The 66692-nt window shown below is 42.1% G+C and overlaps 2 protein-coding genes across 2 annotated transcripts; both read left to right on the top strand.

The window, feature by feature from the left end:
* Positions 1-19453: 19453 nt before the first annotated feature.
* OTUB1 (OTU domain, ubiquitin aldehyde binding) lies at positions 19454-33142 on the top strand. The gene is made up of 7 exons (XM_051212770.1): positions 19454-19492; positions 19540-19742; positions 24483-24607; positions 26488-26572; positions 28823-28929; positions 29812-29902; positions 32576-33142. The coding sequence occupies exons 2-7, from the start codon at positions 19650-19652 to the stop codon at positions 32885-32887; spliced, it is 813 nt and encodes a 270-aa protein (XP_051073391.1). The 5' UTR covers positions 19454-19492; positions 19540-19649; the 3' UTR covers positions 32888-33142.
* A 13863-nt stretch (positions 33143-47005) lies between these two features.
* MS3_00004790 (uncharacterized protein) lies at positions 47006-59516 on the top strand. The gene is made up of 2 exons (XM_051212759.1): positions 47006-48818; positions 55156-59516. Exons 1-2 carry the CDS (start codon positions 48317-48319, stop codon positions 55746-55748), a joined length of 1095 nt encoding a protein of 364 aa, XP_051073390.1. The 5' UTR covers positions 47006-48316; the 3' UTR covers positions 55749-59516.
* The last annotated feature ends 7176 nt before the right edge of the window (positions 59517-66692 follow it).

Raw genomic sequence — 66692 nt, 5'->3', positions numbered from 1 at the left:
GACGTAGTGCGAATATGTGGTCTATACAACCACGTCCAGGTCGAAAACCGGCCTGGTTTTCTCTAGTCTGCTCTTCACGAGCTTTAGTTAGGCGTCGAATTATAATTTAAGCTAATATTTTAGACACTATATTAGTCAAACTGATTCCTCTGTGATTGTCACAAGAGGACTTTTTTCCTTTCTTATAGACTGGCACAATCAGTGATTGAGACCAGTCAGATGGGATTACGTCCAGTTCCCAAATTCTACCCAAGACCTTACTTAATCTCATTGCTAATACTGAACCACGATCCTTAAAAATCTCAGGAGTAAACCTGTCAGGGCCTGCTGCTCTCCCTCGCTTCAGATTTCCTATGGCTTTTTCAACTTCGTAAGGAGACGGAGGACCTACATTAACTTGCCATTCAGGTTGACTGGAGATCGTGACAAACCGAAGTGTGGCTGAAGGTCAGTTGAACTGACCCCTAAAGTGTTCTGCCCATCGATCCAAGCTCCTGGATTGAGAATGTATGATATGTCCATCTTTCTCTGAGAGTGTTTCGCTAACAGCCGGTTTCGTAATACCGGTTTCCTTAACAAGTCTGAACAATTGTCTGCTATTACCTATTGCCGCTGCCCTTTCCATCTCTCTTGCTTTCGCTACCCACCACTGTTCACGATCATTGAGTAGACTTCTTGTCAGCTTGTGCTTAAGCCGACTCCACTCTTCATTATGTTCAGAACCAGGTGTAATGAGTTTCCGAGCATCTATCAGTGCGATAGATGCTGCTGAGATCCAGTGTTCTCCCTAACCTTGTGGTTTACCTCACTAGCAGATATCACTGCCTTTTCCACAGCTTTTCGGATATCATTCCATGCTGCCTCGGGGTGGGCATCACATACATGGCTGCCTAACTGTTTTCCTAGTTGTTCCTGAAATATACTCTTAGCTAGACTATCATTAAGTAGGCCCCTAAGAGGTTTCCTTGCAGCGTCTTTCTTACGTCCAGTAAGACGCAGACAGATACGCGCTCGTACTAGAGCATGATCTGAGTCTAAGCATGTGCTCCAGAATGAGCGACAGTCTTCTATCGAGCCCCTCCATCGGTGGCTGATAGTGATGTGATCTATTTGGGTCCAACTCTGGGATGAATAAGGGGATCGCCATGCCAAAAGATGTTTTTCCTTATGCTTGAAGTTAGTATTTGCAAGAAGCAGGTGGTCGCCGATATCTGTTCTTTGAGCCACGACACCATAAGATCCACTCAGGTGTCTTTCCATTTCGCCTAGTTTACCCACTTGAGCATTAGTCACCGGCCACTATTACTACATCCGAACGCCTAGCTTTGAGGAGGAGGTCGTAAAGCTTTCTGTAAAACTCATCTTTTACATCATCTGAGCTGCAGTCAGTGGGAGAATAGGCAGAGACGACGAAGAGGCAACGATGAGTGTCCCTATCTTTTCGGATTCTTACTGTTCCGTTCAGTCGGACAGCGCACAAACGACTGTCTACTGGGATCCACTCTAAGAGAGCTAGTTCTGCCCTAGGACTCAATACTATACCTACGCCGACGAGGCCACGGGAAGCAGAATCTGGGCTTCCAGATACACGAAGTGTGAATCGAGTCGGTTCTTTATTTTGGCATGGTGAGGTCAGATGAATGACGCTACTTGGATCCTGTATGCGCGTTTCGGAGACGCAGCACACATTGATGGCGCGGGATTCTAAAGTCCTAGCTAAGGAAGCCTGCTGTCCTATTTGGCACAGTGTTCGGACGTTAAAAGCTCCTACATGTAGTTTATAGCATGGTTTCAGGGGACCAGGAATAACGTTCCGCGTACTCGAATAGTTTGCACTAGCGGTCCGAAGTGATAAAGGGATGTGGAAAGGGTTAATCATGGAGATAAGAGAGGTATTAGGAGGTGTAAGAAGTATTTGAATGTGACCAACTTGGTTCGTGTGCTGTTACGGGTATGAGGGCTGCTATCACTTCCCGGCTGCCCACACCGTGGAAGGGTATTTCTTGAGGAACCTGAAAAGGAAATTAGATTAGTGTTGGTCTTAAAGACCTGAGAGCGTGACCGCAGAGCCCAAGGGACAACTGCTTGAGGCCAGTGGCGCACGGCCTTTTCGTGGAAGGTTTTTAATGTGTTAGCTCCGTTCTTCAAAGGGCCTTACCGCCGGAGACGGAAATCCGTGAGGTAAGGTGAGGTGTGACATTTTTAGGGTCGACCTTTTCTAACCCCACCCCTCCTTGTGGGAAGGCAGCATCGCTGTCATGCTGGTTGTCTGAGGGAAACACCTTACTGCTGTCACACCCCTCTACAGTCAGCAGTACGACTTCGCCCTCAGACCTTGAGTTGCTGCTTTTAGTCTTACCGTTCTCCAATCGACCTGCCTGGCATGGTAGAACCTACAGGAACATATATTCCACCCAATATAGCTCGGTTGGGTCATCACGATAGGCAAGCCCGACCACCGCGTCAAGGTAGCAGCTTCGACCAGGTGTTTTAGGTAAGACCAAAAATCGAAGTCTGTGAATCACTTCAGACAGTCAGTGCTACCAGATAATCTGGTTTTTCTGCCTTTGAAAACTTCAAGCATTTGTATATTATTTAAGCGGCCAAGACCGTTTCAGCGAATGTTTGATATGATAGGCTATATTTTCCATATCTTATGTATTAATCGCAAGCAGAAACTGAGGCCAAGCTAAGCAGTCGGCACTGGTTTTTAGGATGCTTCTGCCACTAAAATAACAGAAAACATATTCTAGCATTAGATAGTCTTCTCTGGAAAGAGGAGCATTTCGGGTATTGTACACTGTTGGGGATGCTAGATTTCCAGAAATCACCTGGTAAACTCAGTTTTCTAATTTCATTATGGAAATTTGAATTGCTCATTTTCTCAGCAAAAACACCCATTTCACTTTCAGTTTGTGTTTCCCATCCAGCAGGACCTTAGATGTAATTGGTTCGTTTTCTGTTTCAGTACGCTATTCCATGGCACTTTTCAAGGACTTTTTGTACTGTGTACATACGCGTGAGTCTTCTGTTTGTTCGCTGGTCCTACTACGTTGCTTGTGGAGTGAAGATGATTTCCGGCTGAATCTGGTCTTTTCTCTCCGGTTGGCAGTGAAATAGCTTAGCTTGGCCCGTTGTTACATTTCTGACTTTAGTCCCACTCACTGGTCCTAGGTGATATCCTAATCCCTCAAACATGGCATAACTGATAACTCGAGCATCTCCACCATCTTTATTGCAGTGTGGAGTATGCTGGATAGAACTTTCCAGGAACTTGGTTAATATTTATGTCATGTTATTCATGGCATTCAAGAAGCAACGTTATCGCTTATTATCAAACAAAAAGTTGGATAAAAGCGAATGTAATCTATATGCTTTTGTTCTGACCCTTTTTCTCAGACCGGAGGTTCTAGTGTGTCCAAGAATAAGATTTTTGTTTATAAAACTCTGATTTGTACGTGATTATAGGGCCAGTAGGATGTCACTTAACCTTGTTTAAATCACCTACCTGGCCGGACCGTTTCTAAATAAGAAGATCAGTCACTTAAGATTAAACAGCTTGCCAAAAGTCGTTAAGGTCTTGGATGTGTAATTCAGATTAAACGAGTGGACTCCCTAGATTGGCCTGTGACAGATTCTTCATTTCCCGTGCTCCTCTACTCTGTTCTCCCCACTAAACTTTGTTGAGTTTTCATAGTTCTAGTTGTTCAGTGAGTTCACTGAAGAAGCCTCATTACCTGGACGCCTTGACAATATGATCCAAGTATTAGCTTAGAGGTGTAACTCGGAGGTGATATAGGGGGTCAAACCATTCCCATCCGACCCGAGTAGACCCACTGTCCATAATAGTGATCTATACGACGCTATTTGAGTCCAGGTTACTTCTGCATGATAAAATGATCATATGTTTACTAAAACAGGTTTTACTGTTCCGAAGCCTAGGTAGCTTTTATGAGCTGCACAACCACTCACTGTTCATATGTTTGAGAGAAATATAGACGCTTATACGAATGTGAAGCTTATTTTCAAACGTCGCAAGTTCATATATAATATCAATCGGTTAGTGACCACCAGCATCAATAAATAATGACAATAATAGTGTGGTACGTGCTACTTATACAGATAGATATAAGTAGTATGTATCAGCAACTGGAAGTAGGGCTTTTACTGACAGAAGAGAAACAAAGGACAAAGAGAAAAAACGGAAGCAGTGTTAGCAGCGACAAAAGTGGAAGAACGATAAGTTTGTCAGGGACAATTCAAGAAAGATGTGTAAATGATATATTCAGTGTATTGCTTTCATATTGTACAGATGAAGTGTACGTTAGTACGTTAGTACATAGTACGTCAGACTAGTTCGCAATGGTAATATCAGCAAATTGAAAGTCCGCTTTTAAAGTTGGAGGACAGAAGAACAAAGGTGAATAGATGCCAATCAAATCCTTCTTTCAGGTATTTTAAACTCTTTTTAAACATATTTACATATGAGGCTATTCATTTTTTTCCATTATTCGACAAAAGTGCCCTATCTAATGTTTCTGAGTATTTTGCCGCTTGTTTAAACAATGAATACTGAATATAAGATAATTATTTTCACTCACAACTTCATTCCAGTCGACTGAAGCAATCTATATCGGTTTTCCTCGTACATGCAATTGTAGTATATCCCAATTTGCCGGCTGAAAAGCAGACAAAATGAAAAATTGGAGCTTGTTATGGAAACCTCAGCAAAATTTACGTCTTTGTGAACTACTCACCCGCTAAGTGAACGGAAAAATGGCTAAAGATTATCATTATTTCACGCATAAGAAGAGTTGAAAAACAGATACATAGTCTCTCTCCGTGCTAGAAGAGCGATAAACACTACAACATGGATCATAAGAGAAATCTATGTTTAGACTATGCTCAGCTCTATCTTCACCTCCGCTTCATCCATTTAGCCGCGCCAAAGCCAGGCCGTTAATCCAACTGAATTGGGATGCCATTTTCTTCCTTAGTCCTAGGTATGATCATCATAGAGTCGATTTCCCAGTCAACTCACGACGCGGAGTGCATTGCTTCAAGTCCCGAAAAATTGGCACATACGATGAATTAACGCGAAATTGTGAACGTTTACCTTTCGCCAACCCGAGGGATTTTTGTATCACTCGTGTGAAAACTTTCTACACCGTTCCCTAGATAATCCTATATAATTACAGCCTTGGTTAGATTAGATGTACAAAAATGTTGGTATTTAATTAAATATTTTCCAGTGAATCACTATGGTCCTTTTTTTGTAAGACCAGAACATGGTCTTTATGTCTTTTCAGAAATCACTAAAACTACGTTGTGATACGAGCTTAAAAACTGTATTGAGGGCAATGGGAAACTGTTCTTCAATCATTTTACGGGCCTAACTGGTATATTGACACATCCGTAACTGCTGACTTCCATTGATTTGCGGTAATGAAGTATTCATGTTTCCCGACACCTGTCGACATATCGTTCATCACATTAATGGGGTTACGTTTTCCTTTAGATTGATGGCATAGCACCATATCTAACAGAGCGGTTGTAATATTTATAAGCAATGTTTGTTTTATTATCGTAGACATCGTTACCACCAATTTGAGTGCAGATATGAAAAACCTTTTAGGATGACTTTTCAGTGCAAATGGGTAGCAAATCCCTATGAAGTATCCTATCTGACGGAGGATCTAATCCCCGGGTTTCTCTCCCTCATTTGTTTGTTACTTATTTTCCATGATGTGTATAACCATATTTTGACATATTCATGGCCAATGAATGAGTCTACATTCACTGAATTTCTTTAAGATTTATCTTAAATATCCCATTTTGTAACTGCATGATGCCGAAACGTTGACAACTAGGTATCGTTTTTCTACACACGTGGTTAGGGTGTGAGACGTTAGCTTGTTGCATTCTAAGTGTATGCTACAAACTTTTGGCCTACAGGTTTTGATGTCATTCTGTTGGAGCTAAACTCCACCTGAAACCCTTCTAAAGTTATTGTCGGTCCTAAGCCTGGATGAAATGGTGTGTTTGGCGTCAGGTTGGTGAACGCATTCCGCAGAATAGAACCTTACTAAAAAGCGCTGGCCGGATAGAATCATGTTAACCAATCATACTACCCTATATGAGTTAATTATTTTCATTTGGAAGAGTTATAACGCCTCATGAGGAAAGCCAAGGTTCTACGGAAATCACAGGGCTAGTGTCGCTCTTGACAACCAGAGCGAAAATTGGCATACATATATCGAATATCCACATAGTTTAGAAGCTTGAAACGGCCATTTGAGTAAATTTGGAAATTAGGAGATACAATTTCAGCGAGTCAGGTATCATCAATCCATTATTCAAAACAAATAAAGGAGGAATCGCATTGAGTATAATCCAGTGCTACGCCCCCACCAATTAACTTCAAGGCCCAGTTAGACAACACAGTGCGTGAAGATGTCATGGAGTGACATGAACTAGGAGAAAAAAGTGAGAATAGTAAGTGTCTCGCGAATTTATTTGGTTTGCACAACATAGTTAGAGATGGCACCGTTTCTCCGAAAAACTTATACAGAAAATCAGACCACACTACCAATAACCAGGTCGATCACATCTGTAGCGATAACAATTCAGGTTCACAGAAGACATATAAACGAAGAAAGGAGTTAATCTAGACTCAGATAGCCACCTGATGGTGACCATGCTAAAAGTGGATCTAGAGAAGCATTGGGAAACTGTACACAGCTCTACAATAGTTGAATTTATCCTTCTTTTGAGATCCTACAGTGGTACTGATTCCTAGCCACACGATCTTGAGAGCTGAACATATAACAAGTGAGGAGATTTACATTTGACGTTTAGCAGCTGGAGATCATAAATGGTGAACGTGGAAGGCTTCATCGGTTTGGAATGACTCGGGTATGCAGGTGTGGTCATTATATAACTTCTCCCTTTTTATATAATATAATATATTTCTGCAAGGGCAGGTACATGGCATTTTTACAGGCATGATCTACAAATTACAACATTTACTGGTTCACAGTATGCATCCCATACAGGGTTGGTAAATAAATACAATCTTGAGAAGTGGATATCAGTTCATTCCATAAGTTATACTGAGTAGTCTTCAAAATATTCTCCAAAGTGGCATTGCCTCCACTTTTCACACCAGATCCAATCTCGGCATAATTGTGTTGGGATTTTGGTCGTGCTAAATATTTATGCAACCCAGCTTTTTAAGTTTATAGTTGTTACAAAGTATAATTGTAAAACGCTTGGTGTGAACTATGACCTTGGAAAAACACGTACGTCTAGTTTGTTCCAGAAGTCAGAAGTTCCATAGCTGTGCAGTCAGAGCATGATTCTGAATAAAAAGAGAAACCGGGGACTAGCAAGGCACTCGGACGTGAACGATAAACAATATTTAGCATCTTGTAGTGGAACAGACAGAGGTATAATAAATTATTAGATTAAATTCATACTAGCTCTTGTTGGTAGAGGTAAATGTGATCAGAGGCTCCAAATGAGAGAATGCAGTAATAAGGAACAATGAGTTGCGATATTCACCAAGGTGGAGTAAATTCAAATGAAGGAAGGGAAGTCAGGTTTGGAATAAAGAAGGCTGTTTATTAGAACAGAAAGTGCATACAGAGAGTAAAGTGTCAAGAAAACTAATAACTATGTCCTTGTTTGTCTGATTTTTTTATCTGACGCCTGCCATACAGTCTTAATGTAAAAGTCCGAGTCAGCATGTTATAGATTGTCTTAGTAGGATAGCTAATCCAGCATAAAGTTGGAAACATGAGTCTGAATGTTAAGCGTAGGAGAACAACCTCAATATGACAGACTATTGACTCGTTCTCGAACATGAAGAGCCTGATACAAACTGAATGTTTTGCTCTACAGCCATGGGCGAATTGAAGTCATCGCCCTCACCATCGACGCTTGCTGGTCAGCAACTCTAGCCTCCCTTCTTTTGTGATGTTAAGCTCATTTAAGCTTATTTTTTGGATATAAATCATAATTCACACACTGCTCTGTGTTTCACATCCTGTTGGAAAAAAACTATTTCTATAAGTATTATTTTACGAGCTTATCAAGCAGTTACAAATTACGGACATGTATCAAAACATTATGGCCCAAGTATTCGTTTACTTCCTTATTTTGTGCAGGCATCATATTTCCTATTAGTTTATATCGACTGTTGGAAACGTTGTGTGTTTGAAAAAGATAACGTTGTGCTCCAACTGTTCTGCTCCACGATCTGAACAGAGATCTATACGAACACTGGTATGGCTTCTTCTATAAATAAAACGAGGAGCATCTTCCAGAACGTAAGAGGCAAGCCAATTGTTGAGATTCGATTGCAGTGGAACGGGTGGGTAGAACACTTTGAAGATCTCTTGAACAGATCAGCTGCACTGAATCCTCTAGACATCAAAGCGTCATCTGTAGACCTTCCCATAGTTGATGGTAAACCAACTGTACATGAAATTAACAAGGCCGCCAGGCAAATCAAGAACAGCAAAACAAAAGGACCACAAAGTACACTGGCAAAAAGACTGAAGTCATGTGTAGAGGTAATTGCAAAATGCCCCACGTTCACTCCAGAACGAGCTGAGGAGAAAAACAGGCATCAACGGGCTGAAGGAACGAACACTTCCTCAAAACTCTGAGAAAAGGTGACCGTAGTAAGTATAGAAACTGCACATACGTTACACTGCTATCCGTACTAGATAGAGTTTTCAATAGAGTGTTGCTCAACAGGATGAAAGACTCAGTAGGTGCCAAACTTTGAGGCTGGAAAGTTCACTTCCTTAAATATTGATTATGTGCCGAACAAATCAAGACACTGAATCACTGCTGAATAATCAATTTTCTTGACTGTGGGAAAGCTTCCTACAGCATGGGTAGGAATAACTTATGGAATCTTTTACAACGCTTTGGTGTGCCTGAGAAGATTCTCACCACATAAAACTCTTATGATGGACCTATATCGGTAAACAAATCATCAAAATAAATAGTTTTGTAAGTCTTCGACATTGATGCTGGCCTCATTAGTCAAGCTACACACGCCTAGCCGAAGGCGCCCGGCCACGCATCTTCACCAGATCACTAGTGGGTAGGGCGTGCTATGCATTCCCTGAAAATGCTAGCCAGCTTAAACTAAAGGCTTCTCGAAACATCGAAAGCCTTATAGATGTATCTTCGAACCTCTTCATTTCTGACTTTTGATTTGACTGGGTTGGCATACTTCGATTATAAATGTGTCACGTGTAAAGATTTTGTCAAACTCCGAATACCTGTGGCATCTTTAGACTGAACTGCAAGATCGTTTGTAGAGAGCAGCTCACAAATGTATTCAAAATGAGGACTGTTGCCGGACAGTGCTAATTAACCTCACCTATTCTCTTCCTCATAGTGGTTGGCAGGATCATAAGTACATCTAGACTTTAAGGAAGCATGGAAAACAACGAACAACTTGGGTTCAGCTCGAACTTTAGAGATGACTTGACTCTTCTATCCTGTACACAGTAACAAATGCAGGAAAAGACATCCAGTGTATCAGGGTCCTTCTCATAAATAGGCCTTAACATTCACAAGAGATGATGCAAAATCCTAAAGTACAACAGGGTGAGCACAGACGAGTCACAATTGATGGCAGAACTGTGAATCAGATGTAAGTCTTAACAATTCTGGACATCACTGGCAAACAAAGAACTGACGAAGACACGAAGACTTGAATTGACAGAGAACGAAGGGTTAGTGAACAACCAAAATGTTTATTACCAACGTTAAAGTAGTTCCATTTTATGAAGCTTAAACTTGGAAAACTATGAAAACAGTCACAATATACCGTGAATTGATTTAGTTATGAATCATTCCACTACAGTAAAACCAATTTGTTTGCTGTAGAAAGGCAGATGTAACAATATAATACGTACCACAAGTACATGAACCAAACGTACCTTGAGATGCAATGAACAACTTTATATTTGGCACTGTTTTCGCTTTTGTCTTTGGGACTATGTGACAGAGATCGACCTGGATATTGCTGCTATTGTGGTGCGTGCTACTTATATCGATGTGAGTAGTATATCACGCGAGTTAAAAACGCAATGTCTGGCAGCAGAAGATGGAGGAAGATCAAGAAAGGAAGAGCGACAACACAATGCAATTTGTAAGGAAACGCATGAACAATGAAATGTGAGACAATGGATTGATGTTTGTATCAGGAACAGTCCAGGTTGATATGGTGCATTGATATTTTGCAAATTAACGGTTTACTATATGGTTTTTCTATTTCACCGAGTAACTGTAATTTTGTGTTAAATACAATTCGGTTGTCCTCACCTGTGTTCTCCTTCACTGCACTATTGCTTCTATTTTGATAAATTTTCTGTTATTGATGGAGGATCTCAGAAAACAGCAGGCTCAATTCGCACTCGTCGCTTACATCACTTAAATGTTCGTCTATTCTGTTAACCTACCAATGCTTTGTTATAGGTAGTAAAGCTCCTGGTATTCTTAAATAACTCAAAGAGTAAATAACTTAGCAGAAAAACCACATGTATCTATGTCATGAAGCCTGCCTTCTATCTCTTTTGGACTGCAACCTTTCGTAGCCAATTTCAATACTGGCTTTACAAATGTGAGCGCATTCAACAACAACCATTCTTGAACCTAATCCGTTGTTCACAACAGTTAGTGCAAGTTTATATGCATTCCTACATGTAGTTTAGTACCGTAAAAAGCAAAGGTTTTTGTTTTCCTTTCTTCTCAGATATTGTATCGCCTTTAACATTACTTTAAAGGGATTGTTCCATAGTTTCCTGCACAATTCTTCAATCAAGACTTAGTACGCAGACATGCTAAAACGGAAAATATACTGTCGTTGTTTCAATTACTGTTACTGATACTAACTGGAAGATATGTTGGAGCAAAACGAAGATCATATTACTTGCCAGGTTTTTTGGTCCTAAAGAAGAATAGAAACGACTGACAAATTACTTATTACAAGCAAGATGATAGCTAGGGCCAACGACAGTCTAATACGTTGGCTTATAACTATACGGAACAATGGTCTAACACATACTTCTGGTTTTTTTCAGCGTCACATTGTCCACATGAAATAAGCATATAAACGCGGTGACGTCAGTTATGGCGGATATTTTGAAGATATAGTGACAACATTTATGTAACTTATGGTTCCATAGTGGTGTTTCTTGGAGAGTCTCAGAGATAAGTTAAAAGGCCGGTATTTTAGCTGGCTAATCGTGGCAATTTGGGACAGGATTTATTGCTATAGGTTGTGGTAGATTGTTTTGAAACACATGCTATCACTCCTATTGTTTTTACTCTGGATGTTTGTGTTTTCGATATCAGGTGTGAATGAAACATTTTACAGCTTTGCTGTGGGTAATAATATTGGTTATTGACATATGGCATTTGTGATAGAATGAGAAGTTAATGTTAGTAATCCCGTAACATTTAGATGCAATGGGTGTAGATGTACTGGAAATTCATGGTAAACAACCATGGTACTGTTAGTTGTAATAGTTCAACCATCAGTTATATATTTCCATCAGGTTTTTAAGGTTTAAATTATCCATGTCCCAACTCCGCCTGCAGCTCTTCTAGGGCTACTACCCATCACAAGCCCGAGTGAAGGGAGAGGGCAGAGCTTATTGTCAGCATCCCTGCCCCGTAGAAAACCTGCCAAAAGACGCCAGCAGAAATAAACAAAATAAACCATTTAAACCCTGTCCTCCAATTTTCATTCAGGAAAATTGTGATATCTGATTGTGAAAGCCGAAGTTCTTCGCGAGTCACGAGGCCGATGTCTTTTCTCACAAATACAGCAACAATTAATATAGGTACATGAAACGTCTGGACACTGTGGGAGACCAGGAGGACCAGTCAAGTAGCAACGGAAATGAGGAGATACAACTTTACGGTTCTGGGAATTGTCGGAACCCATTGAATCCAAACTGGACAACAAGGGCTGGTTATAAGAGGGGTGCTGCATTACTCCCGTCACTAAGGAGAGAATGCTCTACGTGCTCGGGGAGCTGCTCTGATGCTGTCCTAAGAAGTACGTAAAGCACTTATAAGATGAGAATCTAACGGGTCTAGTATCATCAGAGCATCTTTCAAAATAAAGGAGGGGATTACAATGGATGCTATCCAATGTTATACACCTACCAATGATATCAATGAAGACGATAAAGGTCAGTCTTATGAGAGACGTACCCAGGAAGGAATCTGACAACCACGATGGGAGACCCAAAGGCCAAAGTCGGGGTAGGCAACATCGGTTATTAAGATATCATTGGACGATATGGACTGAGAGAAAGGAATGAGAGTGGTGACATATTTGCAAACTTATGTGCTTTCAATAGACTAGTCGTAAGTGGCACTATGTTTCCACAAGAATGTATTGACAAAGCTACATGGGTCTCACCGGATCACACTGCACAGAGTCAGATCGATTATATATGCACCACTAAAACATTTAGGGGGTTAATAGAGGTGGAAACCAAGAAAGTAGCTGATATAGCTTCAGGTCATTTCCTGGTGGTCGCCAAGTTGAAACTGAAGCTAAAGAAGCGCTGAACAACTGGAGAAACAGGGTTACAAAGGTTCAATACAGCCTTCTTTCGGGATACTGACAAACTTAAGGGATTCAAGACAGCTCTCAAGAACAGGTTCCTAGGCTTACAAGATCTGCCTATCCACGATCCCGCACGCCGGACTCAAACCCCTGACTTTCGGTTTCGAGCGCAAACACTTGGCCTCTAGACCACTGAACAAGCATCCAACAGTGTTAAGAAAATACTATGGGGGACAAGTGGAAAGGGACCAATCGAGTACTAATTTTAACGTGTCAGGGGATTTTGGGTCTCATTAAAAAACATCATAAGGAATGGACCTTTATGAAAACCCTGGATAAGATTCAAGAAAGGAAGAACAGGAAAACAGGGATTGACAACGGATGAACAAGAGCAGAGAAAGTCAAGACACAAGCTAAATATACTGAAGTAAACAAAAAAGTGGAGAAGAGCACTGGACAAATTGCAACTCTACGGATTATCGTTGAACAATCATTTGGATGGAACCCGTAAGACTGTAAGAAAACATTAGACACTGTGGATTGGAGGACCTTATGGGAACTTCCTTGATACTATGGTGTACCTTGGAAAATCGTCAGCATCATCCGGAATTCATAAAACAGACTACGCTCTGTGATCTTGCATGAAGGACAGCTGACAGATGTATTCCGAGTGAGGACCAGAGTCACACAAGGCTGATTGCTCTCTCCATCTCTCTTTTGTTGACTGGATTATGAAGACTTCGACATCTGATGGGGAGTATAGAATACAGTGGACAACGTGGATACAGCTAGATTATTTGGACTTCGTGGATGACCTCGTCCTTCTATCCCATACACACGAGCGGATGCAGGCCAAGACAACCACTGTAGCGAAAGCTCCCGCATCAGTTGGGCCTCAACATGCACATAGGGAAAGCCAGGATCTTCAAATACCTCACAGAGGACACTAACCCAATCACACTTGATAAAGAAACTCTGGGACAGGTAGAGACTTTCATGTATCTGGATAACATCATCGATGAACAGGGAGCATACGATTCCGACGTGAAGTCAAGCCAACATCATAGTCTGAGTCTTCAGTGCAAACATGAAGATGTGGTGGCATTGGGCCCTAATCACACAATCATCAAAGCTGAACACGAGACAATTGGGAGAATAGATGTTCAACATTCAACGCGGAGGAAAACCCAACGATGGGGAGGGCCGGAACAGTGAATTGAATAAATTCGAACTGATCGAACGGCATGGCTCGGCCTTGCAGGCGTGGTCCCTGTTGAATGTTACGTTATATCTTTCATTCATATTAAATATGTTGTCCCGTCTCCAGCCTCAACTTGTTCTCTATCATATATTAGTCATTGTTAAGATTCAATGAGTTGGTATAGGCGATGATGTGACTTCCTCGTAAGATCTTATAGATTAAGCAGTTATATCATGACAAATCTACAATTTTAGGATTAGGTGTATTATTAGAAAAGTACTAATATAATAGTAGACCATAATTCTACAAAGGTACGAGTATTTCTAAACAACTATCTTTGTAAGATGCTCACTGTTCATTGGCCGGAGGCTATCAGCAACAGCGTACTGTGGAAGTGAACAAACCAGCTCTCATCTGAAGAGGAAATTAAGAAAAGACGCCGGAAGTGGACAGGAAACACTTTGCGGAAATAATCAAACCGCATCACAAGGCAAGCCCTAACTTGGAATCTTGGGGGTTAAAGGAAAAGAGAAAGACCAAAGAACACACTGCTTCGGGAATCGGAAACAGACATCAAGAGAATGAATAACAAGTGAGAAGGATTGTAAGGTGAGCAAAGTGTCACCGGTAAAATAACATTAGAAATGCTCAATCAAACACATTATAGTACCAGTCAACTTTTATCAACAACCCACGGTACAGGACACAGAGACCACGGTCTCGCTAGTGGAATATGCCATAAGAGCAAAAAACCTACAGCGACCATTTCGCATGGAACTCGCCAACACACTGAGCAAGAATTTGTTTAAAAGCTAGAAGACAGATGCTGCTTTAAAGTGTCAGGTGATAAAACAAACCATCAAGTGCCTCTATACCAATGTAAGAGGACTAAGGGGTAAACTAAGAGAAATCAGAAACATTTGCTCTCGGTTGAACCTGAAGATCACAGTCCTCCCTGAAGCACATCTATTGTTTCAATATGAACGGCACGAAGTACTTGATTTGAGGGATGTACCGCTCCACGAAATGGGACAGGGACGGAAAATCTTTAAACTAATAATGTTTATTGAGAAATGACCGGTTTCTAATTGAGGATATCTGTGTCCGCCCATCAGTGTGAAGTAGCTACCATGATACATTCATACTCGTGGAATGCCCTTTCTGCCTAAGCGATCATAGCTCCACCCAGTGGATAGCTCCGAGAAGACACTTTCAATGGCCTTCTAATGTCTGACTCTAGGTGGGTCGTACGAATGACTGTTATCGAATTATACGTCGCAAGTCCTCGTATATAGTCATCGAATTAAATCGCTCAAGCGAATAACGAAATTAAACAAATCAGATGTGGGAATGGGTTTTTGAATACGTATATTTCGTACACTCATTGATCTGGGCAGACTATCAGAGGGGCGGAGCGAAGAGAAGAGAGCGAAGAGAAATGACGTGCAATGGAGTAGGCCTGTGAGCCAACTCAACTTAACTAGGCGTGAATCGTTATTTGTAGTCACAGACACGTGATGAATAGAATAAAAGTGCACACACGTACGCTCATATAAAAATAGTCAGCTGTGACTAATGCATATCTGACAAATTAACACTGTTATAACTAACCCATATCAGCGACTACTTTCTGTTCCTCTTGTTATTATCTCTGCTTCCCCTCTTATTCTTTCAGTCCCGTCTTCTTATGCATTACCAATTAAGTAAGTCATTTATTTATTCTCGAAAGACTTGTAACATGGAGTCGAGTCGCGATTGGCTACGAACACCACTACAAGAAGACTACGTGCCAGTTAACCGATAAAATCTCCCGTAAGCCAAATATCAGAAGGTAGTTGATGGCTGTAGTCGAAATGTATTTGTTGGCGATCTCGTGGCATCGAAAGGATACAGAGATCGTGTCAAAGGAGTACAGGCGTGGTTACCGAGCGTAACCAAACCCGTGCAAGGTCACAATCGATAGATAATGGAGCAGTAATATGGCTGTCCTTAGTACAGTTAAACAAACGAGCACAGTAAAACAATCACTGGTACAATTAGTTATAATAATGACTGTTTCCATTAAACCAATCGCGTTCTCTTGATAAAAGTAAGTCACTACACACTCTGCTTCCGGTACCTCCGTTACCGCTTCAGTGTTTTCAAACTGAAACCAACCATTTTGCTTCCCGGTGATGTGGTAGCTCCTGGTATCCAGAAATCCTAATGCCCTGAAACAAGCTCATTCGCTTCAAGTAAAAGCCGTGCAAATACACAAATAACTCCTAAACTGACTAGAATTAGTCCAGTGGGTGGGCAGACTACATTTCATTAGTCACTATTAAATACCTGGAACCGTATCGAAATAGCAAGAAGAAAGTGTGAAGATTTATACTGGCGCGTGACAAAGATATTGGGTATGGGATACCATTCCACTTGTGGACTGCCTAGACGATTAAAAAAACGTGTAAAGGACAGGACCTACCACCTCGGCAAACCTCATATAGGTGGGCTACCTGTCCATTCACGTAAGGCTCATACAGAAAAACAGGAAGAAGCTCACGCGTTTCAAATTGAAAGCATAATCTGCTTATATATGAACGCCACGAGTCTACCAAACAAATTGGATCAACTACGTGAACTTAGCAGTGCTAATAAGGCCCATCTGATAAGAATATTTGGAACCTGGATACCTTCTAAGTTCTCGGACCATGAGTTAGCATTACCTGGGATGACTTTGTTCCGCAATGACAGAAAATCAGGAATTGGGGGCGGAGTAGCTGTTTACATACGTTCTTGCTTGAAGGTGCATCAAGTTCATAACCTGGAGTTGAACAATCTTGAGGAATCCATATGGTGCTCTGTAAGATTGTCTAGTACATCGAGGTGTCTAGTCGGTGTCATTTATAGGAAGCCAACTGCCGACATCGAGTACGATAGTCGTATGCTGGAAGGACTATCCCGCTCTACCCGTCACGGTTTCACACACATCCTGATTCTAGGGGACTTTAATCTCCCTAGAGTCAACTTCGCGGAACACACGTATACTGGAGGCGACAACTCAATTGAAGCTCGGTTCTTCAACCTCATCGATGACTTGGGATTGTTCAAAAATGTGAGGTCGGCAACTCGTTGGAGAAACAGTCAGGCACCATCGCGCTTAGACTGTGTGTTCACAAACGAAGAATTCCTAGTTGACAACCTCTCAATCCTGGCTGCCCTGGGAAAAAACGATCATGCCGTCATAGCCTCCAGTTTTGTCATTAAAACTAAGCTAAGATACCCCACCAATAACTTGCGTTGGAATTTTAAACGGCTGAATGTGCCAGCTGTACACGACTATCCACAACAGGTGGTTTGGGATGTTCACCCCCAACTCAACGTAGACGGTCATTGGGACTTCTTACTGCACACGCTCTTATGTGCTACAGGCCATTCAGTTCCTCAAACGGTTCCCAAAAGCTGCAAGCCACCTACAGTAATCAAGAACCGTACCCTTCGCCTGCTAAGCCGCAAAAGGCACTGTTGGGAGGAATACAAACGAACTGACAGCAATGGAGCGTACAGGCAATATAAAAATATCAGGAACATATGCACGAAGGCTATAAGAGAAGATAGGCTTCAGTACCAGACAAAGCTTATGGACAGATTTGCCTCCAATCCTAAAAGCTTATTCCGTTATGCGGCCTCTCTTCGTCAAGCCAAAACTGGAGTTTCCCAACTGGTAGGTCTTAACAGCCCGACCAACAACGATGGCGACGCCGCTAACCTTCTGGCTGAACAATACTCCCAGACATTTCAACCGACCGACATAAACTTTACTGATGACAGTTTCATCTGCAATTCCACAGAACTTTCCGAAGCGAACCTAAGCGCTGACTTGGTGTTCCGGAAATTGCAGCACTTAAGACTAGACACTTCTCCTGGCCCGGACATGGTCCATTCCGCCATACTGAGGGAGGCAGCCTCAATCCTGGCAACACCGCTTAGCGTGATGTTTTCACACTCGCTAAGCCGAGGCAAATTACCGGAAAATTGGAAGTTGACTCACATCACACCAATTTTCAAAGGATGTCGACGCAATGAACCTTCAAGTTATCGGCCGGTGGCTCTTCTGTCATTACCTTCAAAACTCATGGAGTCCTTGATATGCGACGGTTTAAACGACTATCTACCGTCCTTAAATTTCTTCTCACCCCAACAGCATGGTTTCAGGAAGGGTTACTCTTGTATAACCAACCTGCTGACTGCGGTGGACAGATGGACAAACATCCTCGATCGCAAGGGAAAGGTTGATATCATCTACCTAGATTTCTCAAAAGCTTTTGATAAGGTTAACCATACATGTCTTATCAATAAGCTCAAACGATTGGGTATCAGACCACCTCTAATCGATTGGCTCACTTCATACCTGAAAAATCGACATTTTAAGGTCAGTGTTAACTTCACTTTATCTCAGGCTATGGAATGTCCTAGTGGGGTCCCCCAATGCTCAGTACTAGGACCTCTTCTCTTCTTGATCTACATAAATGATCTTTCTCAACAGGTAACGTCAGACTTATTACTTTTTGCTGACGACGTAAAACTTTGGAGAGAGATACGCAACCAAGACGATATACAGGCACTTCAGGAGGATCTGAATCGACTTCAAAGTTGGGCAGACGATAACGGACTTACCTTTAACACTTCAAAGTGTAAAGTAGTCCATCTGCGACATGTCTCAGACTACAGTTATAACTTAGGAAACTCCTCTCTTGTAGTATCCCAAGTCGAAAAAGATTTAGGAGTCCTGGTGCCCTATGATTTGAAGTCTTATGCTAACTGTGACAAAAATGCCTTCCGAGCAAACCTTGCACTGGTAATGTTGAAGCGCAATTTCGGACAGTTTGACGGACGAACTTTCCACACAATCTTCAATAGTTTCATCCGTCCCCATTTAGAGTACGAAAACATAGTACTCCCTCCCTCACTCCAAAAGGACAAGGTCACTTTGGAGCGTATCCAACGTCGAGCCACGAAATCAGTTCGAGGACTCAAATCTAAACCTTACGAAGAATGCCTCCATTCACTAGACCTTTACCCATTAGAGTATAGGCGTCTTAGATGTGATTTATTAATGGCTTATAGTATTCTTAACACTTCTGGACATCCTCTCAAACACCTACTTAAGCTTAGTTCCAACACTAACCTAAGTGGTAACACCCAGAAACTGGAAACACAACATAGAAAGACGGAATGTAGACACAACTTCTACTCCTTAAGAGTTGTCAAATGCTGGAATTCGCTGCCAGCCGAGCTAGTCCAAGCGACTTCTCAGGAGCCCTTCAAGAGGCAACTTGACCTATTCTTAAGGACCAAGGAGAGCATCACACTATGATTTACCAATTTGTTTTCCTCTTTTATTGTTAACATACTTAGGTCCCTGTCTTGAGGATTTGGTGATCTCCTGCTACTAGACACCGAAGCCTGTTAAGCGAAAGCTTCTTCTATTCCGTCCACAACCATTTGAACCATTTGAGCCAATTTCTTTTGCTTCTTTTATCGTTAATATAACTATGTTCCTGTCTGAAGGTATCAGAGATCCACTGCTTCTACACACGGAAGCCCGTTAGGCGAAAGCTTCTTCTATTCCGTCCACAACCATTTGAACTAGTTGGTTTGAAGGTCACTGGGGGGCGCGTGGTTGGTCCTGTCGTCAATGGGTATTGGTTCGTTTTGTTTTGAATATCTCGTAATGAACGGTAACTAGAAGCTTTAGTTAGTTCCGCAGATGAAAACACTGATGAGGCTACCCAAGCTCAACAGGAAGCGATCGAAAGAGATGTAATTTTGCCGAATAATATCAAGTTTGTGCTATAGATGAAGTCTACATGTCTAATTTCTGGAATTCTTCCACTTTCAACACTTGATGAGGACTTCACTGGTCATTTAGTTTACTTGGAAAAATTAAAGGTTAGATATCTTGTGAAGTTCATAGTGAATTCATAAAGTGACCTAGAAAACGAAAGCCCATCTGTTTTTTTTATTAAGGACTGTCTATTACGTTTCTTAAATATAGGAAGCGCAGCTCGATGGCTTCGATTACATTTAACCGTTTTATCTCGTTTCAGAAAGCTCTGCTTCAAGCAATATCGCGCCCATTTAGTGTCTAATAAGTATTATTTATTGGTTCGTATTTTTCGATTTGACTACAATCGTGGGTTAGAGAGAACGAAGGTTTACGCTAGTCATCTTCTAGTATAAAATATAGTAAAAAACTAGCCTTTCAAAGCCATCTGCTACGGTTTCAGTGCGGTATGGCATTAATGGTAATAGGTTCATTATTGAATAAACTTCATTGATGGGTATATTATGGGTGTTATTCGGCTCATCAAAGCAGCGCACTGCAGTTCCACATTAGTTGTGATTGTTAAGTACTTTAAAAACTACGTTATCTTTAAGGCAACTGAAGATGGAACTCACATAAATCAGGTTTTAATATAAATAATATTCCCACCTAACAGTCCTCAAGTCTGTTTCAACGAGATATATTATTTGTTTTTCGTTTAATTTAAGGTAATTGTTAATGACAATAAATAAATTAGTAGGCTAATCAACATAATCTTCATACTGCGTATTTCCGTAACCCAGTGGTCTACTCCTCTTACCCATTTTTTCACCTTTATCAACAAGCTTGTGCTATATTTTTGTGGACAATAAAACTAAAGCCATTTTAGCGTGTTTGCTCGGATCAGTATCTTCATTACACCATTCACAGGTCCAGTTGTGTTGCTAGTTTCACGTTGGCACTCTTTCATACTTAAGTACAACATTAAAAACATAATTTGTGTTCACCGTATGTCATAAAATATTTGTAAGTCATTTTTAACCTAAAATAGCCATGATTTAAAGGTGTCATACTATTCGGATAAAATAGCAGAGTATTCTAATAGTCAGATATTAATAGTATAGGAAAAATGTAAATGTATACTTTTCTAGTTAAAAATCAACTTAGTTTATTTTTTTGTTTTGGACGGTTCGTTGACAAAAATGCGATGATGTAATTTTAAGACTGCTAAAAACCAAATCAGTTCTGCCTCCGTAAATACTCACCTAAATCTACGGTATCGACAAGCTGAGTATCCTGATTTTGCCCTATAAATCTATGTTTTCTATGCAAATTTAATCTAGTTGCTTCACAAGCATAATGTAATAGGCAATGAGACACCTATTTTATTTATTTAATTCCCGACCGTTGTTGCTACCTTGACGAGGTGGTCGGGCTTGCCTATCGTGATGAAGCAACCGAGCTATACTGGCTGGAACAACCGTTCCTCAAGGTCCTACCATGTCAGACATGTCGGTTGAAGAGCGGTAAGACTAAAAGCAACAATCCCAAGGTCCGAAGGCGAAGTCGTACTGCTGACTGTACAGAGGTGTGACAGCAGTAAGGTGTTTCCTTCAGACAACCAGCATGACAGCGATGCTGCCTTCCCACAAGGAGGGGTGGGGTTAGAAAAGGTCGACCCTAAAAATATACACCTCGCCTTATCCCACGGATATCCGTCTCCGGCGGTAAGGTCTCAACAAGTACGGAGCTAACACAAAAATTGCCCATAAAAAGGTCGTGTGTGACCAACCTCAAGCAGTTGTCCCTTGGGCACTGCGGTCACGCTCCCAAGTCACTAAGACCACTTCTAGTCCGGTTTCCTTTTCAGGTACCTTCAGAACAACCCTTCCACGGTGTGGGCATTCGGGAAGTGATAACCGCCCTCATACCTCTAACAACACTCAAGACCACTGTATTCATAATCAACCTCCCTCTTCGATTTCTATTATTCCTCCTACATCGACTTTTACCTCTAAACTTCTTTTTTCGGCTTCCTCCTCAAATGTCACCATAGCCAACGATTCTAGTGCGCAAAACACTGTCCCAGGTCTACTGAAACCTCACTCGAAACTATACATTGGAGCCTTCAACGTACGCACCCCAAGTCAAATCGGTCAGCAGACTTCCTTGGCTAAAACCCTAGAATCTCGTAACATTGATGTATGCTGTGTCTCTGAAAGACGCATACAGGATCCCAGTGTGGTCACTCACTTGACCTCACCTCGGCAAAACGGAGAGCCAACGAGATCCACCCTCCGTGTATCTGGTGACCCGACGGCCAGTTCTCGTGGACTGGCAGGGGTAGGGATAGCACTAAGCATGAGGGCGGAACAAGCACTGTTAGAGTGGATCCCCGTTAACAGTCGTTTATGTGCTGTTCGGCTAAACGGCTCCGTAAGAACTCGGAAGGATAGGGACACATGTCGTTGCCTTTTTGTCGTTTCTGCCTACGCTCCCACTGACTGCAGCTCAGATGAAATGAAAGATGAATTTTACAGAGAGCTATCTGAACTCCTTCAGAAAGCTAAACGTTCGGACAAAGTACTCGTAGCAGGTGACTTTAATGCCCAGATAGGTAGTTTAAACCAAACAGAAAGGCATTTAGGTGGGTATTTTAGTATTCCGGCACAACGAACAGATAATGGTGATCGTCTGCTACAACTATGCTCAAACAATCGTTTATGTTTAGCAAACACAAATTTTAAGCATAAGGAAAGACATCGTCTAACATGGAGACCCTTTACACCAAACCAACGATGGACTCAAATAGACCATATTGCCATTAGTCATCGTTGTAGAGGGTCGGTAGAAGACTGTCGCTCATTCTGGAGTACCTGCTTGGACTCCGACCACGCCCTAATACGGGCACGCATCTGCTTGCGCCTCACTGGACGCAAAACAGCCACAGTAAAAAGACCCATTAGAATTGAATTGAGTAGCGAGAAAACCAAAGTAGGTTCCAGGAACAGCTGAGGTCACAATTAAGTAGTTCTGAAAACGAGGTTGACCCAGATGTTGCTTGGAAAGATATGCAAACAGCTGTGGAAACAGCAGTGACATCTATCAGTGATTTAAACCACAGGGTTACAAAGAACCAATGGATTTCCTCAAGGTCTATTGCACTGATGGATTCTCATAAACTCATTCCATCAGGCTCTGAACACGATGAAGAGCGATAACAAATCAGATCTAGATTAACCAAAAGTCTATGCAGCTACCCAGAGACACGAACTTCTCGACTACGTCTATCTGCTCACCATCCAGGGTGAATACAGAATTAGAATCCTGCCAGTCTTGTAGAAGTACTTTGCACTTCGAAGGTGTAAAGCACATACCATACCTACGGAAACTAACTGCCAACTGATTAAGTGGGGATTGCATGGCTTGGGCACTATCGCACAGTAAGACAATATCGTCCGCATATTCAAGGTCGAGAAGTCTTTCTCCAGGCAACAGATCCACACCGCAATTACTTACATCCATCAGAGCTGTTTCCAGAATGTCATCGATGGCAAAGTTGAAGAGGAATGTTGAGATTGGGCAACCCTGCCTAACCCCACTGCTCGAATGGAACAATGGAGAGGGGTGGTTGTACGCCTTCACTCTGCCTGAGGTGTTTGTATATAGGGCCTTTAGGATGTTAATAAACTTCTCAGGCACACCCTTCTTCAAAAGACAACCCCAGAGAACAGTCCTGTCCAACGAATCGAAGGCAGCCCTAATGTCAAGAAACACTACGATTGTTGGCCGGTGATGATTATGACAGTGTCCTAACATTTGGGGGAGGGTGAAGATATGATCAATACATCATCAACCAGAACGAAAACCAGCCTACTCCTCGCGAGTCAATCTTTCTCGGGTTTTGAACAACCTACGAAGAATGACGGAAGCCAATAGCTTGGACGCAATCGTAAGTAGACTTGTCCCCCGATAGTTGTTACAGGAACGACGTGAACCATTTTCAAAAATAGCGACAACTATCGACTCATTCCATGACGTTGGTACACTCTCTAACTCCCAGACCTTTGTAAACAACGTCGTCAGTTCCTTAGCCAGAAAGTCACTACCATCTTCATAAAGGGCCGGAGGTAAGTCATCTGGGCCCGGTGGTTTGTAGCGCTTCACGAGTTGGAGTCCCTTGCGGACCTCCGTCTCATTTGGTGGGTCAGTCGCCACCGGCCATGTAGGGCAGGACAGTCTGACCGATGTTGCTGAAGCAGCAGGCCAGTTGAACTGCCCTTCGAAGAATTCTGCCCATCGTTCAAGACGTCGATGGATGTTAGTGATGGGCGGAGATGACAAAAAGACATCGTTTCTCACGCCGATTTCTTCTCACTTTGATGGAACTTTCTAATCTAACAGCACATAACCGACTGTTAATGGGGATCCGATCGATTAGTGCTGCCTCAGCTCTAGCACTCAGTGCGACACCAACGCCAGAAAGACCAGACGAAGATGCCACAGGTTCCCTGGATAAGCGCACGTAAAACAAGCTTTTTGAAGCGACAGATGGAGAGCGAATTTGCAGTACTTCACCAGAGTCTTGAATACGGGTCTCGGATAGAGAAAAAACGTCAATATTAAGACTTTCCAAAGACACCTAAATAAAGACCAACTAAGCAAGCTGAAATTTATTAGGTGAGTTTGAATTTTTACCACCAAGATTGACAAGTAAATGATTGTTTACCCAGCTAGCAACAGTATCTCCGTTCTTTTGTTCGGTGAAGTTAGTGAAGAATGTGTATACAAATAGGGCGTAGTTGTGTGTTCAGTAGGCTTTGTTTATTGGTGTGTAACAGAGTTTTTTCCTTAATTTCCAACAGCTTATGAAACAAAATTACCGAGGGATTCGTCGACTTCGACGTGATGGAAACTGCTTTTATCGAGCATTTGGTTTTGCGTATATTGAGTACCTGCTAAATGGCAAGCTAATTAAAGAAGCTGGGAGGTTTGTTGATTTTTGTACTTTCGTATGCTTCGTGTTGTGTCACTTAATTTCCTAACCATACTTAAGTTACAACTCAGTATGATCAGATTTTTCGTCAATCTTCGCTACTGTACGTAATTTATTTGTTTCAATTTCAGAATGATAAATGACTTGCGAAGTGAATTTCACTCTTCATTCACAAACCACCATTTGTAAACACCGTTTAACACAATTCTTTCTTAAATAGACTAAGCGTCAATCAATAAACTCAAATGATCCTCAGTGATAGGTTCCGCACTGGTCCACTGCCGGTCTGGATTCTCACGCGATAGAAGTTTAATATTGGAATTTGTCTTTTGAAATGGTTCCCAAAATAAGTCGAATTACTTTAGTGGTAAGGCATCCAACCCACTTCAAAGAAACCCGAAATACTGGTCAACGGAATTGCCGTAGTTACTTTATAATAAAACCTATATATAAAGGTGGTTGTATGATATTTTTAAAGATAATCGTTATATCACTCTTTAATTAGTTGCACCTAAATATTACCATACTTTTAAATTGTTTACAATATGGAAACGACACAAGTGCATTTAATTTGACGATACATCGTGTTTTAACTTCTTACTATATATTTTGTGATAAATAATTATATTAGGATATTGTTAATTAGTTTTTGTGAAGGGTTCCTGCGAAACTAAGTTATATATGAGTTTTTCCGGGTACAATGATATCCATTGTCCCGTAATATCTTAAGAGTGCTATAGAAAATTACATCAAAGGTGTTCGGTATCTATTTATGTTAGTTTATCGTTTCTCATAACTCTTTTTACTTTTAACAAAATCTAGTGTAATTTATATTTATGTTCATCACTGAATCTACGGAGGGTTCTCGACCTTGATATGTCGGAAATATTTTGTGTATGTCACCATAGTTTATTCTATTTTGAACTTTGTTTACTGATACAGTCTAAAGGTTTGTGATATGATACCACTGAGTAAAGGTTAATTTTGTCGGGTTGCCCCTTTAAACTCATCATGAGTTCCTAACCGAGATTCTAGAAAAGTGTGAAATTTGATATCCAGATGTTAACGAATTTGGCTTCGTATCAAAGTTGCAAACAATTATGCTGAAACGTCATTTTCTTACCCACGTATAAATGATACATATTATGTGTATTAGTTTCCCTAAATCTCCATGGTTTTGCTACTTTATCGTTTTTTTTAAGTGTAGCGTCTCTGTTTTACCAAAACGCTATTAAACGAAATAGTTTTTCTGGTAAAATATTCCAACTCCTGTAACTTTTCCAAGTTTGAGTCACCTCTTGCCATTTCTGTTCTAGGCAGCCGGGTTTCATCTTCAATTGTCATATAACAAGTTTGACTCAAGTCAATGAACGAAAGTGTGTGGTCACCGTAACTAATCTAATTAAAATTATTTCCAATTCACTTTATTTATTATTAGATATTAAGAGGGAATCATTAGAAAACTTACGGGTTTTCAGAGTAATGTACATATATTTATATGAAAACATTTTCTTGTGAGAATTCGAAATTATGATCAAAAGCATTATTGCTGATCCGAATTGATCGTAATTGGTCCTATATGGAACCGAATATGTAGATGATTTTTCCTCCCAGTCCTAACAAAACCTATGGTACTATTTACACAAATCAATTTTGATGTATTCGATTAGGAACGTGTGAAATTGCGGTGGGGAACGGTACAGATTCTGTCTAGGAGAGTACATGCTTCATTGAGATTCCATATGTATCTGTCTGATGAGTCTCGACAGACATGAGAACTAGGTTTAGGACTTCTTGCCCACAACTTCTAATAATCTTACTCCAAATTGAATTTCATATCACACCTTGGATGAGTTGATTTTATCCTTTTTTAGATTCAAGAAGAAGTGTGATGAGTGTAAGGATACACTGATTGCTAATGGTTATACACAGTTTACTGTAGAGGATTTTCATGAACAGGTAGGTAATTATTAATTATCTTTTTTTTTTATTCCTCAAAAGTACTTTCATGCAAGTGTTTTAATTACGTTTTCCTATATTTGATCCTTTTGGGCATAAAAGCACTTAGTATACACTAGCACCAAAATAAATCCATGATGATAACTTTGAATTTATCAATAAAATAAAAATGTATATCAACTCAGAACCTTGCACAGAAGTGCACATGTCTTAAGCTAGCTCACTACATAACAGTAGGAAATAATAAAACCAAGGTAATGAAAGAATTGGAAGGATATTGCTAGCAATAAATAAGAATAAAAAAACAAATACTAAATAGACTCCACTTGATTAAGTAATTAATTTAACTCGTTTACCAATTGCGGGTTTTTGTACTTGACTTTGAGCCACACTTTTAGACTACACTCTCAAAAGTGACTACACGGTGGTTCGACGATAGTGTAGCGGTTTCTCAATAGAACAGTAACTTATTCATTGTAATAACGCACAAGTGGTCGATTAAAGTCGGAAATTTATATATAAATACGTATAAATAAATGAAGGTTTCTACAGTAAATAATTATCAGTTTAAAGTACAAACCTACATCCGAGGTGATACAACCAGGAACATTATTAAGTACTCAATATTGACATGTGCACAAATAACCAATTAGATAATACTCGACGGATAAAAATACATTAGCCAATAAGAAAGCAATTAGTTGTTCAATCAATTATTGAAATATAAGATAGAAACAGTGCAAAACACCAACCACCCAAGTAATATTACTATGATACGTAAATCTTATATCCAGGTCCATCTTTAACAACCGTTTTGCAGCCGAAAAATGGACGAATTAGTACTGTGTACACTCACTCTTTGATAACTAGTCTGATATATTTCAATCGATGTAGTTGGAGAGGTTAGCAAATATCGAATACACCCACAACTAAGATATTTTTCGTGTAATTAGTTCCCTGTTAGGATTTGAATAAAGCAAAAAAATTAAGACGGAGTAATGTGAATTCGTTATATTTCGTGGCTTCTCATCAGCTGCTTACAATCATATGTATATTGAAAGATAACATCGTGGTATGGTATGATGTGAAACAATTGACATAGATGACGAAAAGAATTGGAATGACAAAGGTTATCAATAATAACTATATACAGATATGTGCAAGAACAAATTAGAGGTCATTTGGAGATGGAATTCAAAAACATAGGGGGTGGGTGGATGGTTCGTCAACTAAATGAGGTCCGGAGACAGATGAGATAGATTGTGTGATAACTTTAGAATTTGTGAAGGGTTTACATAAGATTACTAGATTTTGAAATTGATAAGATGGGTTACGTGATAATTGAACAGGATTTGAAGAGTTTATTTAAGTTAAAAGAATCAAGTAAATGAAAATGTATGAGTGAAGGGATGGTTTTAGTGTACATAAAGTAAGAATTAGTTAAGAGAAGACCTCATAACAAAATGAACACTAATAAAATAATGATAATAACAAACTTAACCAAGGTAGTGATAAGTTTATTGCTAGTGCTTTCAGAAACCCGAGAGACACTGTATTTTCTTGTCTGCTAATAATTTCGAAGGTTAGGTGAATGTCAATAGTATGCCTGGTGAATTCAATGCCGATCTATTGCACTATTTAGAGCCGTTGGGTCTTTCAGTTTCAAATTCTTTGGAATGTGCTTGGAAATGCGAACATGTACTCTTCTTTCCGTTCTTCCAATATGTGTTTAGGCACGTGCATGTAAATTGGTAAATGTTCACTCAAACAAACAAAAATTGACAGGCGCTCTTTTCTTAATGCCTCCAACTACATTTACCTTTTTTTCTCATAAACAAGTGTTTTAAAGTGTTCTATTTATTCTGTATATAATGTAATTCATTTTCCAAGTATGAATATGAACTTTTGACTACATTTTAATTATGCGAGCTAATTGAAACTACCTGGTTATACCAGACTAAAGTAACTAGTAATTCAAGGCTCGAACTTGTTTACCTTACTAGATGGAAGGTGAGTGCCTCAATTGCTAAGTCACCATTGCACCAGTGTTTTACTGGTTAAAGTAGTTCTTATTTTTAAATTTATAGATGAATATATTTACTAGTTATTCCATACAGAATAAATACATTGTATCAATTTCTATTAAGTGGATAAATTATATATTTATTAAATATTAAGCATAAATCTCTTTGTTTACTTTCTTTTATGTTCTTACTGTCTTTGTATACTTCTCTTTATAATAAATATCAGTTCGTTGGAATGGTGGATCGGTTTACTGTTGATGGTGGCACATTGGAAGAATTAGAAGAAGTTTTTAACGATCAGGCATATTCAGATTATTATGTCGTATTTTTACGGTTAGCTATTCTGTACTTTTTCCTATAGAATTGTTTCTTCTTAGATGGCAGGAAGTACATTTGTGACTTAATATTGTTGCGTTGTTTAAGCTAGGTGTTTCAATTGAAAAGTTATTTTTTGTTTTAAAAAAGATCATGAATTTTAGCAAGGTAATATTAAAGTGTGAATGTTTTGTATTTTCTCCACAACTTTCACGTCGTTATGTTTAAATCGCTGGACATTTGATTTTCCTCATGTACTAACTTGTTCATTTGGTCCGGGATCATGTAAGGCTGAGTGGTGATTTTTAATTATTGATGAAATGCTTCAAGGTCAACTACTGCACATAATTTATTTAAACAAATTCATATGAAATTGAAATACTCGATGAAAATACGTTGACCTTCTATGAATTATCAAATTTTTTTATGGATAAGATCAATGATATGCATTTAGACAAAGATAAATTAGTGAAAAATTTTCATCTCTCTGTTTTATTCGTTTCAGTAGTACTACGAATTTATAAGTATACTTTGTTTCAAGTACTCAGCGAGAAATAATACTTCTCAGTACGTACATACATTATTTACTGTTAATAGTCATTATGCTACTTGTATAGTAGAGCAAAGCGTATTAATTCATTTCGTATTCGATTTTAACTTAGCATTTATTTATATTATTAATATTACATGTGGAATAAATAAGCTTTCTGATAGTGGTAAGAAATGTGCAGCCCTCCATCCACTATCACCCGTTACTGAGTCGCATTCGTGACATTCGAATTTCGCAATGAACATGATAACAATAAGTCAAAATTTAATAATTTATATCTAACTTTATTCATTCTATTTTCATCTTATTTATTACTAATTTGATTTAATTTTGAATTGTTATGCTTCTAGACTCTTAGTTTCTGCGTACATTCAAAAAAAAGCTGGGTATTTTGTAAATTTTATTGATGAAGGTAAAACAATCAATCAGTTTTGTGAAACAGTAAGTTAATAAATCATAGATATTTTTAAATCTGTTGTCGTTATTGTTGTTGTTGTTCTTCTTCTTATGGATTACAAGTGATTAATTTCAAAAAAGGATATAATAATATCGATAGCATTTAGCCTCGAGATTGTAATTAATTATAGTGAACGAATAATTTTTAAAATAATATAATCAGAAGTGGAATTATTAAGATGAATTACTCGTAGAAAAACAATAAATCAATTGAGAGAACACATTAGGTTTATGGATACTGTTTAAAAGTTCATCAGAGAGGAGTGAGTAACCTACAAAATTGATATGAAAATGATAAGAAAGTATTTTATCTTCCTATATCAGTTGATTTAGAGGCTTACATGTCAGTAATTCGTTCTTGAGAGCAGCCACCCAGTCAGCCACAAAGTATCATTGGATATTATCAATCGAACAGCGTTGTATCGATTAGTCGAACAATGCATAAGCGTCATTCCTCACTACAAATCATAACTTATGATTTTTTTAAACATAATATGGACATTATGGACGGATAATTGTAATATATCTACTCCACTAAAAATAACAAACATTTGTACGTATTTTTACTTAATCATATCCTAATTGTTCATTGGAGAATTCAAACCCATTCCTAGTAATCTCTAATATAATCAATTTAACACATCGATGTAGTCACTAATATGTCAAAAGTTGTATACACCTTGTATCAATTATTTCAAATTTGATCCTCCTTACATAGTGTTCCCATCACACTTCAACAATCTGTCAAAGGGTATTTTAAACTGTATATTTAATATTCGATGGGCAATTACAAGTCTTGTCAATACTACAGGTTAGGCATATTGACAACTGTAAATTGAATGAATGTTTAGTGTGCACTTCAATATTAATTTTTCTACTAATTTGATACGATGTGTTAATCTTAATATTCTCATGCACAAAAAAACAGCTTGTTATAGATAATTTAATATTCTTATATGGTTAATTAACCTTAAAAAATGGATTTACCGTGTGAAGTTCCATTTAATTTATAATTTGTACAGAGATAGCCTAGTTGTTAAGTATAACGGTATCTTAATGATGAAAACATTCGGTCCCAATTTTAGATTCTGCCTATGCCCACTTGGGCTTGGGCAACTAATTGATATCACTAGCAATCACACTTTAAATGTGATCTAAAGGTTGGTAGGATTCATTATTATTAGTTCTACTATTATTATTTAAATTAGTTTGTCGGCTTTCTGTTGATACCTTTTCACTCTTGCGCAGATTCGTGTATATGAATTTTGCATAAGATTGTAATCAACACTAGATTTTAAGACTTTTTTGTAATACGATCTACTGTCTGACTTAGCTATTAACGCTTGATCAAATAAAAATTAATCTTCACAAAGAGTTCTATTTACTGAACAATAATACATGTAACTTATGCTTATTTACAATTAGTGTACATATAGACAATAAATTTTGACTTATTTTGGTAATCCTCGTATTTTCTATAACTCATTAGCATTCAGAGTTCACTGATCATGCAACCTTGATATATCTTATAGCTTAAGAAATTGTACATATTTCATCTTATCTCTGAAATGATTGTAAATGAATTCAGAAAATAACTGATATTTGTTATGAAATCGCGACCAATTTAATGGTTTAGTGAATATTCTTTTCAATGAATTTCTCATCAGGTTCTACAATTCATAAATCCAAATTAATAATCCATAAAATTGGTCAGATTTAAGGCAGAGTAAATCATTTGGAAATTGTAATATATGAATTGAGAATTGTTGTTTGTTATATAAAATCAATTCAGATCGTTAATGTTGGGGCTGTTTAATATAAAGTGTTAACTTGAATCAGTTTATAGGTGAAATGAAATTGTGATATAAATGATCAGAATAAATATGGTCAAAATGGGGTGAGAGAGGAAATAATGTAATTACAAATCAGAAATTACGTAATATGTAGAATAATATGAATTAGGTCAGATATAGTAGATAGGGGTGGATATTGAATTAATTCCTCAGAAATGTTATCAAGTGTAATGATAATAATGACAATAGTAAGATGTGTGGCTAAGTTTGGGACATAAAAATGAACATTAATCAAATTACATCACCATATTATAAAATTGATTATTAACTAGTTGGTCAGGGTAAAAGAAGCGACTGAACATATTTCTTTTGGATGCAAAGCTCTGACTTTTTGATCCGAATAGCAATTTCTTCAGCCGTCTGTAGGATTCGCAGTCTGACGGAATTAGGTAGATTGCTGTTAAGACGATATATTATGGTGAAAGATTGCTCCATGTTGGCTGTATGTCCCGCTTGAATTAAAGGGGCTAAAATGGAGTTAACCGGTTTAACTGCACCTTTACTTAACCACACTAGGAGGTACTCACGAGCCCGAATATACAAATTCCTAGAACATCTGCCAATATAATTTGCTTCACAGGAGCAGTTGAATTGATAAATACAGAAACAAGTGACTAGTCTAGGCAATTTATCTTTCAACCTCTGAGTGATCAAATTACTCTTGAATTCTACCGGCATTTACTATAATAAATATAATCAAGATTTTTCCACAATATATTTTAAATTGTGAATTGAAAAAAAACTTCCAATTTTCAAATTACTATATCCAACTTTTAAAATAAAATATTTTTAATATAAAAAACAGGAGGTTGAACCAATGGCTCGTGAATCAGATAATATACATGTGGCTGCTTTAGCATTAGCTGTTGAATTGCCTATTTATGTAGAAAATTGTCAACAGTCGGGTGAATTGAATCGTATCGAGTTTCCTGCATATAGTGATTTAATATTGGATAATGCCGGGGAAACAAGCAGTGATAACCATGATATTCACAGTGAACAAGTATCCAATGAAGATGATTCTTTTATTAATAATTATAAACAGAATAGTAGTTCACCACCAGTTACATTATTGTATAGACCAGGTCATTATGATATATTATATCCTAATTCATGAAAATATTAAAGCAACTGATAAGATCGGAACTGTTAAATTGAATAATACTCTCTGTATCATTGATAATCAACATTACAGTAGGTTTTTATGTTTTGGATGCTACTTTATAATTTAGATTAACTTTCAATGATGATTTTTTTGTTGTTGTGTTTGTCTGTATGTGTTTATGTATTTCTGTAGATTCTTTTCTTTTTTGTAATATGATGCCTTTCACTAAAACAATAATTCAATCGATAGTAAAATATCTTTTTTGAATTGTTTCTTTTGAAGAAATTGCGTAGACTATTTTATTACGTTTTTTGCTTGTTACTCTATAACGACTACTGGACTTCACTTGGTTTGACGTAAATTAGAACAAAGATGTGTCGATGATAAGATATATTTCAAAGGACCGGAACAACTATGTACGGTAATGAAAACGCAAGAAATTACATATAATTTGCATGAGGAACTTTTGGTGTCTTCTTGAGTCATGTACCAAGGCTGAACAGTTAATGATGAATCAGTAAGGATATTTACATTCGATGACTCAATGGCCGTGCAATCATAAGGCTCCTAGCCTCCCAACACCTCCCTTTTGAGGGAATCTGTAGGATCTATGGTCGGCGTTCACTCCTATCAACTCGACTAGGCCGCTCTCGATCTCTTCATCTTTCCCATAGTAAAAAAATAGCTCCTTTTTTGTATGAACCAGAACTGACTCAGTGTTGCTAGTAGTTTTGTCTCGAAGGTATTTATGAGAATAGAGAGTCGTATTATATGGTGGTTTTTATTGCTGGAGATAGGTGTTAGTTTTTTAGTAACCTTATAGCTGACTCCAGTGAAATCAGACTAATAATCGTTATCGAATGATTGCTGTCGAAATATACATCATGGCTACCTTCGTATATAATCATCAACTTGAATCGCGTCATTGAATAATGGAACTAAATAAATCAAATGCGGAAATGGATTTTTGAATACGTATATTTCGTGCAACCGTTGATCGTAAAGCATAGCAAAACACGACACGCAGCGGTGAAAGCATGTGAGCGAACCGAATTTACCCAAGCGTGAATCGATATTTATAGTCATACAAAAATAAGTTACAGGCACATAGTGAGTAGGGTAAGTAATTAACACATACGATCATATAAAGAAGTCAGTATTAATGAGCGAATAAGTGGCAGGGTAAATATGTGGCTTGAGAAGAACCAACAGATTGGTCTCTCCAGAAGCTAAAATAACTTATGTAGGATTGTCATAGTACCAGCCCCTACAATTCCAATCGATTTGCTCATTACACTAAGCTATCAAATCAACTAACATTTCATACATCAATATTGATTTTCACCAGATTCAACCGTCTGACAGCTTATTGTTTTCCACAATAGTTCATAACGAGTACTGTCTGACCAAAATTAAACGGTCCTTTCTGTGCTCCATGGTTTTGGTCGGTTTTCTCCATGTCTGTTTCGATGAAACTAGACTCGGTACGTGACAAATGACTTCTGTAGATATATGCAGTTTTCATCCAACAAAACACCATCTACTGCATTACACTATGTATTACAATAGGTGTACGTAAAACTTTGGGATATTTTCTCCATTTATTCCCATATCTGTGCGGAGCGCATTTGAATGTACCTACAAACCCTTCCACATGTTCATTCGATCAAGGATGGCAGGATGATAGTTGGAATAGATTAACTCCATCCTGTCGACAAAGAAGATTAAGACTAACAGTTATCACCAACTATTGTCTCCAGATACCATAAATAGATGACTATGGAAATTTCTTACGGAGCAATAGATAAATTCCTTACTATAGAATAACATATACTGTCGGAACGGATCTAGAAAAAATATCTTCCATGAAACATAAACACAGACAACAGCAGATAATATTACCGAAAAACGACAAAATACCGCACACGATTTTGTTCCCAAGCTAGTGTACGTGCATTCATATAAATATCATGCGTTTACGTGCTGACGCGAATGTAGTGAGAATACAGTATTCTCGACATTATACAAGTGGAACAACTACTCAATATAATAAGCAAAATTTTTACCTACAATCCCTCGGAAGACATTGTAGTATGTCGAGTAAGGAAGATCGGACTATGAGTAAATAAATGAGAGCAGCAGGTACATAAATATTAAATTCTGTAGACAGGATATCTGGAGCCGTGAATTCATACATGCAGTTGAAAATGCACGTAAAGATAAAGTGCGAAAATAGATTTCGATGTAACAACGTCCAAGATATTAAAAGCGAGAGTGGTCGGAAAATATTTGTTGGCGTTAATAAAGATAGAGAAGAGACGGGACAATTTGTTGTACAACACAACAACAAACACCATCGATTCACAACTACTAACATGCACATACACAATATGTCCACATACTACTACAGTCTATATCAACATCACCAACACATATGCAACAACATTCATCACACATGCATCGAAAACACACTATTCCAGCATACTCATCACCACTTCAAGTAACAACTTGCCCAACAACCATATTGTCATCATCAACATCATCACAAAGAACAATGAGAACAACAACAACAACAACAACAGCAGCAGCAGCAACATCGTCGTCATCCACACACACAAATGTGTTCCCGTCACCTTATCATACACAACACCTCACACTATCTGGACAGAGAACTCACAGTTACTGATCTACCGACTGATAAATTGTCGGGAAAATGTGGGTGTTGGGAACAACATCACTCCTCTACATATTCCTCTCCACCTACTGCCACAGACTACAAGACCGCACATGTTTGTTCGTTCGATTGTGTGATTGTGTGAGTGGGTGTGTGTGGGCATGTGTGCGCAAGTGTATGTGGTGTGTTTATGCGAATGTCAATAGGAATCCACACATTCAATCACAATAGACTCCCATCAAATTCATTGTGTATATGCAACAATCCACCTGGTTCGTTAGACATCATGATTTCCAGACTGCCACCAGCTGAATGTGCTGACCACTAAGACAGACTACGACAGAGAGAACTAAATGGAAGGAGAGTGAATGACTGAATGTGAGTGAAGGTGTGATGGAGTGGAATGTGCAATGCTACACGGAGCCCAAGTGAAAACACGAGATTGGATTGTGAGGAGGAACGCTTAGTGGTGGCACGTGATTACAGTGATGTAAATGATGTTTCGTAGTGGTAGAACGTGTGGGCGAAAACTGAGAGCCAGTCGCCTGCCGGAACCCGGGATCGAACCGGGGACATTTAGATTGTAGTGACTCACGTTTATCACGAGAACACGACTGGTTTAATAAAAACAATTATTATTATAACCAACTGTACCAGTGTTTGTTTTAATGTGCTTTTGTTTGACTGTGCTAATGACAGCTATTTTGTGCTTCCATTCGTTTACTTACACTTTGATTGTAACTTCGCGCGGATTCGGTTACGTTCTGTAACCAAGGTTGTATCCTGGCACGATCTCGGTATCATTTCGATGCCACGAGATCGCCAGCAAATAAACATCGACTTGGTCCATTAATTGCCTTCTGATATTTGGCTTCTCGGGGATTTTATGGAGTCATTTGGAACGAGCTTCTTACGCCTTCTGATCTATTTGGCACGTGTTTCTTGGTAGCGGTGTTCATAGTTAATCTCAACTCGACGCCACGCTACAATTGGTGACCCGTATTTTGGAACACGCCTCTGCTTCTGGTGAAATCTTCCAAAGAAGCCAATTCGGTGAGTCTATGATTTATCTATCCACGTCTGTCGTATATTTTCATATTTAATATATAATATACTCGACATGACGGATAACGATAAGAATAGTATTAATATAATAGACTCACATGTATGTGTACCGAATCCTTGTTACTTTTTTATTCGCGTGACGATGAATTCCACGCTTTATTCGAGAAATTCCCCGTACTCACTAAACCACTCGAGGAGCTTCCATCGGTGACCAATCGTGTGGTACACCACATAGTCACCCGCGGACCGCCAGTCACGGCACGACCTCGCCGACTGGCACCGGACAAATTAGCTTTTGCTAAGCGTGAGTTTGACAATTTACTAGCTACTGGTATTATTCGTCCTTCTCACAGTCCATGGGCCTCTCCTCTACACATGGTGCGCAAAAAAGATGGGGTTAGTTGGAGACCATGCGGCGACTACCGAGTTCTAAACGTAGTTACGCGCTTTGATAGCTACCCCATCCCCCACATACACGACATCACGGCATCGCTCAAGGGCACGACTATCTTTTCTAAGATCGATCTGGTACGAGCATATCATCAGATCCCAGTCGCTCTTGAAGATATCGAAAAGACCGCTATCACGACTCCTTTCGGTTTGTTTGAGTTCCTACGAATGCCATTTGGATTACGGAATGCTGCTCAAACTTTTCAAAGGTTTATCGATAGCATTGTACGAGACCTCGATTTTGTTCACGTCTATATTGATGACCTGCTAATCGCATCATCAAACGTAGATGAACATTATCAACATCTTACGCTATTATTCCAACGCCTTTCGGATAACGGAATAGTAGTTAACCCAGACAAATGCGAGTTAAGTAAACGAGAAATAATATTTCTGGGTCATGTTATCAAGCAAGAGGGTATTCTACCTTGTGAGGACAAAGTGCAAGCAATAAAGGAGTACAACGTGCCGTCCTCACTCAAGGAACTGAAGGCTTTTCTCGGTTTGGTTAACTTCTACCGTCGTTTCATCCCACACGCGGCAGAACGGTTACGACCACTAACCGACTTACTACGCGGCAACCCACGCAGATTGGAAATGAACGATTCTGCACGTACTGCATTCACTGAAATCAAAACGGCTCTTGCGCAAGCCACTCTTCTCGCCCATCCCGATCCATCAGCCACGCTTAGTATAGCGGTTGATGCATCCGATGTTGCTATAGGGGCAGTCATGCAACAAAACATCTCCGGTAGTTGGCAACCTCTCGAGTTTTTCTCACGACGCCTTACTGCCACGGAGACGAGATATAGCGCTTTTGGTCGCGAGCTGCTAGCAGCCTACTGCGCCATCAAACATTTTCGGCACGCAGTAGAAGGACGTCGATTCATTTTATTCACCGACCATAAGCCCTTAACGTATGCTTTGCATACCAAGTCTGACCGCTACTCACCACGAGAGTGCAGACATTTGGACTATATCTCCCAGTTCACGACAGACCTTCGTCACATCCAGAGCAAGTCGAACTGTGTTGCCGATGCTCTATCACGAATCCAAATGAATGCAGTTACTTCACCGGTGCTCGATCTTCCTGCTATGGCCGCTGCCCAAGCAAACGATCCCAGCTGTAGAGAAGCACCACACTCTACGTCCCTTCAGTATCAGGAAGTACCTCTAGCCACGACTTCTGGCACCATTCTATGTGATACTTCTACCGGTCTTCCTCGACCCATCGTACCCTCTGCTTATCGACGTCTCGTATTCGATGCCCTGCATGGATTATCTCACCCAGGTATCGCAGCTACATTACGCCTCATCGCTGCACGATACGTCTGGCCGTCCATGAATAAAGATGTTCGTATGTGGGCTAAGCAATGCTTACAATGTCAACGATCAAAAGTGCACAGGCACGTAGCCGCCCCCCTCGGTACATTCGCTACGCCTGATGCTCGCTTCGATCATGTTCACTTAGACATTGTAGGACCACTGCCACCATCGCACGGGTATGATCACATACTCACGTGCATCGACCGCTTCACCAGATGGCCCGAAGCTATACCCATCACGTCTATCACGGCGGAGACAGTTGCTCACCGCTTCGTAGAACGATGGATAGCTCTATATGGTTGTCCCTCGACCGTCACGACTGACCGAGGACAACAATTTGAGTCCGCACTATTCTCCTCACTTACTCGGCTGCTTGGTACGGAACGAATACGCACTACCGCCTACCATCCAGCTTCAAACGGTTTAGTTGAAAGGTTTCACTGACAACTTAAAAGTGCTCTTCGAGCACACGAAAACGACAACTGGTACGAAACCTTATAGCTCGTCCTCTTAGGTATTCGAACGGGCTTGAAGGCAGATATACAATGTTCCGCCACTGAAATGGTATACGGCACGACATTGCGTCTGCCCAGAGAATTCTTCACACCACGGAGCAGACCTAATTTCGGTAAATCAGACAACGTCCGTCGACTGTCTGCATTTATGTGAACGCTGTCTCCGGTGTCAACTCGAATACAACATCGACAGGTCGCTCTCCCTCGAGAGTTATCTACCTGTTCACATGTTTTTGTACGAGTAGATTCGGTACGCAAACCTTTGCAACAACCTTACGAAGGCCCTTTCCACGTGATCGCTCGTCACGAAAAGACCTTCAAGGTTGATCGATATGGACGCGTCGAGATCGTCAGCGTTGATCGTCTCAAACCAGCACACGTCGATGACAGTGCCCTATCTGGTAACCTGAGATTCAATGCTAGACCTATCAAACCTAGCGGGATCCTTAAATCTTCTTCAGGTCCCACGCTAGATGCATCTGAGACCTCATTCTCACGTCCCGGTCAACAGCACGTGTCATCTGCACCTTCTACGGACGAGACGACAGTCTCACGTCCAGATCAGCAGACCACGCCGCCTGACCTCGGGTGAGATTGCAGGCTCACGAGATACGAACGAGACTGCTGTCTCACGTTCCGGTCGCCGAGTACGGTTACCCGTACGCTTCCGCGACTAATCGCACAGTGAACAACCGATACGGTGTAGGGTTATTCCTATACTACACGCATGCTACACTCTTCTTTTTTGATTTTCTTTTTGTTTCCTGAGCCCACGCCTTCGACCATCTCCGTTTGGTTCCGTCGACTTCAGTCAACTTTGGTGAAAGCTGGATTGGCCACCCATGCTCTTGTCAACGCACTCAGTCGATATATTGGTTTTGAATGCTTGGCATACGCTTGGTCGTTACGGTCGCTTCTGGTCTTTTGGCTCAACGTGGTTTCGTCCTACGTCTGCAGCGTTTCTGGTGCGCACCTCTACGAACGCCCTCTTCAGATTCTGGATACAAACCATTCTGGTGTAGCATGCCAACTCGAGCAATAAATACAACACATCGCTCCTGGTACTGTTCTCCGAAAACGACCTTCGTTGGCAACTCGACGATCAACGATCGCTTTCCTGTTCGCCAATTCTTCCGTCCCACAATCGCTCGTCAGCCGATCAGTCCCACGATTCAAACCGCTATTTATCGAAAGTGTAAACCCTTTCTAGCGGGGGGCTCCTTTAGTGACTCACGTTTATCACGAGAACACGACTGGTTTAATAAAAACAATTATTATTATAACCAACTGTACCAGTGTTTGTTTTAATGTGCTTTTGTTTGACTGTGCTAATGACAGCTATTTTGTGCTTCCATTCGTTTACTTACACTTTGATTGTAACTTCGCGCGGATTCGGTTACGTTCTGTAACCAAGGTTGTATCCTGGCACGATCTCGGTATCATTTCGATGCCACGAGATCGCCAGCAAATAAACATCGACTTGGTCCATTAATTGCCTTCTGATATTTGGCTTCTCGGGGATTTTATGGAGTCATTTGGAACGAGCTTCTTACGCCTTCTGATCTATTTGGCACGTGTTTCTTGGTAGCGGTGTTCATAGTTAATCTCAACTCGACGCCACGCTACAATTGGTGATCCCAAAGTTTGGGACATGCGACAAGATCTTCAGTCTAACGCTCTCCCAACTGAGCTATTCCGGCGACGTAGGTTCGCACAATCACATCTATTCACACTCAAAAGCATATCTTCATCCAGCATACGCACACACTACACGCCAAATCCAATATCAACATCAAAATTCTAACTAACAGACAAACACCAACAACAAGCACACCAGTTCATAGAACAATCGTCAACAATACACGTCCTACAACACCAACACGGCATCCAACCACACTGATCAAACAACCAATATATATTTCTCAACACATACTTCCAGCAGTCAGTTCACCTGATCCATTCACACATTGGAATGAGAAGACGAAGTATGTGACCATCTCATCCCACCCCACTTACATGCATATCCACCCTGTTATTTTTCCTATTTCAAACTTTTACACTGTCGAAGCGATCCGGTTTGGCTTGCCATTCACGGGTTTGCTGCCTGGCATGCACCTGGCTTCGTGCTGGACTCCATGTACGCTGGCTTAGCGGTAAATATCCTAGGCTGCAGCGTTAACCATTGGTTGTATGCATTTGGGAAACCAATGTATGGGATTATTGGCGTACAACTTTGAGCGGTGGATCACTCGGCTCGTGTGTCGATGAAGAGTGCAGCCAACTGTGTGAATTAATGTGAACTGCATACTGCTTTGAACATCGACATCTTGAACGCATATTGCGGCTACGGGATATCCTGTGACCACGCCTGTCCGAGGGTCGGCTTTTCATCTATCACGGCGCACATTGAGTCGTGGATTGGGCGAGTGCCTGCCGGCGTGTATACCCGCATCTCAACGCGGGTTGCTGGTCAAAGGCTCCGTCCTAATAGTCCGGCTACAGCCTAGTCCGGTCTAGATGACTTGATCGAGATGCTGCGGTGGGTTGTGCTCGAGTCGTGGCCTAATGACATTATACACGCTCGGGAAGAATCGCACCTATCGTATGCTACATTGGTCACTTGATCTTGTCTCTATGGTTCGGTCTATGGTTTGCACCGATGGTGTGTGTATTACGCACAAATTGTATAATTGACCTTGACCTCGGATCAGACGTGATTACCCGCTGAACTTAAGCATATCACTAAGCGGAGGAAAAGAAACTAACAAGGATTCCCCTATTAACTGCGAGTGAACAGGGATTAGCCCAACACCGAAGCCTGCGGTTAATTGATCGTGAGGCAATGTGGTGTTTAGGTTGGCTTCAGACATTACTGCTCTACCCCAAGTCCAGCAATGAGCACGGCTTCCCATTCTGGCCCAAAGAGGGTGAAAGGCCCGTGGGGGTAGAGATCAAGTGTGACAATTCTGTTCTGAGCTACCCTTGGAGTCGGGTTGTTTGTGAATGCAGCCCAAAGTGGGTGGTAGACTCCATCCAAGGCTAAATACTTACACGAGTCCGATAGCAAACAAGTACCGTGAGGGAAAGTTGAAAAGTACTTTGAAGAGAGAGTAAACAGTGCGTGAAACCGTTCAAAGGTAAACAGGTGGAGTTGAACTGCAAGCTCTGGGAATTCAGCTGATGAGTGTGATTTGTGCTTGGGCATACTGGCCGCCTTTAGTGTCTGCTTAACCGCAGGTGCCTGCCTTTTGGTGGGTATGTGTGAATCGTTTACATACGACGCATGCACTGTTGGTGTGAGGGTCTGCTTGTCAGTGCACTTTCTCAGAGTGTTCACCACGACCGGCACTGCTGCCTGTCTGCTATGGCCAAACTGATCAGGTCTGATTTCCGTCAGTCTTGGTTGGGTCGGCAGGTGACTCTTTGGCTCATCTATGGGCTGTGAGTGTTACTAGCCGGCTGTAGCGGAGCTGTGCGGTGTGTCGGAGATGGCGGCTTCGCATGCGTGCCTAGACCTTCGGGCGTTGTTGAGTCTGGTCGGCTCGTTACTAGCTTCGGCTGGTCGGCTGATGGCTTGATTTTGTCACGTTGGCGGTTGCGTGTGTGGTTTGCGTTGGGCCAATAGTCTGTGGTGTAGTGGTAGACGATCCACCTGACCCGTCTTGAAACACGGACCAAGGAGTTTAACATGTGCGCGAGTCATTGGGTGTTACGAAACCCAAAGGCGAAGTGAAGGTAAAGGTTCGGCTTGTCCGGACTGAGGTGAGATCCTGTTGTCTTGCTCATACTTTCCAAGTTGCGAGCAGCGGGCGCATCACCGGCCCGTCCCATGACGTAGACATGTGACCTCGTGTTGTGTGCACCGTCGGGGCGGAGCAAGAGCGTACACGTTGAGACCCGAAAGATGGTGAACTATGCTTGTGAAGGTTGAAGCCAGAGGAAACTCTGGTGGAGGACCGTAGCGATTCTGACGTGCAAATCGATCGTATAACGTGAGTATAGGGGCGAAAGACTAATCGAACTATCTAGTAGCTGGTTCCCTCCGAAGTTTCCCTCAGGATAGCTGGCATTCTGAGAAATAAACAGTTTTATCCGGTAAAGCGAATGATTAGAGGCATTGGGGATAAATCATCCTCAACCTATTCTCAAACTTTAAATGGGTGAGAAGCTTAACTCGCTTAATTGGAGTTTTGCATTGAATGTGAGTGCCAAGTGGGCCATTTTTGGTAAGCAGAACTGGCGCTGTGGGATGAACCAAACGTTCGGTTAAGGTGCCTAACACGACGCTCATGAGATACCACAAAAGGTGTTGGTTGGTCTAGACAGCAGGACGGTGGCCATGGAAGTCGGAAGCCGCTAAGGAGTGTGTAACAACTCACCTGCCGAATCAACCAGCCCTGAAAATGGATGGCGCTCGAGCGTTGGACCTATACCGGACCGTTGCTGTAAGCTGGGCCTATGCTGTGTGAGGGCAAGCTGCACTTGGTCCAGGCATGGAGTAACGGCAACGAGTAGGAGGGTCGCTGTGGCTAGCGGGAAGCCTCAGGCGTGAGCCTAGGTGAAGCAACCACAGGCGCAGATCTTGGTGGTAGTAGCAAATATTCAAGTGAGAACCTTGAAGGCCGAGGTGGAGAAGGGTTCCATGGGAACAGCAGTTGACCACGGGTCAGGCGGTCCTAAGTGATCCGGTAAATCGGAACAGAGACGGGGTGCCTGACATTGTCCGTTCGCGGGCTTTGTTCAGTAATCTGCAAAGTACTGTTGCATTGCAGCCCCTGTAGCGAAAGGGAATCGGGTTAATATTCCCGACCCTGTCCACGGAGATTGGTGTGTGTCGGGCCTTTGGTTCGGCGTGCGCCCAGCGCGGTAACGCAACCGACCTCGGAGACGTCGGCGGGAGTTCTGGGAAGAGTTCTCTTTTCTTTGTTAGGAGTGCATCCACCCCCTGGAATCGGCTTGTCCGGAGATAGGGGGCTAGCCTCCGTAAAGCACCACCCTTCTTGTGGTGTCCGGAACGCTCCTGTCGGCCCTTGAAAATCCGAGCGAGGCAGTATAATTTTCGTGGCAGGCCGTACCCATATCCACAGCAGGTCTCCAAGGTGAACAGCCTCTGGCAATTGAACAATGTAGGTAAGGGAAGTCGGCAAATTGGATCCGTAACTTCGGGAGAAGGATTGGCTCTGGGGGCCGAGTCAGACAGGCCGAGATCAGATACGTGTCGGTCCAGTTGGGGGCTGGTTTCTTTGCTGCTTTGTGTGCTTCGGTGCGCGTCGTGGTGAGGTTACTGGACTCTGACCCGGGTCGATCGTGGGCGGTTTCAGCTGTTAGTGTCGTTCAGCTAGCAACGCGCGAGGACTTGTTCCACGTTGCGTCAAGCGGCTGTACTTCCATGGTCCGGCGCGCGACGGCTAACTCAGAACTGGCACGGACCAGGGGAATCCGACTGTCTAATTAAAACAAAGCATTGCGATGTCCACTGATTGGTTTTGACACAATGTGATTTCTGCCCAGTGCTCTGAATGTCAAAGTGAAGAAATTCAACCAAGCGCGGGTAAACGGCGGGAGTAACTATGACTCTCTTCTGGTAGCACGCTGCTCTCCATCGTCACCTTTGGATTTGGTTCGTTTCTTCGAATTATCTGCGTCTTTTCTGGATCAACGCTTTTCAATTCAACTCTACTCAACTCGGCGATTCTAGAGATATAACTATATTGGCCCAACTTACGTTATTTATCAATTTGGTCTAGAAAAGCATATCGTAGCACGCTGCTCTCCATCGTCTATTTTGTATTTGGTCCTTTTCCTAGTATCAACTACGTCATTTCTGGATCAACGCTTTTCATTTCAACTCTACTCAACTCGGCGATTCTAGAGATATAACTATTTTGGCTCAACTCACGTTAACCCTCAATTTGGTCTAGAACAGCAGTGCGGAACAACGGATACTTATTCTATCTGGACTAATAAAACCTCATTTTTCAGTACATCGATTCCTGAATATACGCATTAAACCATACACAACATTAATAACACAATTCATTATGGAATATATACGGAATACAATAATCCGGATGTATATGCAATTTCGGTAAGTCTGCCTGAGGCATCATTACAAACACTATTGTGATTATTATAACTGTAGTAGTGACGCTTTATATTACTATTATTCTTACAAACTATCTACCATAATCGTTTTCATTTTCTTTTACAATATTCTTAAACTCTTCGTTTGTCAGAGCGTAGTGTTGTTTTTGACAACTTCCTAATATTTTCCAATATTTCATCACATCTCCTTTACTCTTTGGTGTACAACAACCTGCTGCATTTCCTTCCATTTTCTTTCTTACCTATAATCAACCTAGGCCGTCACCCTGTCTACCACATTCCAGTCCCGCTTTATTAGCCTTCTGTTTAAAGAGGCTTTTTAACTTGACATTTGTTTTGGTAAACTTCCTAATACTTTTCCAATATTCCATCACACTTTCTTCAATTTTTGGTGTACAACAACTTCCTGCGTCTACTCCCATTTTCTTTCTTACCTATAATCAACCTGGGCTGTAATTCAGTCTCTCACATTCCAATCCGTGTTTATTAGCCTTGTGTTTGAAGAGGCTTTTTAACTTGACAATTGTTTTGGTAAACTTCCTAATACTTTTCCAATATTCCATCACACTTTCTTCAATTTTTGGTGTACAACAATTTGCTGCATCCTTTTCCATTTTGTTTCTTACCTATAATCAACCTGGGCTGTAACTCAGTCTCTCACATTCCAATCCGTGTTTATTAGCCTTGTGTTTGAAGAGGCTTTTTAACTTGACAATTATTTTGGTAAACTTCCTAATACTTTTCCAATATTCCATCACACTTTCTTCAATTTTTGGTGTACAACAATTTGCTGCATCCACTTCCATTTTGTTTCTTACCTATAATCAACCTGGGCTGTAACCCAGTCTACCACACTCCAGTCCCGCTATATTAGCCTTGTGTTTGAATAGGCTTTTTAACTTGACAATTATTTTGGTAAACTTCCTAATACTTTTCCAATATTCCATCACACTTTCTTCAATTTTTGGTGTACAACAATTTGCTGCATCTACTTCCATTTTGTTTCTTACCTATAATCAACCTAGGCTGTAACCAAGTCTACCACACTCCAGTCCCGCTATATTAGCCTTGTGTTTGAATAGGCTTTTTAACTTTACAATTGTTTTGGTAAACTTCCTAATACTTTTCCAATATTCCATCACACTTTCTTCAATTTTTGGTGTACAACAATTTGCTGCATCTACTTCCATTTTGTTTCTTACCTATAATCAACCTGGGCTGTAACTCAGTCTCTCACATTCCAATCCGTGTTTATTAGCCTTGTGTTTGAAGAGGCTTTTTAACTTGACAATTATTTTGGTAAACTTCCTGATACTTTTCCAATATTCCACCACACTTTCTTCAACTTTGGTGTATAACAATTTCTGCGTCTGCTTCCAATTCATTTCCTACGTGAAATCAACTTCTTAATAGTTCTTCCCATATTATCTTCCCACGTCCTACAAGTTTTATTGTACAACGTCCTACTACATATGCCTATATTTCAACTCTTAGCTAGTTTCAATCTGGAATATTATACTGCTTCCAAAATCTTGGTAATTTTTTTTTTTTTTTTATATATTATCATTGTCTGTTCTTGTGTTTCTTCCGTTTTTATTTTTGCTGTTGTGTGGGCTTGTTTGTTTGTGCTGGTCTAGTTGATCAAGTTGTACTTTGACAGTACCATCATCATTAGTCACGGAGAGGGCCTATGAACGGTCCGTGACGCGAATAATAACTCGTCCTCAACTGCTAGCGCGTTCTGAATAACGAACTCTCTGGCTTGTCAGTTGTGTCAACGCAATATCAAAAGATGCCGGTCTCAACCCGCGCCGAAACTGACACAACCTCTCTACTACCTGATCCCTTTTCTTCCAATCCTTCGTCCAACCATTCATATTCCGACTCTTCTTCCACCTGCCTCATATGCTTCGGTGTCTTCTCCACACACGAGACTCTTCTTACGCATGTCGCGGCAGCTCACCACACAGTCTGCCCTCCACTTCCTACCCAACGTGATGTGCAACAACTATTATGTATTCTTTGTGCAGCCGCTTTTCCATCCAACAGAGGTTTATCACAACATATCCGCCATCGACATATCTGTGAATACAATGAAATGCTCCAACGACGAATCAAGTCTCAGCCCGTGTCACGCATATGGTCGCAGTCTGATGATGCTTCGCTCCTGACGATCGCTGAACGTGAGACTAAAAATTTCCCCACCAAAAATGACCTGTGCCAACATATATCAACAATAATGACACGTAGGACTGCTGAAGCCATTAAACGACGGCTCCTACACCTTCACTGGACGAAACCGTCTACCCCAACCCCAGACGCCATTTCGTACCACGTCGCTCCCAGCACGCTCAATACCGACCCTATCACGTCCCAGGTGTCGCATACACCTACACTGAACACTGAAGCTCACGAATCACATCTTCCCGTTAACGACTCACTAATAGACCTCAACCAAGCCCAACTGATACTCGACGCCACAACGTCGCCAGATGTGACGCCGCCCCCACTACCGCAGCTTCGCGTCGTCTTAACACCTCTATCGTCCCCGACCCAACTACGAAACCCTCCTCATGCAGATACAGCTCCCGACCTCATTAGAAATTCAATGCGAATACCACAGAATTACACCTGTGACTTAGACGCTTCATTTGATATGTCTCCTCCGCGATTGATACACCCAGACATGTACAGTTATCAGTGTTCATCAGTCGAACAGGAAAAACTGTTAACAGCAGCAGTAGAACTCCTCCAAAATGAATGCACGAGAATAAGATCCTCTAGCCTACTTGCCTTCATACAACGAGACATCATGAATATGAGCGCTGAGGATGTATCCGCCTTCGTCAACAGCCATGCAGATACGGTTTTCCCCAGAACATGGGTTCCCTCCAAACCTAGGTATCATTATCGCTCCCAATTAAACATTTCTCGAAAGAAGATGAGGAAAATCGCTTACGCACGTATCCAGACACTATTTCATCACCGTCCAAAAGATGCTGCCAACACTGTTCTAGATGGTCGGTGGATGAAACACCCTGTTGCTAGCCCATTCGACATTCATAACTTCGACAGTTTCTAGACCTCTGTCATGACTAAACCTAGCACTATGGATAACCGGGAAATTGTGCAAATAGTAGACACCACACCATCCCTCATCGAACCAGTTCTTCCCTCCGACGTAGCATGGGCGCTAAAAGAAATGCATGGTACGGCCGCAGGAATAGACCGATTGACGTCATATGACCTGTCGCGATTCGGAAAGAATGGTCTGGCCGGCTACCTGAACACGCTGCTTGCCCTAGCATGTCTCCCCAAGAACTTGTCAACCGCAAGAGTGACATTCATCCCCAAGTTACTAAACCCCACACACCCCGAGGACTACCGCCCAGTGAGTGCCCCCCCCCCTCAACAATCACAAGGTGTCTTCATAAAATTCTAGCCAGAAGATGGGTGCCACTGTTCCCCCAAGAAAGACTCCAATTTGCCTTCCTGCACCGCGACGGCTGTTTTGAAGCCGTTAATCTTCTCCACTCGGTTATTCGGCACATCCACACGCACCATACAGGAGGTTCCTTCGCCCTGCTGGATATCTCGCGAGCTTTCGACACAGTCTCGCACAACTCCATTATTAGAGCAGCGAAGCGATACGGCGCACCAGAACTATTATGTAAATACCTCAGCAAATACTACGGTGACGCCACAAGCTGTCTCAATACCACGGAGTGTCATCCGACATGTGGAGTTAAACAGGGTGATCCACTTTCCCCGCTATTATTCATCATGGTCCTGGATGAAGTTCTGGAAGGTCTAGACCCTATGACCCACCTACAAATCGACGGAGAGGTTCTAAACTACATCGCATATGCGGATGACCTTGTAATATTCGCTCCAAATGCAACGCTGTTGCAACAAAAACTGAACCGCATCTCCTCACTTTTGCACGATGCTGGATGGTCAATAAACCCCGATAAGAGCCGAACGGTAGACCTGATTTCTGGGGGCCACAGCAAACTTACAGCTCTTGCACAAACAGAATTCACCGTCGCCGGAACTCGTATCCCACCATTATCCGCTTCAGACTCCTTTACATACCTAGGGATACAGTTCAATTTCAAAGGTCGGTGCCCCGTTGACCATATCGAATCACTAAACAACTACCTACTAGAAATTACACGCGCCCCCCTTAAACCGCAACAGCGAATGAAAATATTAAGAGATAATCTACTGCCTAGATTACTCTATCCCCTGACTCTAGGAGTAGTTCATAAGAATACGCTGAAATCTATGGACCGGACGATACACGCCGCTATTAGAAAATGGTTAAGACTACCTTCGGACACCCCACTGGCGTATCTCCACTCACCCATTGCTGCAGGCGGTCTTGGCATACCACACTTGACTTCATTAATTCCGCTCCACCGCCGTAAGCGACTTGAAGCTTTATTATCAGCACCCAACCGACTGCTACACAAACTACCCACGTCTCAGGCCCTAGCCTCATATTCTCATCTTGGCCAGATGCAGGTTCGTATTGGACAAGAAAGTGTGACTTCGAAAGAAGAGATATCTCAATGCTGGGCGAGACAACTGTACTTATCCAACGATGGGAAGGGTCTTGTTCTAGCACAACACAGTAAGGAATCACATACATGGTTACGCTGCCCCCAAACCATATTTCCTAGTGTATACATCAATGCGGTGAAATTGCGTGGTGGATTACTGCCTACCAAAACAAGAAGATCTAGAGGTGGTAGGATAGTGAATGACCTGCGATGTAGGGGAGGATGCAATCACCACGAAACCATCCAACACATACTGCAACATTGCTCGTGTACCCATGACATCAGATGTAAGAGACACAATGACCTATGCAAACTTGTTGCAAAGAAGCTTCGCAGACTAGGCATCACATTCTTAGAAGAGCCGTGCGTACCCATGGAAACGACCTACTGTAGGCCAGACTTTATTATCATACGGGATGGGATCGCCTATGTCATGGACGTAACTATATCGGACGACAGTAACACTCAAGCGAGCCGTTTGTTAAAAATTTCAAAATACGGCAATGAGCATACTGTGGCTTCGATTATACGCTTCCTGTCATCCAGCGGCCATAATGTTTCCAGCATCAGACAAACCCCCATCGTCCTAACATATAGAGGGATCCTCGAAAAATCAAGCTCTCAATCCCTCCGACGTCTTTGTTTCTCATTCCGGGATCTTGGGGATCTATGCATGAACGCAATTCAAGGTTCAATCAAAGTCTATAACACATACATGAGAGGTACTCAACGTTCATATACATAACGTCATTCTTTCTTAAACGCTACTCTGCTCATTATTGTCTGTCTTCATTATTTCTTGTTAATTGACTGATGCCATCTGTGCTTCAACGTCTGCCTGTCTTCGTTCCATTTTGTCCGCTTTCCTCACCTATCCAAGATAGTAATTGGAGTTACCCTTCTGTTCCTCAGTGTTTTGTTTTTTTTTCTCTTTCCTTTTTTTTCTCTTTTTTTCTCTCTCTCTCTTTTCTTTCTTCTCTTCTAATGTTGATTGCTTCATTGAATTTGGTTGGTCTTCATTGATCGATTGGTTAATTATGTTAGCACACGTCAGTGTTTGATTCCCCGGTATTCGGTTCTCAACATGCTTCTGAAAATCTTATGCTCTATTGACACTTTAATTTGATTATTTCTATTTTTACATTTATTATTAGTAATATTATCACTATTCTTCTCCACACTAATTAATTTCAGTATTATTCACTTGATGCTCTCTCCACAACCCTTATCTACTTCACATCCATGTTTTCGATCTTAATGAGAAAACATCTTTTGTACATCTTAAGTATTTCATTTTGTTCCAAACCCATTTGGGCGTGTACAATTTGATACTTAAAAATATATGTTATTAGCCAAATGCCTCGTCATCTAATGAGGAGGTCTTTAGTTGCCTTTTGGGGGTTGTAGTTGCAGGGTAGCTACCTCTTCGTGGTTCCCGCTGGTAACGTGGCGGCAATTCGCTGCTACGGCTAAATGTTACCTTGAGAGCTGGCTGAACGTCTTTAGGCCTGCTTTCTAAATGGCATGCACCTGGCTTCGTGCTGGACTGTATGTACCCTGGCCTGGTGGTACTACTCTGGGCTCCAGTGGTTTTGAATGTAGCATGCACCCGGCTCCGTGCTGGACTGTATGCGCCCTGGCTTGGTGGTTATTACCCTAGGTACAGCGGCGTGACGGCTTAATGTCGTCGAGGCCTTCGGGTCTCCAATGGGGCAGTTGTGCGCCGAAGGAGGTACCTGGCATAGCAATATGTAGCGGGTGCGCGCGGCCACACATGACTTCTACCCATCTTGCATTGGTTCGTGAGGGCTAATGTGGTGGTGGAGCCCCGCCTGGGTTGATGCATGTCGTCGACCTGGGTTCGTGGAGTCTTCCTCCTGGGAACATGTGCGCTCTAGCGGAACCTACCGTATCCAGAACTGATCCTTCGGCTTTATGTGGGCTGCAGAGAGAGGCCCGGTCATCTGGTAAAGACGGCAAGGACTAGTAAAGCTGGTGGCAAATGCTGCGGGCTAGTGCATGGCCTCGGTAGCTCGGTAACCCAGATAGGATCTCCGGGGTTGGCCGATAAAGATCCGCCCTGCTGCCGTTGACGACGGAGGTGTGGGTAGTGGCTTGGTTGGAGGGATTGAGTTGATTCATAAGGTGCCCATCTGGGGGTGCCTCGACATGTGGTTACAGATCGGATGTCCGGTGATCAGGCAGAACAAACCAACCAACTTGTGTGTCCGAAAGGGTAGGGGAAGTGCAGGTGGCTCCTGTGCAACCTCTAGGTGTCGTGTGAGCGGTACACACGCAAGAGCAGCTTGAGTAACTGGTTAACACTCAAATAGCACGCTGCTCTCCATCGTCTATTTTGTATTTGGTCCTTTTCTTAGTATCAACTACGTCATTTCTGGATCGACGCTTTTCAATTCAACTCTACTCCACACGGCGATTCTGGAGATATAACTATATTGGCCCAACTTACGTTATTTATCAATTTGGTCTAGAACAGCATTTCGGAACAACGGATATTTATTCTAACTGGACTAATAAAACCTCATTTTCTCATTACATCAATTCATGAATATACGCATTAAAACATACACAACTTTAACAACCACAATTCATTATGGATTATGTACGGAATACAATTAGACGAGTGTAGTTGCAAGTTCGGTAAGTCTGCCTAAGGCATCAATACAAACACTATTGTGACTATTATAACTTTAATACTGACGTTTTATACCACTATTATTATAATAAGTCATCTATCATAATCATTTTTCCAATATTTATTCACAATTACTGAAAATTTTCGTTTTTCACAACGTAGTGTCTATTTCTTAACCTTGTGTTCCAATAGGCTTTTTAACTTCACAATTATTTTGGTAAACTTCCTAATACTTTTCCAATATTCCATCACACTTTCTTCAATTTTTGGTGTACAACAATTTGCTGCATCTACTTCCATTTTGTTTCTTACCTATAATCAACCTGGGCTGTAACCCAGCTTCTCACAACTTAGTTTCTGTTTACTAACCTTGTGTTTGAAGAGGCTTTTTAACTTTACAATTGTTTTGGTAAACTTCCTAATACTTTTCCAATATTCCATCACACTTTCTTCAATTTTTGGTGTACAACAATTTGCTGCATCCACTTCCATTTTGTTTCTTACCTATAATCAACCTGGGCTGTAACCCAGCTTCTCACAACTTAGTTTCTGTTTACTAACCTTGTGTTTGAAGAGGCTTTTTAACTTTACAATTGTTTTGGTAAACTTCCTAATACTTTTCCAATATTCCATCACACTTCAATTTTTTTTTGGTATACAACATTTTGCTGCATTATTATTGTCTGTTCTCTTGTCTCTTCTGTTATGGTTTTTTTTGCTGTTGTTGTTGGTTTGTTTGTTTGTGCTTGTTTAGTTGATCAAGTCGTACTTTGGCAGTCCCATAATCACTGCATCATTAGTCACGGAGAGGGCCTATGAACGGTCCGTGACGCGAATACAAATTCGTCCTCAACTGCTAGCGTGTTCTGAATAACGAACTCTCTGGCTTGTCAGTTGTGTCAACACAATATCAAAAGATGCCGGTCTCAACCCGCGCCGAAACTGACACAACCTCTCTACGACCTGATCCCTTTTCTTCTAATCCTTCGTCCAACCATTCATATTCCGACTCTTCTTCCACCTGTCTCATATGCTTCGGTGTCTTCTCCACACACGAGACTCTTCTTACGCATGTCGCGGCAGCTCACCACACAGTCTGCCCTCCATTTTCTACCCAACGTGATGTGCAACAACCATTATGTATTCTTTGTGCAGCGGTTTTTCCATCCAACAGAGGTTTATCACAACATATCCGCCATCGACATATCTGTGAATACAATGAAATGCTCCAACGACGAATCAAGTCTCAGCCCGTGTCACGCATATGGTCGCAGTCTGATGATGCTTCGCTCCTGACGATCGCAGAACGTGAAGCTAAACATTTCCCCACCAAAAATGACTTGTGCCAACATATATCAACAATAATGACACGTAGGACTGCTGAAGCCATTAAACGACGGCCCCTTCACCTTCACTGGACGAAACCGTCTACCCCAACCCCAGACGTCATTTCACACCACATCGCTCTCAACACACCCAATACCGACCCTACCACGTCCCAGGTGCCGCCTACACCCATACTAAACTCTGAAGCTGAAGAATCACCTCCCCGTTAACGACTCCCTAATAGACCTCAATCAAGCCCAACTGACACTCGACGCCACAACCTCGCCAGAAGTGACGCCGCCCCCATTACCGCAGCTTCGTGTCGTCTTAACACCTCTATCGTCCCCGACCCAACTACAAAACCCTCCTCATGCAGATACAGCTCCCGACCTCATTAGAAACCCAATGCGAATACCACAGAATTACACCTGTGACTTAGACGCTTCACTTGATATGTCTCCTCCGCGATTAATACACCCAGACATGGACAGTTATCAGTGTTCATCAGTCGAACAGGAAAAACTGTTAACAGCAGCAGTAGAACTCCTCCAAAATGAATGCACGAGAATTAGATCCTCTAGCCTACTTGCCTTCATACAACGCGACATCATGAATATGAGCGCTGAGGATGTATCCGCCTTCGTCAACAGCCATGCAGATACGGTTTTCCCCAGAACATGGGTTCCCTCCAAACCTAGGTATCATTATCGCTCTCAATTAAACATTTCTCGAAAAAGATGAGGAAAATAGCTTACGCACGTATCCAAACGCTATTTCGTCACCGTCCAAAAGATGCTGCCAACACTGTTCTTGATGGTCGGTGGATGAAACACCCTGTTGCTAGCCCATCCGACATTCACAACTTCGACAGTTTCTGGACCTCTGTCATGACTAAACCTAGCACTATGGATAACCGGGAAATCGTGCAAATAGTCGACACCACACCATCCCTCATCGAACCAATTCTTCCCTCCGACGTAGCATGGGCGCTAAAAGAAATGCATGGTACGGCCGCAGGAATAGACCGATTGACGTCATATGACCTGTCGCGATTCGGAAAGAATGGTCTGGCCGGTTACCTGAACACGTTGCTTGCCCTAGCATGTCCCCCAACGAACTTGTCAACCTCACGAGTGACATTCATCCCTAAGTCACTAAATCCCACACACCCCGAGGACTACCGCCCAGTGAGTGTTGCCCCAACAATCACAAGGTGTCTACATAAAATTCTAACCAGAAGATGGGTGCCACTATTCCCCCAAGAAAGGCTTCAGTTCGCCTTCCTGCACCGCGACGGTTGTTTTGAAGCTGTTAATCTTCTCCACTCAGTTATTCGGCACGTCCACACACACCACACAGGAGGTTCCTTCGCCCTACTGGATATCTCGCGAGCATTCGACACAGTCTCGCACAACTCCATTATTAGAGCAGCGAAGCGATACGGCGCACCGGAACTATTATGTAAATACCTTAGCAAATACTACGGTGACGCCACCAGCTGTCTCAATACCACGGAGTGTCATCCAACATGTGGAGTTAAACAGGGTGATCCACTTTCCCGCTACTATTCATCATGGTCCTTGATGAAGTTCTGGAAGGTCTAGACCCTATGACCCACCTGCAAATCGACGGAGAGGTTCTAAACTACATCGCATATGCGGATGACCTTGTAATATTCGCTCCAAATGCAACGCTGTTACAACAAAAACTGAACCGCATCTCCTCACTTTTGCACGATGCTGGATGGTCAGTAAATCCCGATAAGAGCCGAACCGTAGACCTGATTTCTGGGGGCCACAGCAAACTTACAGCTCTTACACAAACAGAATTCACCGTCGCCGGAACTCGTATCCCACCATTATCCGCTTCAGACTCCTTTACATACCTAGGAATACAGTTCAATTTCAAAGGTCAGTGCCCAGTTGACCATATCAAATCATTAAACAACTACCTACTAGAGATTACACGCGCTCCCCTTAAACCGCAACAGCGCATGAAAATACTAAGAGATAATCTGCTGCCTAGACTACTCTATCCCCTGACTCTAGGAGTAGTTCATAAAAATACTCTAAAATCTATGGACCGAACGATACACGCCGCCATCAGGAAATGGCTAAGACTACCCTCTGACACCCCACTGGCGTATCTGTATTCCCCATTGCTTCAGGAGGTCTCGGCATCCCACACTTGACCTCATTAATTCCGCTCCACCGCCGTAAGCGACTTGAAGCTTTATTATCAGCACCCAACCGACTGCTACACAAACTGCCCACGTCCCCGGCCCTAGCCTCATATTCTCATCTTGGCCAGATGTAGGTCCGTATTGGACAAGAACGTGTGACATCGAAAGAAGAGATATCCCGATGTTGGGCGAAACAACTTCACTTATCCAACGACGGGAAGGGCCTTCTTCTTGCACAAAACAGTAAGGAGTCGCACACATGGCTACGTTGCCCACAATCCATCTATCCTAGTGTCTACATCAATGCGGTGAAACTACGTGGTGGATTACTATCTACCAAAACAAGAAGATCTAGAGGTGGTAGGATAGTAGGTGACCTCCGATGTAGGGGAAATTGCAACCATCACGAAACCATCCACCACATTTTGCAACATTGCTCGCGCACTCATGACATCAGGTGTAAGCGACATAACGAACTTTGCCAACTTGTTGCAAAGAAACTCCGCAGACTAGGAATTACGTTCTTAGAAGAGCCATGTATCCCCCTAGAAACAACCTACTGCAAGCCGGACTTTATCATTATACGGGATACAATCGCCTACGTGATGGACATAACTATATCGGGCGACGGTAACACTCAAGCAAGCCGTTTGTTAAAAATCTCGAAATACGGCAATGAGCAAACCGTTGCATCGATTACACGCTTCCTCTCATCCAACAGACTCAATGTTTCAAGCGTCAGACAAACGCCCGTCGTCCTAACTTATAGAGGAATTCTCGAAAAGACTAGCTCTCAATCCCTTCGTCGCCTATCCTTCTCGTTCCGAGATCTTGGTGATCTATGTCTAAACACAATCCAGGGTTCGATCAAAATATACAACACGTATATGAGAGGAACTCAACGTTCATGCTCATAACTTCATCCTTGATCAAACGGTGCTCTGCTGTTCTTGTCTATCTTTATTATTTCTTATTCATTGAGTGATGCGGTTATGTTTCTATGCCTGCATGTCTTCTTTCCACTTTGTCCGCTGCCCCCACCTGTCCAGGATCGTATTCCGATCATTCCTCCGTTTCTTGTTCGCTTTCATTAATGATTGTTTCACTTATTTCAATTGGTTTTCATGAATCGACTGACTATCTGTGTGTGCCCCGGCGGTCTCCGATTCCCAGGTATCGTGTTCTCTTTCTCCCTTACACCATTTATCTATTCAGTTATTTATTTATTTTCCCATTATTATTATTTTTATTTATTTATTTTTTATTTCTATTATTATCACTATTTTTTCTTTCTTCTTTTTTCTTTTTTCTCTTTTTTCTTCTCCACTTCTCCTTCGTATTCTCTCTCAACTAACCTAAGCACTATCCTCATAATGTTCCTCTTACATACAAGAGTTTTGAGGTAACTGAGAAGATCTTTTCTTGTACATCTTGAGTATTCCATTTTGTTTCAAACCCACTTGGGTGTGTACAGTTTGCTACTCAAAAATATATGTTATTAGCCAAATGCCTCGTCATCTAATTAGTGACGCGCATGAATGGATTGACGAGATTCCCACTGTCCCTATCTACTATCTAGCGAAACCACAGCCAAGGGAACGGGCTTGGCAGAATTAGCGGGGAAAGAAGATCCTGTTGAGCTTGACTCTAGTCTGACTTTGTGAGGAGACATGATGGATGTAGTTTAGGTGGGAGCTGGGTGCTTCGGTGTCCAGCGCTAATGAAATACCACTGCTATCATTGTTTCTTCACTTATTCAGTGAAACGGGAACGAAATTGTATTTTGGTTCAAAGCACATTCCGGAGTGCGTGGTCTATCGCTGCGTGCTTCGGTATCTTGGTCATGTCAGATGAGTCGTGGTGCAAATTGCGGTGTTTGAGTCCTGATGTGATGTGCGACCCGTTCTGAAGACCATGTCAGGCGGGGAGTTTGACTGGGGCGGTACATCCGTCAAATGGTAACGCGGGTGTCCTATGGTGAGCTCAGTCAGGACAGAAACCTGGCGTAGAGTAAAAGGGCAAAAGCTTACTTGATTTTGATTTTCAGTACGAATACAGACCGTGAAAGCGCGGCCTATCGATCCTTTTGATGTTATTTTCGGAGTTTGAAGCAAGAGGTGTCAGAAAAGTTACCACCTTGATACCAAAGCCAAGATGGTGGATTCCTCAATAATCCCCATTCTCACATATGGTCTAGAATCAATAGTACTAAGGAAGCAAGACTGGTCTAGACTAGAAGCGATGTTAAATACAGTAAGACGGATAATTCTAAATATAAATGATAGAAAACAATATACTGTTGAGCAACTTAAACTTAAAATAAACTTACCAAACTTAGCCAGTAAAATTATGCAAAACAGACTAAACTTGTGGTATGTAGCGCATAAAAGACCAAATAACCTAATGGTGAGGTCTTTATATAGTAACTTTGAAAATCAGTGCAACAATAGGAAGGCCCATACTAAAAACTGGCTAAGACAGCTATTTCAAGACATTAAAGAAATGGGTGAGCGCCTTCCTAGTAACTGGATAAACCAACCCAACAAGGTTAAAATAAACGCATATCAGGAGCACTTTCCAAAAATAATAAGGAAACGCCAGCTAAACCATGTATGCCAAAATGCAAACTGTAACAGAAAGTTTGCTACAATTAAAGAAACGAACAGACACATTAGAAACGATCACCAAAATAAAACTAATAGTGAGTCCCAATATAACTGTCCCTTAACTGACTGTAATAAAACGTATAAGACGTTGGGTTGGTTAAATAGACACATGCAGTCATGCCACCCACAATATAATCTAACTAAAACTGAACCCAAAACCAAAACTAATAAAATAAACTCCAAAAACGAACAAAATAAATGTCCATACCCAGGCTGCAACAAAACTTTACCAACTAAAAAAGGTATAATAAATAACTGCTATGTAGTACATAGGTGGTCAGCAATCACCGGACAGGAAGTAAAACCAAAGGCAAAAAACAATGCAAAAACAGCTATTGCGCCCCGGTAGTTGTGCCGTGCTTCGATGTAGCCTCTTCTCCAGAAGGGCCTACTAGGCTTCACCAACTAGTTTGGCTGGAAGGGGCACCACAGGGATAACTGGCTTGTGGCGGCCAAGCGATCATAGCGACGTCGCTTTTTGATCCTTCGATGTCGGCTCTTCCTATCATTGTGAAGCAGAATTCACCAAGCGTTGGATTGTTCACCCACTAATAGGGAACGTGAGCTGGGTTCAGACCGTCGTGAGACAGGTTAGTTTTACCCTACTAATGAGTACATCAGTGAAGTACAATCTGGCCGTTGCTATGGTAATCCTGTTTAGTACGAGAGGAACCGCAGGTTCAGATAATTGGTATATGTGCCTGGTCGAAAGGCCAATGGTGCGAAGCTACCATCTGAGGGATTAAGACTGAACGCCGTCTGAATCCCGTCCAAATTTGCAACGGTACATTCTGTATCCGACACGTGGCTGGGCAAGCTTACGTATTCCTTTTGGTGTCTGGACTGGACCATGTGTTCGGCCAGGCCCATTAGGTCTGGTGTTATGCCAGAGCGATGACCGTAAACCGTGCTCCGGATTTTGGGGTACGGGGATCGACACGATATCTAATTGTGGTGTGAGCGTGAGGATACTAAATCGTTTGTAGACGACTTAATGTTTTGTCAGGGAGACGTACGTGCTCGAGCAGCTTTCATACTGCGAGGCATTGAATCCTATCCCTGCTTGACGTAATGATTTGAGGACATGTTCCTCTATCATTTCCCTTACTGCGCTAGACTTCGGTCTGGTTAAAGCATTTATACCTATGTGTATACTATGGGATGCATGAGTCTCGGCTTGTGCATTACATATATCCATATATCGTATACTTGCGATGTTCTGCATATGTGCATATATGTGCTATAACATGTGTGTATATGTGTTGTCGTGTGCAATACATCTGTATCATATGCATATATATATATATATATATGTATATAAATATATATGTATATATATATATATATTTATGTGCATATATATGTATATATATATATGTATATAAATATATATGTGTTTGTTATGGATGTATTAACATGTATGCGCGTATATGCGTCGTTAAACCATTACTATTTTGCACATGAAGGTGTGGATGCATATATATTGCATTCTGCAAAATTAGCTGATCCAGGTGTAGTCCGCGCGATTTTCGGGCGAACCTACGTCTCCGGAATAGCTCAGTTGGGAGAGCGTTAGACTGAAGATCTTAATGTCCCCGGTTCGATCCCGGGTTCCGGCAGGCGACTGGCTCTCAGTTTTCGCCCACACGTTCTACCACTACGAAACATCATTTACATCACTGTAATCACGTGCCACCACTAAGCGTTCCTCCTCACAATCCAATCTCGTGTAGAAACATAACCGCATCACTCAATGAATAAGAAATAATAAAGATAGACAAGAACAGCAGAGCACCGTTTGATCAAGGATGAAGTTATGAGCATGAACGTTGAGTTCCTCTCATATACGTGTTGTATATTTTGATCGAACCCTGGATTGTGTTTAGACATAGATCACCAAGATCTCGGAACGAGAAGGATAGGCGACGAAGGGATTGAGAGCTAGTCTTTTCGAGAATTCCTCTATAAGTTAGGACGACGGGCGTTTGTCTGACGCTTGAAACATTGAGTCTGTTGGATGAGAGGAAGCGTGTAATCGATGCAACGGTTTGCTCATTGCCGTATTTCGAGATTTTTAACAAACGGCTTGCTTGAGTGTTACCGTCGCCCGATATAGTTATGTCCATCACGTAGGCGATTGTATCCCGTATAATGATAAAGTCCGGCTTGCAGTAGGTTGTTTCTAGGGGATACATGGCTCTTCTAAGAACGTAATTCCTAGTCTGCGGAGTTTCTTTGCAACAAGTTGGCAAAGTTCGTTATGTCGCTTACACCTGATGTCATGAGTGCGCGAGCAATGTTGCAAAATGTGGTGGATGGTTTCGTGATGGTTGCAATTTCCCCTACATCGGAGGTCACCTACTATCCTACCACCTCTAGATCTTCTTGTTTTGGTAGATAGTAATCCACCACGTAGTTTCACCGCATTGATGTAGACACTAGGATAGATGGATTGTGGGCAACGTAGCCATGTGTGCGACTCCTTACTGTTTTGTGCAAGAAGAAGGCCCTTCCCGTCGTTGGATAAGTGAAGTTGTTTCGCCCAACATCGGGATATCTCTTCTTTCGATGTCACACGTTCTTGTCCAATACGGACCTACATCTGGCCAAGATGAGAATATGAGGCTAGGGCCGGGGACGTGGGCAGTTTGTGTAGCAGTCGGTTGGGTGCTGATAATAAAGCTTCAAGTCGCTTACGGCGGTGGAGCGGAATTAATGAGGTCAAGTGTGGGATGCCGAGACCTCCTGAAGCAATGGGGAATACAGATACGCCAGTGGGGTGTCAGAGGGTAGTCTTAGCCATTTCCTGATGGCGGCGTGTATCGTTCGGTCCATAGATTTTAGAGTATTTTTATGAACTACTCCTAGAGTCAGGGGATAGAGTAGTCTAGGCAGCAGATTATCTCTTAGTATTTTCATGCGCTGTTGCGGTTTAAGGGAGCGCGTGTAATCTCTAGTAGGTAGTTGTTTAATGATTTGATATGGTCAACTGGGCACTGACCTTTGAAATTGAACTGTATTCCTAGGTATGTAAAGGAGTCTGAAGCGGATAATGGTGGGATACGAGTTCCGGCGACGGTGAATTCTGTTTGTGTAAGAGCTGTAAGTTTGCTGTGGCCCCCAGAAATCAGGTCTACGGTTCGGCTCTTATCGGGATTTACTGACCATCCAGCATCGTGCAAAAGTGAGGAGATGCGGTTCAGTTTTTGTTGTAACAGCGTTGCATTTGGAGCGAATATTACAAGGTCATCCGCATATGCGATGTAGTTTAGAACCTCTCCGTCGATTTGCAGGTGGGTCATAGGGTCTAGACCTTCCAGAACTTCATCAAGGACCATGATGAATAGTAGCGGGAAAGTGGATCACCCTGTTTAACTCCACATGTTGGATGACACTCCGTGGTATTGAGACAGCTGGTGGCGTCACCGTAGTATTTGCTAAGGTATTTACATAATAGTTCCGGTGCGCCGTATCGCTTCGCTGCTCTAATAATGGAGTTGTGCGAGACTGTGTCGAATGCTCGCGAGATATCCAGTAGGGCGAAGGAACCTCCTGTGTGGTGTGTGTGGACGTGCCGAATAACTGAGTGGAGAAGATTAACAGCTTCAAAACAACCGTCGCGGTGCAGGAAGGCGAACTGAAGCCTTTCTTGGGGGAATAGTGGCACCCATCTTCTGGTTAGAATTTTATGTAGACACCTTGTGATTGTTGGGGCAACACTCACTGGGCGGTAGTCCTCGGGGTGTGTGGGATTTAGTGACTTAGGGATGAATGTCACTCGTGAGGTTGACAAGTTCGTTGGGGGACATGCTAGGGCAAGCAACGTGTTCAGGTAACCGGCCAGACCATTCTTTCCGAATCGCGACAGGTCATATGACGTCAATCGGTCTATTCCTGCGGCCGTACCATGCATTTCTTTTAGCGCCCATGCTACGTCGGAGGGAAGAATTGGTTCGATGAGGGATGGTGTGGTGTCGACTATTTGCACGATTTCCCGGTTATCCATAGTGCTAGGTTTAGTCATGACAGAGGTCCAGAAACTGTCGAAGTTGTGAATGTCGGATGGGCTAGCAACAGGGTGTTTCATCCATCGACCATCAAGAACAGTGTTGGCAGCATCTTTTGGACGGTGATGAAATAGCGTTTGGATACGTGCGTAAGCTATTTTCCTCATCTTTTTTCGAGAAATGTTTAATTGAGAGCGATAATGATACCTAGGTTTGGAGGGAACCCATGTTCTGGGGAAAACCGTATCTGCATGGCTGTTGACGAAGGCGGATACATCCTCAGCGCTCATATTCATGATGTCGCGTTGTATGAAGGCAAGTAGGCTAGAGGATCTAATTCTCGTGCATTCATTTTGGAGGAGTTCTACTGCTGCTGTTAACAGTTTTTCCTGTTCGACTGATGAACACTGATAACTGTACATGTCTGGGTGTATTAATCGCGGAGGAGACATATCAAATGAAGCGTCTAAGTCACAGGTGTAATTCTGTGGTATTCGCATTGAATTTCTAATGAGGTCGGGAGCTGTATCTGCATGAGGAGGGTTTTGTAGTTGGGTCGGGGACGATAGAGGTGTTAAGACGACACGAAGCTGCGGTAATGGGGGCGGCGTCACTTCTGGCGAGGTTGTGGCGTCGAGTGTCAGTTGGGCTTGATTGAGGTCTATTAGGGAGTCGTTAACGGGGGAGGTGATTCTTCAGCTTCAGAGTTTAGTATGGGTGTAGGCGGCACCTGGGACGTGGTAGGGTCGGTATTGGGTGTGTTGAGAGCGATGTGGTGTGAAATGACGTCTGGGGTTGGGGTAGACGGTTTCGTCCAGTGAAGGTGAAGGGGCCGTCGTTTAATGGCTTCAGCAGTCCTACGTGTCATTATTGTTGATATATGTTGGCACAAGTCATTTTTGGTGGGGAAATGTTTAGCTTCACGTTCTGCGATCGTCAGGAGCGAAGCATCATCAGACTGCGACCATATGCGTGACACGGGCTGAGACTTGATTCGTCGTTGGAGCATTTCATTGTATTCACAGATATGTCGATGGCGGATATGTTGTGATAAACCTCTGTTGGATGGAAAAACCGCTGCACAAAGAATACATAATGGTTGTTGCACATCACGTTGGGTAGAAAATGGAGGGCAGACTGTGTGGTGAGCTGCCGCGACATGCGTAAGAAGAGTCTCGTGTGTGGAGAAGACACCGAAGCATATGAGACAAGTGGAAGAAGAGTCGGAATATGAATGGTTGGACGAAGGATTAGAAGAAAAGGGATCAGGTCGTAGAGAGGTTGTGTCAGTTTCGGCGCGGGTTGAGACCGTCATCTTTTGATATTGCGTTGACACAACTGACAAGCCAGAGAGTTCGTTATTCAGAACACGCTAGCAGTTGAGGACGAATTTGTATTCGCGTCACGGACCGTTCATAGGCCCTCTCCGTGACTAATGATGCAGTGATTATGGGACTGCCAAAGTACGACTTGATCAACTAAACAAGCACAAACAAACAAACCAACAACAACAGCAAAAAAACCATAACAGAAGAAACAAGAGAACAGACAATAATAATGCAGCAAAATGTTGTATACCAAAAATTGAAGAAAGTGTGATGGAATATTGGAAAAGTATTAGGAAGTTTACCAAAACAATTGTAAAGTTAAAAAGCCTCTTCAAACACAAGGTTAGTAAACAGAAACTAAGTTGTGAGAAGCTGGGTTACAGCCCAGGTTGATTATAGGTAAGAAACAAAATGGAAGTGGATGCAGCAAATTGCTGTACACCAAAAATTGAAGAAAGTGTGATGGAATATTGGAAAAGTATTAGGAAGTTTACCAAAATAATTGTGAAGTTAAAAAGCCTATTTGAACACAAGGTTAAGAAATAGACACTACGTTGTGAAAAACGAAAATTTTCAGTAATTGTGAATAAATATTGGAAAAATGATTATGATAGATGACTTATAATAATAATAGTGGTATAAAACGTCAGTATTAAAGTTATAATAGTCACAGTAGTGTTTGTATTGATGCCTTAGGCAGACTTACCGAACTTGCAACTACACCCGTCTAATTGTATTCCGTACATAATCCATAATGAATTGTGGTTGTTAAAGTTGTGTATGTTTTAATGCGTATATTCATGAATTGATGTAATGAGAAAATGAGGTTTTATTAGTCCAGTTAGAATAAATATCCGTTGTTCCGAAATGCTGTTCTAGACCAAATTGATAAATAACGTAAGTTGGGCCAATATAGTTATATCTCCAGAATCGCCGTGTGGAGTAGAGTTGAATTGAAAAGCGTCGATCCAGAAATGACGTAGTTGATACTAAGAAAAGGACGAAATACAAAATAGACGATGGAGAGCAGCGTGCTACGATAAGAGAGTCATAGCTACTCCCGCCGTTTACCCGCGCTTGGTTGAATTTCTTCACTTTGACATTCAGAGCACTGGGCAGAAATCACATTGTGTCAAAACCAATCAGTGGACATCGCAATGCTTTGTTTTAATTAGACAGTCGGATTCCCCTGGTCCGTGCCAGTTCTGAGTTAGCCGTCGCGCGCCAGACCATGGAAGCACAGCCGCTTGACGCAACGTGGAACAAGTCCTCGCGCGTTGCTAGCTGCACGACACTAACAGCTGAAACCGCCCACGATCGACCCGGGTCAGAGTCCAGTAACCTCACCACGACGCGCACCGAAGCACACAAAGCAGCAAAGAAACCAGCCCCCAACTGGACCGACACGTATCTTATCTCGGCCTGTCTGACTCGGCCCCCAGAGCCAATCCTTCTCCCGAAGTTACGGATCCAATTTGCCGACCTCCCTTACCTACATTGTTCAATTGCCAGAGGCTGTTCACCTTGGAGACCTGCTGTGGATATGGGTACGGCCTGCCACGAAAATTATACTGCCTCGCTCGGATTTTCAAGGGCCGACAGGAGCGTTCCGGACACCACAAGAAGGGTGGTGCTTTACGGAGGCTAGCCCCTATCTCCGGACAAGCCGATTCCAGGGGTGGATGCACTCCTAACAAAGAAAAGAGGACTCTTCCCAGAACTCCCGCCGACGTCTCCGAGGTCGGTTGCGTTACCGCGCTGGGCGCACGCCGAACCAAAGGCCCGACACACACCAATCTCCGTGGACAGGGTCGGGAATATTAACCCGATTCCCTTTCGCTACAGGGGGCTGCAATGCAACAGTACTTTGCAGATTACTGAACAAAGCCCGCGAACGGACAATGTCAGGCACCCCGTCTCTGTTCCGATTTACCGGATCACTTAGGACCGCCTGACCCATGGTCAACTGCTGTTCCCATGGAACCCTTCTCCACCTCGGCCTTCAAGGTTCTCACTTGAATATTTGCTACTACCACCAAGATCTGCGCCTGTGGTTGCTTCACCTAGGCTCACGCCTGAGGCTTCCCGCTAGCCACAGCGACCCTCCTACTCGTTGCCGTTACTCCATGCCTGGACCAAGTGCAGCTTGCCCCTCACACAGCATAGGCCCAGCTTACAGCAACGGTCCGGTATAGGTCCAACGCTCGAGCGCCATCCATTTTCAGGGCTGGTTGATTCGGCAGGTGAGTTGTTACACACTCCTTAGCGGCTTCCGACTTCCATGGCCACCGTCCTGCTGTCTAGACCAACCAACACCTTTTGTGGTATCTCATGAGCGTCGTGTTAGGCACCTTAACCGAACGTTTGGTTCATCCCACAGCGCCAGTTCTGCTTACCAAAAATGGCCCACTTGGCACTCACATTCAATGCAAAACTCCAATTAAGCGAGTTAAGCTTCTCACCCATTTAAAGTTTGAGAATAGGTTGAGGATGATTTATCCCCAATGCCTCTAATCATTCGCTTTACCGGATAAAACTGTTTATTTCTCAGAATGCCAGCTATCCTGAGGGAAACTTCGGAGGGAACCAGCTACTAGATAGTTCGATTAGTCTTTCGCCCCTATACTCACGTTATACGATCGATTTGCACGTCAGAATCGCTACGGTCCTCCACCAGAGTTTCCTCTGGCTTCAACCTTCACAAGCATAGTTCACCATCTTTCGGGTCTCAACGTGTACGCTCTTGCTCCGCCCCGACGGTGCACACAACACGAGGTCACATGTCTACGTCATGGGACGGGCCGGTGATGCGCCCGCTGCTCGCAACTTGGAAAGTATGAGCAAGACAACAGGATCTCACCTCAGTCCGGACAAGCCGAACCTTTACCTTCACTTCGCCTTTGGGTTTCGTAACACCCAATGACTCGCGCACATGTTAAACTCCTTGGTCCG

This window comes from Schistosoma haematobium, chromosome 1 (genome assembly GCF_000699445.3).
Source record: "Schistosoma haematobium chromosome 1, whole genome shotgun sequence".
NCBI lineage: Eukaryota > Metazoa > Platyhelminthes > Trematoda > Strigeidida > Schistosomatidae > Schistosoma > Schistosoma haematobium.
Note: the sequence above shows the minus strand (reverse complement) of the source record. Positions and strands in the feature narration are given on the sequence as shown.

Coding starts and splice junctions, on each gene's coding strand:
- OTUB1 (XM_051212770.1), top strand. CDS start 19,650: ATGAAGTCTACATGTCTAATTTCTGGAATTCTTCCACTTTCAACACTT. Junction 28,930..29,811: donor TATTATGTCGTATTTTTACG/GTTAGCTATTCT, acceptor TTATGCTTCTAG/ACTCTTAGTTTCTGCGTACA. Junction 29,903..32,575: donor TCAATCAGTTTTGTGAAACA/GTAAGTTAATAA, acceptor TATAAAAAACAG/GAGGTTGAACCAATGGCTCG.
- MS3_00004790 (XM_051212759.1), top strand. CDS start 48,317: ATGTCTCCCCAAGAACTTGTCAACCGCAAGAGTGACATTCATCCCCAA. Junction 48,819..55,155: donor CCTGGATGAAGTTCTGGAAG/GTCTAGACCCTA, acceptor AAGTTCTGGAAG/GTCTAGACCCTATGACCCAC.